Source organism: Cupressus sempervirens, chromosome 6 (genome assembly GCF_028749045.1).
Source record: "Cupressus sempervirens isolate cs-2001-9-10 chromosome 6, ASM2874904v1, whole genome shotgun sequence".
Classification (NCBI taxonomy): Eukaryota; Viridiplantae; Streptophyta; class Pinopsida; order Cupressales; family Cupressaceae; genus Cupressus; species Cupressus sempervirens.
This window is the reverse complement of record NC_143123.1, coordinates 414,325,726-414,397,814: the sequence shown is the minus strand read 5'-3', so window position 1 is coordinate 414,397,814 and position 72,089 is coordinate 414,325,726. Positions and strand designations below refer to the sequence as shown.

The 72,089-nt window shown below is 32.5% G+C and overlaps 1 pseudogene; it reads left to right on the top strand.

Moving 5' to 3' along the window:
* Window positions 1–35,803: 35,803 nt before the first annotated feature.
* On the top strand, window positions 35,804–61,186 carry LOC149552825 (cellulose synthase A catalytic subunit 1 [UDP-forming]-like; annotated as a pseudogene).
* The last annotated feature ends 10,903 nt before the right edge of the window (window positions 61,187–72,089 follow it).

Here is a 72,089-nt window from a genome sequence, read left to right as displayed (position 1 = left end):
TCTAGGAGGAGCAAGAAATGGAGAGTAGTGTTGATTTCCTCCAAAAAAATCATTTGCTAAGGTAGTTCCATCAATATCTTCATGAGTTATGCAAGATCCCAAAGGTTCAACCCCATGTTGCCTCAATAATCCATCATTTATCATGTCATCCATGCTTTTATCTTTACTTCCAGTGTGTTGGCTCCTAATTTAATAGTTTTGCAAATAACCAAGAAACCAGACAAATGCATCTAAGGCTAGCAACTTCCTATGACAGATACACTTAATTGCACTTGGGTCAACTATAAGGCATAACTCCTTCTTCACTTCAAGCTTTGTTAGACCTAGGTAGGTCGACCTCAGATTCAATTGATATCATACCAGTGCCAAACATATCCCTGAATCTAATTACTACAGATGAAAACCCCTTAAATCTCCTAATAAATCATGTAATAACATAGATCTACAATAGAAAATTGTAAATCCTATGATATTCACAAGTTGAGTGAGGGTTAATTCCTTTCAGCCCACTACAAAACATGAAAAACTGAACTAATTTTGATTAAAAGATTGTGTGCAAATAACATTCATATCAGCTTGCATCTGATTTAGTGATTAGTGCCTTATCCATTGAAACACAGAGTCATTACCAACAGGATGACCTAACTTGTTTGCATTACAATCAAGTTTATCAACTAAAATCCCCAAAATCAATACTTATGCAATATCCCCTTCATACACCCAGAAACCCTATCAGAACACTAAAGCATTTACTTAACTCCTTGAGTCAAAAGCAACAACAGATCTGACATACAACTCATCCAAGTTTTCTTAAATCAAATGAACCTTATCCATTTAATCTCAAAGTTAATAGCACATGAAGAATTACGAGACAAAATTAGAGAACTCAAATAATTCATGTAAATCCCCTATTATATTCATCCATGGAAAGACTGAATACATTAGACTAGTAAGACTAAATGAAACTCAAGATACTTCACATAATCTAGCATCAATTTCTAGTATCCCAGAATGACAATACATGACATGAAATAAGAATTTGCACATAAAAATGTGTGTGGTCTTCACTGCTAGAGATCAGCTCAATAGACAGGAAGCAAAACCATCAACAACCCCTGGTTTCAACAATAGAACTAGAACCCTGCTAGTATTACCCAGAGCAAACTACCAACAACCTTGCAAAAGAGAAGAAGGAAGAAAGATATAGGAAGGAAGCAATTCTTGGATTGAATCTGCAACTAACATGTGTACCCTTAGAATTCCTTCCCAAGAAGATCAAAAACCTCTCTCTACCTTCTCTCTGTAACTAAAAATTAAATCTCATCATTTGGCCTCTACAAGGCATAAAGAATCTCAGATATTTTAATTGGAAGAAATAACTGCTTTTTGATGTCGAATTTGAACTCAAAGTAAAAGGTGAAAATTAGTTATATGACCTCGAAAGGCAAAATAAACTTTTTAGAATAGTTTTCCTCCATACCCAGGATTCAACAAGCCTTCACATCTGCCCTTTAACCACTCTTGATGATCAATGATGATTTTTTCCTATTTTGCTGAGAGTGCCCCAAAATTCACAAATTGTCTTATAGCTCAAATTGGTGAGCATCTATGCAAAAACTGACTTCAAAATCTATAAAATTCATCTCTTCCTAGTTTCAATGGTATATTGGAGCACCTGTTTTAGATGAAAATAGCCCCTGTTATGGCCATCTGAAATTCATGTCTCTGTCTGGAGGTTTCAAAACAATTTTTGCAAAAATGTAAACTATTATATAGTTTGAACTATATAAAGTTTCAGACTTTATTTAAATGTCTGACCTGTATGTTTGGAGGAAAAATCTTTAAAAATTAGTTTTTTTAAAACTCTTGAAATTTTCCCTCACAAGTTTCATTTTGAATCAAACATAGTTTGAGCATCCCACCACGTGTTATCATGTGATTGGCTCAGGCTTATACAACCAGGTGCCACATCATTGCTACCTCATCGCTAGCCGGTCCCACCACCTAGGCACTCACTATGGCACTATACTAACTTCCCTACATATTTCCTTTATCGAGTTAATGATAGTCAATGGATTCACTATGTGGCATGATCTGGTGATCTCTAAGATTTGCTTGCCACATCATTACTTGGTTATTCTATCTACTGCCACTTGGTGCTGCTTGATTCATTGTCAGATTGAAAGCAGGACCCATGCTACTTTATTTACCCCTCGCTGGATTTTGAAGTTTTTTAGCTAGTCGATATGTCACTAGGCAGAAAACCTGGGATTTTTTGGCTAGGGAGGTAGCGACTAGCTGAATTCTTGACTTTTTTGACTGCTTGGAACTTGTTGACATCATCATGCTTGGATTGCACATTTTTTCAAAACTTTTTCTTTGTCAGCATCCATATTTCGTAATCTAGGACCCACACGCGAGCTTGAGTTTCCAGAAACCCTCTTTCTTTCAGATACAATAGATTGGCAATGAGTTGTATTTAAACACTTGAAAACCCCAATGCCCAGCCAATGTGGGATATTTCTCTCAAAACACTCCATGTATCTACTCCTATCCAAATGGTGTGAACTCCCTTCTCTTTGCATGGGCGAGTTCTTCTAATTTTGCATGAGGCTCCCCCTTCATTCGCAGACTACTCCTTGGTTGCCCAACCCTGAACCTCAAGTCGATCTTCTCCATGTTTGTTGTGATAAACTAATTTCTAGAAGCCCTAATCATAGAGCATCAATGATGACACAAATCTTGCATAAACACTAGATTTGGGAATGAAATTTTAGAGGCAATGCATGGATATTTATTGATCTTGAAGTAATTAGTCAACAAAGGTCTAGCAATTTTCTAATTTCAAGGAAATAAATTGCTGGTCAATGTCCCTTTACATATGTTTGATCTACTCCAATATTCTTCTGGTCAATCAAGAAACTGCAAATTCATATTAGTCACAGAAGTAAAAGGTCTAGCGTTAAAGGAAGATGATACAAGACTTTTGCAAGGTAACTTAAAATGGAATCTTCTCATTTGTTACTCTGTTCAGCCACCCCTCTTCTTTGATTGCCCAAATTTCTTTCTTTTGGCGTGTCTTTGTTTGCAATGTTTTCTCTCTTGCAACCTCTAATGTGGGTATTCTTTAGAATAGGCATCCTTTTAACTGCCTGCGTGGACCACTCTTTAACACCAACCGACTATTTGTTCATTCCATCTACATCTATGCAAGCTCCCTACTGCTTGGTACTCTGCCTTAATTGGTTGTAGCTTCCTCTGTTACCATTTTCATCTTTTCATTTTGTATTTAAAAATCTTGCATTATTTTCTATAAAGCTAGTAAATTCATCTGCCTATTCATCAATCCCATTGCCTTCGTAACACTTTTCATAGCATCTCCCATTGCTTATGTTAATTTCATTGTTTGGATATGTAAAGAAACCCCGTGGAGCTGTGACTTAAGTGCATAAAATTTTGTTATTTGATGCCTTGTTCAAATAAGATCCCTTTGCCATCACAGATTATATGTATTTCATACTATTTCAAACCTTTAACTTTGTATGTGTCTTTTAGATCCACTCAAGCCATTAAACATTTTCATTAGTTTTCATTACTGATGTAGCACTTTGAGTATGTCTTTCACAACTCTTTATTATCTCTAAATTTATCTTTTTGCTATAAATTCTAGCTACTTTTCTATGTATCGACAGTTGAAGATTACTTTCTTTTAATCTTTGACTAGCTTATTGACTTGAAAAATAAATTGATCCATAAAAACTTCATAAATGCACCTGCATGCTATTGAGAAAATTAAATGATTGCAACATTAGAAGGAAGTATGTCAGTTTCATGGAGGCACATCACAGACTACCCTGACATTCGTCATCACACCTTTTACATTTGAAGTACCTTTCGGTAACTATTTTTGATGGAGATCTGACTACCTTGAGAACATGCAAGCAAACAATAAAATTCTTGACATACCCTATTAGCTTGTTGAATTCAGTCGGACCCCAAAGTGGGTTCGGCTAAAAAAATTTCATTTTTGGGTGACTGACATCTCAAAGTGATTTACTAATCATCTGATACTAATTAAAATCAAACATGAGCATTGAACTGTCATCTATAAGTCATATTATCACCTTTTTGCAAACTATAAACTTTGCACCAGGAGGTCCATTGACTGGCCTTAAAAATTGACTATAACACCTGACCGGGCTCTGAAAACTAGAACATTGAATCTTTGTTCTGTATACTTGCATCCTGTTGAATCTCATCTCATGAAAAATTTGGGGTCAAAAGATATTCACTGTCAAAGTGACCTTTTCAGAACTGGCTGCAAGAAAACATGTTAGAAAGCAATAAATTGGGTTCAGATTTGGCCTTGAAAACTGGGCAAATGGACACTTGGGAAAATGAAACTTGGGGTGTTAGTTCACTGCTATGAGGAGAGTATGAATTTGTGATTTGGGCTGATGATAAATAACTGGGTGCAAATCACAAGCAGTCAAAGTGGGCTACTTGGATTTTGCAGATTAGAAGCACTAACAAAAAACATTTTTTGTGAATGGAATTGACCTAGAAATGTGTGTATACGAATTTTTCATGACTTGCAAACTAACACACTTGGAGTATTTTCAAGGGAAAACAGAATGTTACAATCCATTCAATATAGGAAATCATAGATTTCAAGCTATAACATCACAAACAAGTGCACCAAACAATCTGCACTTGCTGGCACCAATAAAACTTTAAAAAATTGTGTTTGGAATCGCATTTGAAAACCGATCAAACGAATTTGTCATGAGCTAAAACTTGAAACATAGCAAGTCTCTAACATCTAAAATGCAACACAATAGGAATTTTCTCATTTAGATCAACTGGTCAAAAGTTATAGCATGTCAAATAGGGCTTCCCAAAATTTTGAACTAATCACATCAGCATGACAATATTAAATGACCAAATTTGAGGAATTCAAAACCTAGTCAAACGAACTCAAAATGACTCAAAATATGAAACATAAGTTCTCAAGTATGGGCACTAGATATTCCCAAACTAGAAAATCATGAAACATTTTTGGGTGCAAGATATTTAGATGCAAACATGGCCTCCTGTCACTGTTTGACACTTAGGTGAAAATGCAGATTTAGAACTAGCTCAAAACAAGACTTCATGAAATGGCTCAAAATGTCAATTTATCATCATGGAACACTTAAACACACTAAATGGAAGGTGTTAGAAACATTAAACACCTTAGGGGCCTCAAAGGTACAGTTAGGTACATTTGCATTTAAAAGCATTTATAGGGCTCAATTTTATCAATGGTGCTCAAAATTGACCATGCAAGTTTTAGCAGCAACAGTGGCTCTATCTGGGGATGCATGTCCCTTGCAGGCATGGCAACGATTCAAATCTCTAGAGGAAGTAGACCACACACCTGACATCTCTTGAACAACTTTATTTAAAATAGGAAGCAACTACAACTACTATGTACATATGATGACCTCAAGCCACCAAACTTCAATAAAATTATTTACCTATTTCGTACACCTGGTTTTGGTTCCTTTTCTCATGAGGTAAACTAAAATTACTTCTACCAATTTCACCAATCAGATTAACATCATGAAATGAATCACTTGGCAAAATGAAATCAACACCTTCACTTTCATAATGCATGTAAAAACTAGGCATAAATTTAACCTCTTGCTCACTATGAAAAAGAACATCAGCATGCTCATGAATGTCAACATCAAACTAAAATTGATCTTTACTAACTGATTCATGCATGTTCTCTACCAGAAACACAAAGTGTTCATATTCAGATTCATGGAAAGAGTTATATATATCATGAATTTTCAACTCACCTTGACTTTCCATTTCCTCAAGTGTTGCTAGCTAAATCTCAAATGAGCAGTCAAATTAATATTCACACATAACATCATCATCAAAATCTGAAATTATTTCACAACAATCTTATGTATCTTCATAATTGAAATGCTGATTAGTTTTTACCTCATTTGAATCATCATAAAACTTACAATGAAGTTTCGGTCTCTCTTCAAAGACAATTCCATCGAACACTTCATCTTCAAACTCACAAAATGTAGCATCATTAGAAGATTTAATATCAAAAATGGAAGAACAATATTCTGATTTATTGCAGAAATATGACAGTGTATCACCATTTGCATCTAACCTACCTAAATATGAAACCTCCATGTCCTCTTCAAACAATGGGTTAATGACTCCATGCAAGGATCCTCTTTGAACATTTGGAAAAAAGATAGTTTTTTCACCATCATGCTCTTCATCATAAAAAGCATTAGTGTATACTTTAAACTCACTATCTATTTCATCTTCATGAAGACTTTCAGCGTATGAAGAAAAGTCAGAACCATATGAAGATTCACTTTCTATTTCTTCTACCAAACATATAGTGTCCATAATGACATCCTTTTCATTATCTTGTTTAGGATAACCATTATGAATAGACCCTGATTCATTCCTAAACATCTCCCTATATGTTGAATCTTTACTGTCTAATGTAAGATCACTTGACAACTCTTCACTAAAATCTTCATATTCAAACTCATTAGCGTCAACTAACTTCACCATCTCTTTATCTTCATACTTTGCAGACAAATCACTTTCAAATTTTTCATTGGCTAACTGATTTGTATAACACAAAAACTGAGATGCACTTTCTTTTTCAGATTCAAAAAAAGAATTCATACCTTCACCTTTGAATGAATGTTCACTATCATCATTGCTTTCTTCTTCCCAATCAGCATTAGATTCATGTGAAGATGAACATATGCTAACAATGTTCTCTTCTTGACTTGAGTAACAACTCTCATCATCAGCTTCATATGACACCTCTTGATAATACATCAGATCAGAAACTTTATTATCATCATTTGAAACATGACTTTTAGCTTCTTCATACTCACATTGAGATGGTTGTCTTTCAAATTCAGATTTAATAACACTTTCAACATGATGTAATCTCTCAATAAGATAATTCATTTCTTGCCTATCTTGCTGATTAAGAAAATGCATCTTACCCTCTACTGCTGAAACATTAGAAACATGTGACCTTAGTTCTTCTGACTGTGACTGGGATAAGTGTAACTTACATTCTTCACCCTATGTTATATCTCCATGACATGTCGGATCAGCAACATCAAGTTCATGATCAGAGAGATAACTTTCAGCCTCCTCACTTGCATAAGACTGAGATCTAGGTGCAGCAACCTCAAACTTTAAAACATTAGTAACATCATCATACACATAACTATCATGAGAAGAACTTGCTACTGTAACTAATGTTTGATCCATAAAATCAACATAATGTTGAACATGATCAAAGTCTGAAATATTACTCACTATTGCAGCATCATGAACATATGTGTTTCTATTTGCAACTAGACTAACCTTCCTTATACACACATTCTGATTTAAATTCTCAATCTGATTAAAACCTACAGTAGGGGTGTTGATATGCTTATACATTCATCCTTTCTTTCATAACCATTATACCGGAAATCATACATAGAAAAATGACCTCTAGTCAATCTGTATTTCAAATTATTTTCAATATCCCTAGCAATCCTAAAAGCTTGATATAATGTCCATGGTTCTTTATCCCTTAGTAAATAATTCATTTTCTTGTCAAATGCATCAAATTAAATAGCCAAACACATTTGATCATTGGTTCTATAACTCTGAGGGATTTCATTCAAAACTCTTGCAAATCTGATGTTAAATTGAGGGACAAGTTCATCACTCTAAATATTAATCTTCAAGAACTTGTCATAAGAATCAGATATGCTTACTCATTCTCCAAATTGCTCTATGAAAGTAGAATGTGCTGGTAGAAAAGAAAACCAGTCTTTAGCATTGCCTTCTAAGGTTTGAACAAATAGTTTCATGTGAACATCTTCATAAGAAATCTCATAGTTACCCATCAAATCACTAAACAACTCAATATGATGACTAGCTGAAACAAGATGGTTCCCATTAAACTTAGGCAAACTTTTTCTAACATCACTAGGAATGACATTCGGGAAACCATGAATATCATTAAAACATAATGGCATATACCACTTGGTATAAATAGATATAGGCATTTCATTAACCGGCTGCATATTAGGTGAAATAAATTTTGACATCCTTTAAAAAATTTGAACCTCATTCACCCATATTCTGATTTGTAATTTGCAACAAATCTACACCCTTCTACCAATGAATCACTTCAAACTATACACTTCACAAACTTAGAAACAACAACTAAAATTTGATCCAATGAAGTGTATGAAACCTATTACACTATTCTCCTCTTCTTAGTGCTGAAATTCACTTGATGGAGAACACTTTTCACAATCAATTTTCATGAAAAGGAAAATACATGAAAATGAGAATATCTCAAGATCCGGATGGCTGAAAGTTCTATGTCTACCTTTTACAATAGCATACCCAAAGTTTTATCAAATCCTTATTGAACCTTTTGAATCAACACACCACAAATATTGCAACCATTAAATGTCTCAACCTTTTAGATCTATTCTTCTCCTGTAGAAACTAACCACAATTCATGTATAATACTACACTGGTATAGAGATTAAGTTCGAGTTGCCACTCACATTAAGTGAGACATGAATTGAATTAGATTTGAACAAAACTTAAAAACTAATTTGAAACAATAGCAGATAGAAGAAACCTCTTTAGATTTATCTTGACTATGAAACTTCCAAACAAGGTTGAAACATAACTCTTTACACTATCAGATCCAAACTACACTCCTCTTTTCAAACCAAAATTCAACAACAAATTTAGATCTACCCAACAATGTGTTGAAAGCCCTCATCAAAATACACATGCAATTAAATGCCACTAGTAGTAGAGATAGAGTCATCACTCACAATTGTGAGAAAATTTTGAAACATAGATTATTACTGATCTAATGCTGAACCAAACATTCAGCATGAAATAAACTTGTAGATCCTCAAAAACTTCGAAAAGAGAACAAGATAGTGATCCATCCTTTGACTCTGAAACTTTATAACATCACTTGTAGAGACCAAACTGATTGAATAAAAACTTATGGCATTCATAAAACACAATTTAAATCCAAGTCTCACAACATACTGCCATAAAGGGATAAAACTTACTGGGGTACATGAAACCTTGCATGCAAAACTAAATATGCACAATGTATCAGAGATTTCTAGCTCCTTATCATTGAATTCCTTCATAGACTCCCTAGTAGTGTCACCATTTTTTTGGTGTTTGAAAATGTTGGAGGGTTTTCAATTATCCCAATGAGAATATGACAAATCTAGGGGCAGCTAACTCCCATTTTCAACATGCCATTTCAAACACCGAGCCAACTATAAGGCATGACCCTTCTTCTTCTTCAAGCTCTGCTAAACCTAGGTGGGTAGACCTTAGATTCAATTAATATTGTACCAATGCAAAAACATACCCCTAAATCTATTAAATAGATGAAAACCCTTATATCTCCTAATGACTTATGACATGACATCGATCTACAATAGCTAAATGCAAATCTATGAATCTCAGAAGCTGAGTGAGGGCATTACATTTAGGTCCTTCAACATCAAAGGGTAAAAAATGTTTGATTAATAATGTTGAATTCAACAAAACCTCAGATATGTAACCGTAAGACCTAATGATCCTGTAAACTAATCAGTGCCTAACCATTGGGAAAATATATGAATCAAAAACACACATATGGATATCTGATACCTATTTGTATCTTTAGATACTTGATCTATCTATTCAACTTGTAAATAGATATCAATGTTTAGCTCAAACCTCATTCTTACATGATATCCCCATCAGTAACCTCACAACCCTATTGATTTCCCTGAAGCATTTACGTAACCCTTTGAGTCATAAGCAACAATAAAATAACATACATCCTTAAGGGACTACAACTACAACCTAAGCTCTATGTCAAAGATTGTAAAACATTGAAAATTAGCTGATAAAGGAGACAAGATTCAACTGAAACTCAATCATCTACTATTATTTGCATTTATTTCCTTGAAATTAATATAGTCATATGCATGAAAATGAAAACATGGAAATACCTAATAGATTTGAACTATCTATATTAACCTTCCTAATGCTATTCATACAAGAGAGAATATGCTGAAGAAAATGGTTTCATAGTATTGGAAATGCATCAAGACTAGAACCAAAACCCTAGTATCACAATAGTGTGCAAATTTTCTCCAAAATATTGGAACCTATATAATGAGAAAGAAAGAGATAGATATAGGAAGAAGAAAATCCCATAACTGATTAGGAAATGACAAGTGTCCACTCAAAATTCCTTTCCAAGAAGATGAAAAAAACATCTTTCTACCCTCTCTCTTCAACTACATATCAAATCCCATCATTTGGCCTCTACAAGGCAGAAATATCTTAGATATTTGATTCACCATCATAACTAATTTCTAATGCTAAAGTTGAACTCACGATAAAAGTGAAAAATTAGTTGAATATGGCCTTCAGAATGCAATATAATCTTTCCCAGCTTATTTTTACCACATTTAGGCTCCAAAAATCTTCAAATCCACTCTCTAACAAACTCTAATGATCAATGATCAAATTTTCCTGTTTTTTCGCCAATACCTTGAGAAACACAAATTGACGTATAACACAAACTAGTGAAAACTAGTGCACAATCTAACCTCAAATTCAGAAAAATCATCTTGTTCTGATTCCAATGGTATATTGGAGTGTCCATTTTCAATTAAAAAATGTCCATGTTATGCCCTTCTAAAGTTTAGGTCTTCAGTCATGGCTTCCATGGCATTTGAAATTTTGAAAAATTTACCCTCGTATAAAATTTCAAACTATAGAATAAACTTCAATCTTTATTTAAAATGATCTGCACATACTTCTAAGAAGGAAGTAAAATAAAAAAATTTAATTTGAAACCTTAGAAATTTTCCTTCCTTTTCAATTTGGGTCAAACCTAGTTTGACCAACTTGGACACGTGGCAACACATGATTGGCTCTCTTCTTGCACAGCTATCGAACCTCCCCAACCGAGTGCCATGTTAGCACCTTATCTATCCTGCTCATCGCCACATCAACATGCCACCTCATACTTTCTATTTCATTATACTAACAGGTGAGCAACTTCCCTTTGGCGATATAGTGATGTCCATTGGATCCACCACGTGGCGCAATTTGGTGCACTCTTGAGACTTGCCCACCATGTCACAACCTATCTCAGATTCCATGCCACATGGCACCTTTTGATTGGTCCAAATTTCACCACATCATCACTCAATGATTTTGTTAGTTGCCCCTTGGCACTACCTGGTTTGTCAATGGCATTGGAAGTGAGATCCATGTGCTCATGGACATTTGCCAAACTTTTGAGTTTTTCGGTGACTCGCTATGTCACTAGCCAAAAATCCTTGGATTTCCCAGCTAGCGACATAGTGACTAGCTAGATTTTTACTTTTCTAGCACATTTCAAATTGCTGACATCATCTTAGTTTGAGAATATTCCTTCAAAAAAAATTTCCGTTCATCCAACTAGCATCTACCTTTAGGTTGGACATGGGCCCCACATGCAAGCATTGGCACTTGAAAAAGTGCATGACTTGAAGACATTTCACATATTGTGTGGAGGGGTATTTAAAGTATTAAAATAACTCTACTCACTCAATGTGGGACAAAAGTTGTTACACTATGTTCCCTTTGTTCTACACCTAAAATATTTTCTCGCTTCTTCCAAACTCTATTTCTTCCATGGCATATGAAGATGTTTAAAGATGTGAAAATTTAAACAATACTCAAGCCTCCCTTTGCTTCTTTATGATTCTGATGCATGGATCTTCCTGTATTGCTTAGAGTCTCTTCTTAAAAGGTGCCTTCATTCGTGGCCCAATTTTTCTCACTAACATTGTCCTCTCTCTCCCTTAGAAAAGGCCACATCTCCCATAGCTGCTCAAATTTGATGCAATGTCACCATAAATGGGTCTTCTACAATTTTAAATCATTAATACTCTTCTCTAGCTTACTAACTTTTCTCAAGCAATCCTTTCCTGTCATTTTTTGTCTTTCATGCGCAAGGACTACTTGATGGCATGAACATGAACCTTGCTAAATGCTCTTTCTAATTTGTGTGAGGCTTTTATTGATGCAAACTCTGCATTTTTTAATGTGCTTTATGTCTCTAATTATCAGCCTTGATCCTTTGACTATGTTTTTTGATTGGCATGACTGTGAGTTGGCTGCAGACTTCATGGTGTCTCTTTGATTTAGGCTATTTACAAGTAGCAACTTTTCCCTTTAAAAATATGTGTGCTTCATTCTTGGCCGGCCCCTGCTGCTTGTGATCTGGTTTCCTTCTCCAATACGGGCATTTCTTCCTACAAAACCTGTCGTGGTCTTCATGCTTAAAGCATTAGCCGACTTTTTTTCCCTAATGTGGGCTCTTTTAACTCAAGTCATTGCCTCTCTTTTTTTCTTTCCACGTCGTGTGACTTCCCTTTTATATGTTGCTTTTTCTTTCTTAGATGGATGAGTTTCTTGTTTATTGGCATGGGAGTTCTGAGTTTGTTTTTTATGATGCCTTTGTCTAATCTTTATGCATGGGTTCCCCTTTTAAAAGCATGGTGGGCTCTCCTTAATGTAGGCTATGGTTTTCCCCTGTTTCTACATGTTGTGGGTGACCATCTATGCCATGAGCTTCCTTCTTTCCATTGGTTAGTTTGTTCAACGTTTTTCCATGTCAAACTATTTGTGTAATTTGAATGAAGCCTCCTCTTCAATGCATTAACTGTCCTACTTCTACTTGAATCAACCCCATTGGAAATTGATTTGAAGTAAATCATGGCACTGTCAATATTATAGCATCATCTCAATTTGTCATCAGAGCTAGCATATAACATGGTGTCCCACTTCTTTGAAGTTTGTCTAGTCTACTGCCTTCTCCTTTTAAAATGCCTTTGGCTATCTCTTTATGATGTGTGAATGGCCCTACTAAATGGTGTGAGCTCTACTTCTATGAGTGACTGTAGCTTTCTTGTAGCTCAGCTTCTTGTCACATTTGGTCATAACATTGAGCAAGGTGGCGAGCATCTTCCAAAGGAGCTCCATGATCATTGCTCTTAAAGGTTCAGCTATCTGAGAAGCAAGTGATTTATTTAAGTTATCTCATTCCTTCTCCATATGAGCATGGACCATGCCATAAATATATGCAAATTTTTCTAAAAGACCACCATTATAACTAGGATTTTCATCTCCATCCTTATGACAATCCTCAGATAATTTCATTCCTATTTCAATCTATCTAGAACTAGAGGATACAAGCCCTTCAACACCTTGAACAATGTCTCTTTGAAAATGTTTTCCTATTTTAGTAGAGGCAAAAAGATTCTCAAGCAGTTGGTGTCATTGCGACTCTTCCTCATCTATAACTATTGTATCGAAACCTCCATAACCACTTGACTTGAACTATTTAAGAAGTGCCTGATGTTGCTTAACAACCTGCTCCCTCAACTTGTTCGCTTGTTTTCTGAGTGCATCCATTGCTTGAGGGGAATTCAAGCCACCAGATCTGCAATGCAACTAGGTCAAACTAGATGTCCCACCACTTTTCACTTCCCTCTTAAGAATCTTCATGGGTAGATTATGTTATCCTATACATTTGTAAGCTCGCCTCCTCTCTATCTCTAATACATTATCTGTTCAAATCATGATCTTATCACTGCCTTTTCATCTCATTATCTATCATTATATGTTGAGGTTTTAATATCATGATTCATAATCCCCTCACAATCTCTTAGCAATCTGATGCAGATTGGTCAGAATTAGGTGGGTCCCAAAGTGGGTCTAGCTAAAAAAAAATTTGTCTCTGAACAACTGAAACCTCCAAACTGATCTACTAACCTTCTCAGACTGACTACAATCCAATTGATCACTAAACCATCAATTAGAACTCACTTTATCACTTATCTGCAAACTATCAAATTGGTGCCAGAAGGTCCGTTGGCTAGCCTTAAAAACTTATTAGAACACTCGATCGAGCTCTAAAAATTGGCACACTGACTCTCTGTTCCATACACTTTTACCATGTCAAATCTTGTCACATGAAGAATTTGAGGTCAAAAGATATTCGCTGTCAAAGCTGACCTCTCAAAATTGCCTACAAGAAAACACAGTAGAAAGAAATAAACTAGGTTCGGATTTGGCCTTGAAAACTAGGCAAATAGACACTTGGGAAAATGAAACTTGGGGTGTTAGTTCACTGACACGAGGAGAGTATGAATCTGTGATTTGGGCTCATGATGAATAACTGGACTCAAATGGCGAGTGGTCAAAGTGGGCTACTTGGATTTTGCAGATTAGAAACACTGACAAAAAACATTTTTTGTGAATGGAATTGACCTCGAAAAGTGTGCATACAGATTTGTCATGACTTGCAAACTGACACACTTGGAGTATTTTTAGGGGACAACACAATGGTACAATCCATTCAATCTAATAAATCATAGATTTCAAGTTATAACATCACAAACAAGAGCACCAAAAAATCTGCACTTGCTGACACCAATAAAAATTTAAAAATTTGCATTTGGAATCGCGTTTGAAAACTGATGAAATGGATTCGTCATGAGCTGAAGCTTGAAACATAACAAGTCTCTAACATCTAAAATGCAACACAATAGGAATTTTATCATTTAGGTAAATTGGTCAAAAGTTATAGCATGTCAAACAAGGCTTCCCAAAATTTTGAACTAATCACATCAGCATGACAATATTAAATGACCAACTTTGAGGGATTCAAAACCTAGTCAAACGGACTCAAAATGACTCAAAATCTGAAATATAAGTTCTTGGGTATGGAGGTTAGATATTCCCAAAGTGGTAAATCATGAAACATTTTTGGGTGCAAGATATTCAGATGCAAACATGGCCTCCTATCATTGTTTGATACTTAGGTGAAAATGCAAATTTGGAACTAGCTCAAAACGAGACTTCACAAAATGGCTCGAAATGTCAATTTATCATCATGGAACACTTAAACACATTGAATGGAGGGTGTTAAAAATATTAAACACCTTAGGGGCCTCAAAGGTACAATCAGGTACATATGCATTTAAAAGCATTTATAGGGCTCAATTTTATCAATGGTGCTCAAAATTGACCATGCAATTTTTAGGGCCAACACAATGAATAACATGTCTTGCTCAAAAATTGAAGAGGGCCTAGGTATGTTCAATTTACTAAGATTACTAGGAGGAGTAAACTCAATTTCCATTTTTCCCTTAGGTGTTTGATCAAAGATAGGTTCTTTTCCTTTATGTTTTTGATGAGTTGGAACTAAGGGTAATTGACCAAAGTTAACTTGAGATTTTTTACCATGACTCACTTGAAATCTAGTCATAGCTGGTATGAGAGGGAAAAAACTAGTTAATAGGAAGACTCCAAGAAGCATTGGTATCACTCTTGGGTAGTAAAGTAATCAGTTGTCCAATTAATAAGGTGTAATAATGTAATTGTCTGTCACTCTCATTAACTTAATCAGCCAATAGAGGTCTCACAATCTTGGTTAACACAATATGCCACTGTTGGTCTCCTAATTGTGGAATTATCCAAGAGATAATGTTCTGTAAAAATGTAATAATATAAGATAAATTGATATGTTTAGACAAGTGAATACCCATAATCCAAGGATAAAATCAAAGAATCCCAAAGAAAACTTTCTCCACTAGGGAAATCTCTAACTTTGCAATTTTTGATGTTGGCAACAAGATAAGACAAGACTTACTAACTCAAAGATAGCTATGATGCAAGGATCCAAAGTGACAACAAGTTTGCATGCTCAAGATTAGGTCCACAATGGTCAAATCAACTTAGGAATGACCAAAAAATGATTACCCTAGAGTCTAAATGATGAATTATGAATTATCCTTTTTTAACCAACTAAGATCAATTTCAAATTTATAAATAATAATCAAGCACATAGAAGAGCAATTAGGGATTTCAAGTAAACATCTACAAGCAATGTTTAAGGGAAAAAGAAACCTTGTGCATGAACAAGAATAGTGTCATAGTATGAATCTAATTCCTAGAACCACTACTGTGTATGTTCTCAAAAAAAAATTCAATCATACACATATTCCTAGAAAAGAAAATTTGGCAGCACTAAGGTTCTTAGTAATGGTCAACTCTATAGCTTTTGTAATCTAGAGTGGGCAAAATCCAATCTCAGCACACCAAGATTTTGACATATTCTAAGAATTTAATCAATCAAAGATACTAAGGAGATCTAAAAAACCAACAAAAGACTACACCCATGAGGATTTCCCCCACAAGGACATTTATATAGCGGTTGCTACTACCACATCAAAAATGTCTATTATTACTTGAGGTTTTGTCCATATGGTTGACCCAATAAAGGGAGTGTCCACTATGGTTAACCCTCTCTAATCAAGAAAATCCCATAAAATTGTACCACAAGGGGACTTTCTTTGGATTCAAGGGTTCCAAGTTTCTGATGTGCCCAAAACGGAACAAAGCATACTCATCTAGCCTCTTCACCTCACCCAAACATAGCAAACAAGATTCTTTGATAAACTAATTCAAAATAACCTCACCAAATTTTTGAAAAAGCAAACAACAAACACTGCCAATATCTAAAGAGAAAGTATCAATAGATGTTGAGGACAAATCCAAGCAGAATAGTGAAATAGTAACAAATACCCTTCCCTGCCTACATGGGCATTCATCATCAAGAGGAGCTTTGAATGTAAAGAAAGAAAATGAAGCTCAATCCCTCAAGATTCTAAATAGTGTTCATAGGGCCTAATTACTATGTGAAACATAGATGTGTCGAAGCAAATCTAAATCCAATTTTTGAGCACCAAATGAAGTGTGAATCTATGAAAGCATGTAAAAGCACTCAATTTAAACACATGAGATGTTTATTTTAGTTCCAAATCCAAATGTTATAGAGATCTAGCAAAATACCTAGTAATCCTTACAACATATCTTTTTTCTATTGTAACTTTTTTTTATGCTTGAATGCTCACTCACAACGAACAAAGTAACAAGCAAAACAAGCAAACACAAGATATGCAATATATATCCAACTTATGCAAAACTAGGGTTAGATCTAAAAATCCAATTTTTAAGAGTAATAATAATTAGAAAATAATCCAAATGAAATCTCACATCATGCATTGACCCATTGTAAATATTAAATGCAAGCTATTCATTAAATGCCCCTTTTTAATTAATTTTTTACCTAGTCAACAAGATTGGACCTATATGATATGAATTCAGATCCAAAACCCTAAATGCAGTAAAAAGACCCCTATCAAAAATCAAAGATCTTTCCAAAAATGTTATAATTTTGTAAAAATCTTTTCATTTGTGCCCAGAGAGCCATTTTGTCAAAATAGACCAATTTTTGTAAATCAAATTATTAAGCCCTAATATGATCTCTAAAATCAAAACACAAAGAATCAACTCTATTTATAATTTAGAGAGCTTTCCAAATATGTAGACATTTCCAAAAAATATGATAATTTACATCCTAAAATGATTTTTCATTAAAAATAAAGAAAAAATTATTTAAAATTGGAAATAACTCAAAAAAAATTGAAAATTGGACTAAAGCTTTTCTAATATGTCGCCACCTTGAAAACAAAAGTCAGATCAAAATACCTAGTTGTTTGGGAGATATGATCAAATCCTTCAAATCTAGGGTTTTTTTGTCTCCAAACAAATCTACACAAGGGGGTTAGATCTAAAAATGTCCAAAACCAACAAACAAAGTTGGGTAGCCCCATGGTGGGTCCCAAAAAATGTGTGTGAAAAATGTGGAAAAATATGAAAACACACTTCTATGAATCCTTATACTCGAAATTTTTCAAAATAGCACCATGAAATTGCAAGATCTCAATAATCGACTCATAGCTTTCTATCATCAATGTGCAAAGACCTTCAAAGGTTTGTAGTGGTGACTGTCATATGAACATTAACCTTGGTCTTCACAAGTGCATCCAATGAATGGAAGATTAAAATGATCTTGAACATGAAAGATATCTCCAAGTCTCCAAGAAAGCTTTAAAAAATGTTTATCATAATGTTAGGATAAGTCATGATCTTCTCATAAGAATGCTTCAAGTCCTCAAGGAAATTGCATGAAAGCTCCAAATAATGGTGATAATAAAATTTCCTCCTTTAAAATGAAGGAAGGAGGTCTCCTTATATACCAAAGCCAAGAGGCATTCCCAAATTGGAGGGAAAATGAAAATTAAATGAAAAAGTGTGACCGACATAAGAGAATGTGCAATTAGCATTTAATTAAGAGGTGTGGAATGTAAAACTCCATAAAAATTATAAGATGAGGGGTGTTTTTATTTAATTTAAATGTAAAATAGTCCCTTTTCTTATAAAATAAAGTTTGAGAGATTTATTTAATTATTTCTTTAAAATAATAATTGTTGCACATAAAATTAAGTGAGGAGGGGTTTTATTTAATTAAAAGGCACCAAATTCCTTTAATTAAATAATACAAAAATCAATATGATCCAACCATTTATTTAAAATTAATTAAATGAATTAACTCTAATTTAATCAAGGAAAATGATATAAAATAATAATCATTAATTAAATAATTCAAATAAATTGAATAATTCAAATAATTTAATTTGATCAAAGGAAATGGTGATATAAATATCAATTCAAGATTGAGATAAATTATGAAACCAAAGCACATAGTCAAGGTGACCATTTTAGGGTGCATACATAGCCAACCTTGATTTTCTAAAGCATCTTTTATAGGTCTAGGTTTAAATTCACTAAGCAAGCATGTACCTTTTAATGTATTTCTTTTCAGTATGCCATCTATCTCTCCTCTAATTATTTGTTCAAGTGCATGATGTCTTCTGACATATTTTGCAATTTTTGGTTCTTTACTTCTTGTTTTCCATTCTTGTCATCTTCTATCTTTTTCTTGGGCTCCTTTGTCTGTGACTCAAGTTCCTCTAGCTCATTTGATTATAACTTGGATTTTTTTTCTTGTGACCTAGGTTGTACATTCTATGACTTGGGTTGCACTATCTATGATACAACTTAAGGTTGTATTGGTTATGACTTGGTAGATGCATTTTATTATTGTTAAGTTCCAATTGATTTTGGTAAAGTCTTAGGTTCCTCCTCATAGTAAACAAACTTTATGTAGTCTTTGGGTTCCTTGTTGCTCTGTTCTTCACTTCTTACTATAAACTCATCAATCTTCACATCTGCACTATCTATAACTTTGTGAGTAGAAAGATTCAAACATTTGTATGCCTTACTTTTACTGGAGTAACCTATAAATATACCTTCATCACCTTTTGCATCAAGTTTTTCTTTCCTTACATCTTTCAGGATATAGCATTTTCTTCAAAATACTCTAAGATAACAAACATTAGGCTTATATTTATACCATAGTTCATTAGGTGTTTTGTCTATACCTTTCTTCAGCTAAACTCAAGTTAGTGCACTAGTACTTGTAAAAACAACAATATGTGACTAAAAAACCACTAAAATTTGTATATATGTGACTAACTTAGTCACATGACTAGTAGTAGTTAATATCCAGTAATTTATAACACTACTAAATTTACTACTAAGAAATTTTAGTCATTTATTTGATCATTGATTTTGATCATTTATTTAGTGGTATACTTATTAGTAGATGGGTATGTGTAGGATCATGGTCAACCAAGATATGGCCTTAAGTGGCAATGAAAAACCAGCAAAGCAGGGTTATGTCAACTTGACATGTAATTTTAAAGTAGTTCTAGACTTTATATCAAAAAATTGTAAGAAAATAATCTATAGGAAATTGAATGTAGTTTCTAAAATACTAGGCCTTATCTAGAGAAAAAATTATTTGTTTGGTCAAAATTTTTGATTTTAATGCAATACTACAAAAATTTTAGAGCAAAAATAAAAAGTAGGTGTATGTTTAAACACCTTAATCAAAATAAAATGATAATATTTTTAATATAATTATAGATATAAAAAGTAGACTCATTCTTGGATGTGACACATATTTTTGAGTATTTTTATTCCAAATAACTCATTAATTATGATTTTTTTACTATACAATTTTCTAAATTTAAAAACTCCCATGTCTAGCTACCTTAATTAATTCAAAAAAATTCAAGATTAGATTTTTCTTTTTTTCCTCATATTAGTTGAAGCATAAAATTTAATGCATCTTTTGGATTTCAAAAATCTTATATGGTTTGAAAGTTATAGCTATTTTTCAATCAATATGTCAATCAACACTTTGTAGCTAACTTCATTAGAAAATAAGTAATAGTTACTTAAAAACTCATTATTTGACAGACATTATATCGATGGAAAGCTAATAACATAATCAAGAAGCCCTTTTCATTTCATCAAATTTGGATGAAAAAAAAGTCATCAGCTACATTGTCAAAGTTATAAACACACAATAGCAAGCCAAAAACATGTTTTTGGGACATTTTTGGTGTTGACCATGGAGGGTTTGCATCTAGATGAAAACCAAGCCTATTTGGGTACCCACTCCCAAATCAAATACTCTTTTTTTTAATTAATTTTTTCTTGTATTAAAATTTTCTTTAGTTTCTTTTATAATAGTACTGACCCCTTTTAGGATCCTTAATATTTTTTTTTTAAGTCTTTAGGACCCTTAACCATACATATAATGGTTCTAAAGGTCAAAAGGGGTCATAAGGTACCCTTTAACACTCTTTGACTCATTCAATCACAATATGTGTGCTTATGGATCCTAAGACCCCTAACCAAGTAAATGATGTGATCTAATGGCTCAAAATGGACCTTTGAATATCCTATGACCCCTTTTAACCCATTCGATGACATTAAGTGTGCTTAGGGGTCATAGGATACTTTATTACCCCTTTCGACTCATTCAAACACATAATATATGTTCCTAGGACCCCTAGGAATGTATTTTCTTGTTTAATGGGTCAAAAGGAGTCATAGGGAGCTTTATGACCCCATTTGACCCATTCAAAAAAAATAGGACCCCTAGGAACATATGTTATAATGTAATCCATTGAAATGGGTCATAGGGTACTCTACGACCCCTTTCAACTTATTTGAACACATGATATATGTTGAAAGGGATCCTAAGACCCCTAGGAACATATGTTTGTGTTTAATGGGTCAAAAGGAGTCATAGGGCACCCTATTACCCTATTAGATCAATTTAGACACATTTTATATGTCACTAAGGGTCTTAGTACCCCTAGGAATATATGTTGACCATAGGATATTCTATGACCCCTTTCAACTCATTCAAACACATTATATATGTTAGCGGTACTATGACCCCTAGGAACATATGACATCATTTAATGGGTCAAAAGGGGTCATAAAGCACCCTATGACCACATTCAACCCATTCAAATACATGATGTAGCTCCCTAGGGGTCCTAGGACCCCTAAGAGCATATGATGTCGTATAATGGGTCAAGAGGGATCACAATGTACCCTATGACCCATTTTGATCCATTCAAACACATGATGTATGTCCTTAGGGGTATTATTACCTATAAGAACATACATTTTCATATAATAGTTTGAAAGGAATCATAGGGTACCTTATAACCCTTTGAATCCATTCAAACACATGATATATGTCCCTTGGGGTCCTAGTACACCTAAGAACATATTTTTTCATATAATGGATGGAAAGGAGTCATAGGGTTCTCTTCGGCCCCTTTCGACCCACTTGAACACATGATATATGTTCCTCAATGTCCTAGGAAGCCTAGGAACATATGTTATCATTTAATGGGTCAAAAGGGGTAACAGGGTACCATATGACCCCTTTTGACCTATTTAAATATATAATGTATGTCCTAGGGGTTCTAGGAGCCCTAGCAACATACATTATCATATAATGGGTTAAAACAGATTATAGGGTACTCCATGACCCCTTTTAACTCAATTAAACACATGAAATATCTTCCTATGGGTCCTAGGACCCCTAAGAACATATATTATCATTTAATGGGTCAAAAGGGATCACAGGGAAAATTATGACCCTATTCAACCCATTCAAACACATGATGTATGTCCCTAGGGGCCCTAGGACCCCTAAGAAGATATGTTGTCATATAATGGGTCGAGAGGGTCAAAGCATACCATATGACCTCTTTGGATCCATTCAAAAACATAATGTATGTCCCTAGGGGTAATAAGTGTTATCATATAATGGGTCAAAAGGGGACCTAGGGTACTCTAAAACCCTTCTCAACTCATTTAAACACATATATGTTCCTAGGGGTTCTAGGAACATATTATTTCATTTAATGGGTCAAAAGGGGTCATAAGGTACCCTATAACTTGATTCAACCCATTCAAACACATGATTTATGTCCCTAGGGGTAATAGGATCCCTAAGAACATATGTTGTCATATAATCAGTCAAAATAGGTTATAAGGCTCTCTTTGATGCCTTTCAACTCATTCAAACACATGATATATGTTCCAAGGGGTCCTAGAACCCTTAGGAACATATATTCTCATTTAACGGGCCAAAAGGATCATAGGGCACCCTATGACCTCATTCAACCCATTCAAACACATGATGTATATCCCTAGGGATCTTAGGACTCCTAAGAACATATATTGTCATATAATAGGTCAAGAGGGGTCATAGTGTAGCCTGTGACCCCTTTTCGATCCATTCAAACACATCATGTATGTCCTTAGGGGTCCTAGTACCCCTAGGAACATATGTTATTATAAAATGGGTCAAAAGGGGTCCTAGAGTACTTTATGACCCCTTTCAACTCATTTGAAAACATGATATATGTTCCTAGGTTCCCTAGGAACATATGTTCTCATTTAATGGTCCAAAAGGGGTCCTAGAGTATTCTATGACCCCTTTTGACTCATATGAATAGTTATAATATGTCCCTAGGGGTCCTCGGACCTCTAAGGTTAAATGTTATCATGAAATGCATCAAAAGGGGTCATAGGTTATCCTATGAACCCTTTCAACCCATTAGAACAAATAAAATAGGTTCTTAGGGGTTCTAGAACCCCTAGGGACATATGTTACCATGAAATGTGTTGAAAGGGTTCATAGGTTATCCTATCACCCCTTTTGACCCATACAAATAATTATAATATCCCTAGGAGTCTTAGGGTCATAGGTTATCGTGAAATGTGTCAAACGAGATCATAGGTTATTCTATGACCCCCTTTTGACCCATTTAAACAAATAAAATAGATCCCTAGGGGTGCATATATTATCATAAAATGTGTTTAAAATGGTCATAGGTTATCCTATGACCCATATCAACCCATATGAACAATTACAATATGTCTCTAGTAGTCCTAGGACCCTTGAGGACATATGTTGTAAGGATATGTGTCAAAAGGGGTCATAGGTTATTTTACCATCCCTTTTGACCCATTTGAACAAATGAAATAGGTCCCTAGCAATCCCAGGACCCCTAGGGATATATGTTGTCATGAAATGCATCAAAAGGGGTCATAAGTTATCCTATGACCCCTTTCAACTCATATAAAGGATCATAATATGTCCTTAGGGGTCCTAGGTCCCCTAAGGACATATGTTATCATGAAACACGTCAAAAGGGGTCATAAGTTATCCTATGACCCCTTTTTACCCATTCAAACAAATAAAATAGGTTCTTAGGGTTCCTAGGACCCCTAGAGACATATGTTTTCATGTAATGTGTCAAAATGGGTTATAAGTTATCTTATGACCTCTTTTAACCAATTCAAACAAATGAATTAGGTCACTAGATGTCCTAAGACCCCTAGGGACATATGTTATCATGAAATATGTCAAAATTGACCATAGGTTATCCTATGACCCCTTTCGATCCATTTGAACAAATTTAATAGCTCTTTATGGGACCTAGGACCTCTAAGGACATATTTTAGAATGAAATTCATCAAAAGGGATCATAGGTTATCCTATGATCCCTTTTGACCCATTCGAACAAATACAATAGGTCCCTAGGGGTCATAGGACCCCTAAAGACATATGTTTTCATTAAATGTGTTGAAAGGGGTCATAGATTATCCTAACCCCTTTCGATCCATTCAAACAAATAAAATAGATCCCTAGGGGTTCTAGGGCCTCAAAAGACACATGTTGTCATGAAATATGTCGAAAGGGGTCATAGGGTACTCTATGACCCCTTTTGACTCATTTGAATACATGGTATATGTTCCTAGTGGTCCTAGGACCCCTAGGAACATATGTTATCATTTCATTGGTCAAAATAGGTCATAGGTTACCATATGGCCCCTTTAACCCATTTAAACACATTATTTATGTCCCTAGAGGTCTTAGGACTCCTAAGAATATATATTGTCATTTAATGTATTGAAAGGGGTAATGAGGTACTCTATGACCCCTTTCGACTCATTTGAACACATGATATATTTTCCTAGGGTTTCTATGACCCCTATGAACATATGTTATCATTTAATAGGTCAAAAGGGGTCATAGGGAACCCAATGACCTCTTTCGGTCCATCCAAATAGATGACATATGTTCCTAGGGGTCCTAGGACCCCTAGGGACATACATGATATGTTCCTTGGGGTCTTATGACCCTTAAGAACATTTGTTATCATGTAATGGGTTGAAAGGGTCATAGGATACTCTATGACCCCTTTCGACCCACTAGAACACAACACATATGTATATAAGGGTCCTAAGACCCCTAAGAACATATGTTATCATGTAATAAATTGAAAGGGGTCATAGGATACTCCATAACCCCTTTCTACCCATTAAAACACAAGATGTATGTCCCTAGGAATCCTTTGACCCTGAGGAAGATATGTTGTCATATAATGGGTCAAAATGAGTCATAGGGCATCCCATGATGTATTTGGACTCATTGGAACACATGTATGTCCCTAGTGAGACCACTAGGAACATACATCATCATATAGTTTATTAACTTAGGTTACTAATATATATATATATAATTAATAATAATAATACATATGATATATAATTAGGGTATTTCGAGCCATTTGGACTCATTGGAACACATGTATGTCCCTAGAGGAACCCCTAGGAACTTACATCATCATATAGTTTATTAACTTAGGTTACTAATATATATAATATATTATAATAATATATATGATATATAATTATATAATAATATATAATAAGTAATAACTATATATAAAATAATTATATGATAAATTATTATTATTATTTAATACTATATAATAAATTTTAGTAACTATGTATAATAATTGGTCTCCCCCCCCCCCCCCCCCCCAAATTATGCTATAACTATATTATACTAGGACTTGATATAACTTAAAAATGGGTCCCCCTTTGAGTTTCGTAAATAAAAATCAATATTTATCTTAAAATTTGGTCCCCACTTCCTTTATATTTGAATTTGGCACCATGATTTGGGAACATAGATCGGGTACCCATTCTCAAATTGGATACCTACTCCTAAATTGGATGCCTATTCTCAAATTGGATATCCGATTAGGCAAGGTATTAGATTTTTGGTTTTGTACCAAGATGGGTGGGAAAAAAGTCAAAGCACATTTTGAAACACTTTTAGGCATTTCAAAACTACATGTTTTTCACGTCGCCACTTTTTGGCACACCATGATCCTACACGTACCCATATGTAGTGGTATATTAAGTAGTATATTTAGTAATTGAGTTAGTAGTATATTTAATCATGTGGCTAGTCACATATTTAGTAGTATATTTAATCACATATTTAGTTGATTTAGTCACATATTTAGTAGTATATTTAGTAGAATATTTAATCATATGTTTGGTCACATATATAGTATATTTAGTCACATGTTTAGTGGTATAATCTAGTAGTATATTTGATCAAATATTTAGTAGAATGTTTAATAGTGTATTTGGTCATAATAGGGCATGCTGGAATCAAACCACCATCCATTTGATTATAGAGTAAGTGCTCTTCCATTGAGCTAGCACCCTTTAAAGAATGATCATTGTAATATCCCCACTTCCAAATTAATTTAAAGTAATAATATTAACAGTATTATAACAATTTATTATTAATATCAAAGTGATATAATATAGTATTATATCAACTCATATAATAATAATATATAAATAATATAATATAATTTTGTATAAATCATAAGTAAGAACAAAATATTACTAATGACATTTAAATAAACAATAGAATATACTTATTATTATAATAAATATAAAATTATAATTATAATAAAATGAAACTGAAATATGATAATAAATACATGATTTTAATGTAGATTATATATCAAGAGGAATATTTGAAATATTATATCTAAAAATATTCATATTAAAATATATTTATGTGATATTACAATAAAAGTATAGCTAATAGAGGTCATATCAAAATAATATAAATAATGTTAACAATAAAAACCAAAGAGTCATGACTCTTCGTTGGGTATGGGCTATATAAATCAGGTGTAGCGATTCGGATTGGAGGTATGAGATAATAGGATACATTGAAGGAGAGATAGCCAATGGATAGAAAGGAAGGATTTAGTAGTCACACATGAAATACTAATCCCAGTCAAGAGCTACATCTAATAGGAGAAGAATATTTATCTACAATTTCTAAAATCAAAAGGAAATCATAGGAATCTTATGGTGAATTGAGGAAGCACATAACTCTAATGGTAAGGTTAGATATATATCTAGATTTGAAGCTCAAAAATTAATTTCTACACATCCCAACATCCAAATCATTATTGGAGATTCATCGGAAGGGATAAGCATTGAAGAATTTTAGCAATTGTAGTAGAATAGATATAAATAGTGAGAGATAAACATAGAAGAAGATCTATTAATAAGAGAATATAAAATACTTGGGCACTTCAAAAATAAAGATTAAAAATATAGATTGAAGTCAAAGTATTACTCATTGAGGCCATGTTGGAGAATTAAGGTAGTACAGAGGAGCAAAATAGGAATGGAAAATTGATCCTTGTCAACAAATATTAGAAGTAAGCATTCATATCTTGGAACTGACCTCATCTCAATCCAAAGACATAAAATTATGGAGTGTAACTAATCAGTAATAGATAGTATCAGCAGACATCCATCAGTGCTGGTAGAGAAGAAAAGGATTAGTAATGTCAATACCTTCAAGTTACTATACTACAATACAATTCCAATCATCAATAGAAGTTAATAGGTGTGGTCAAACAGCTAAGGGAAAATACATCAGGAAGAAATTCATTAGCGAACTCAGTAATATAACCCACATATGCCAAAGGTTACTCAATTCCAATAGTTATGGGTGTCCATCTTGAGAAATTATAAATTATCTTTCCAAATCAAAAAGTTGTAGACAAATCAACAAGCAAGGCAAGGGGTTGAGAAAAATCTTAAGACAACAATTAGAAGAAGAAGAAGAGTAATGATCAATCTAATCTTTCATAGTTAATGAATGAGGGAAGCTAAGAGTATGTATAACCATGTCTTTTTAATATTGTAATCATCAAACTACAACTAGCAATCACACCAAAGGTGTAATGGGTATGCTAAAGTGTACCAATATTTTACAAGGTAAAACTAGATCAAAATTGATATTGGCGATTATCTGTTGAACAGTTGGTCCTTTTATTAATCATTGATTGATGGTGTTCTATGTCCATAATAGAGAGAACATAATAGTGTTACCACATAAAAAAAAAGCCCTATTTTTCTAGATATGCAACTAGGTGCTCAACAATGGTCTTTTCTACTAATAGCTCAATTTATACCTTCCTTTAGTGATGGTGAAATCAATGATATTTGTGATAGAGTCTCTAGGTTTTTTGCAATACTAGAGGAAACCATCCCTAATTTTTGCAAAAAAAATTATGAATTCTTTGCATTTCCATGTGCTAAAGAAACCCTCATTTTTTAAATAGTTATTTTGGGTGTTGGATATACACATTTAACTGTAAGCTATCATATCTAATGAAGAAATGGAAATGGGTTTTTCTTTGAAGCATTCCACCTAGTAGCATAAAGAAAACAACATGAAAAGGAAATTAATGATTGCAAAGCTAAGGACTATTACACATGAAGATCACATTAAACCCAACATAGAACCAACAGTAAAACTAACTTAAAATTGGTTTGTATTCACTCCTCAATGAAGTTACAGATATTTGCAAAGGGCGATCTTAAAAAAGACTTCTCACCAGCTTTGATAGGTCCAAGACAACATTTTGGCATAGAGGTCATTAAAACATGTCCCACACAATAGCCATTGGCTAAGAGAATTATTTGGATGAAAAATATTTAAATTCAATAAAAATATATAGGTATGTGTTCCCTAAAATACCAAAAAGATGGATTTTCAATTACTAAAAGCAACATAAGAAGGTTCTAAAGAAGGCAGCAAAACAATAATCATCATTCAATGACTATTTAATTACATCCTACATTTTCTAATATTGGCTACATAGAAAGGCATTTTTAAGCATATCAAAATAATCATGAGTTTTTCCCAAAATTCCTATATTAGTTCTACTGATTTCAATCTACAACATAGTTTCCCCACCCTCTACTCATTGTTTTCTTGCCACTAGACACCACCAGACATGCTTGTGACAAGTTGTACATAGTAGGAGATCTTCCTTACAAGATCCTTATCTTATGAGAGGAGGGAGCAACTAAATCTGTACTAGTAGCCTCTTTCATAGACAAATTAATGCTTGTGGTGAGCCTACATTCAACTATCAACAATGCAATATACAAATCAAATCAATAATGTCACTGGGAAATGCATGCCCATTCAACCAAGCTCTCATCCCCAAGAGGTTGTAATGTATCAATAGGTTTCCTTCTAGTAATAATGTACCAACATGACACCAAATGAAAAAAAATCCAATATTTGAGTAAGCTTTCTTGGTCGTGCATATTCTGGGGCCATATACCTGAAGTATTCAAATAAATGTCACTTAAACTAAAACTTCATAAGGTAGCAACCAAGCATTCTTAGTTCCCCATTTAAATGCAAAGACCAATAAAAGGAAAATAATGAAAATGGCAACATCTTCATCTTATCCAAAGGCTCCCATCAACCTGGAACATGAAAATGTCATCATCAATTAAAAAATAGATATAAACTAGCAAGTAAACCTCACAAATACAAATACAAAACTTGTTATGATTAGAAATCATAAATAAACCATACCTATGCTTAAAATCTATCATCCAAATGAATTTTATCCGACTTTATATCTATACGAATAATCAAAGAATGACTTGTCATGTGCAAATTCAATGTTTAGGGTACTAATCAAAGAAATTGAAAAGAGAAATTCAAATGAACAATCAAGAATCATAGTAAAAAATGTATCACTAGAAATGGTCTTACAATATTCATGTATGTATGCTATCCCACAAGCTACTTTAATGGAAATTCTTAGCCTGGATGACTAGCTCAATGATTAAACATTGTGTAATGTCTAATAGAACATAGAAAGAAATCTTGACAAAATTCCTGTAGCTAGAGGAATGACTATCAAAAAATACATTTACAATGAGATAGATTCTAAAATAATAATAAAATTATAGAATATTTCAAAAAAGTAACTAACCTAGCCCTATTATTACCTATTCTAGGATAGATTACTAGTCTACAATATAGGTATAACCTTTAGGCACACATGTGACATAACCATCATAATCATTCGTCATTGTTGTGGAATATGAAAATTCTTATTGTATATGGTCCTACATAAATATTGATTACTAGAGAATCATAAATCACATTATAAAGAGGCTCCACTTGTTTCCTACTATTCATATCTAAGGCAGTGTCTAAAGAAGGCATCAGCCATCATAGTCCTCAAAAAATACCAAATTGTCCTGCATTTTGACAAGCTTTATGAAAATTGCATCAACAAGAAGGAAAGTTTGAATTGACATTTAAGAACACAACAAAGAAATGACTTATTTTGTTCCATTCTTATAAAAAATTCTTCTTTAGCCACTAAACCTATGTGTTGAAATTTGAATAGGAAAAGTAAATGGTTAAAATCTATTCCTTTGAAAAAAGAAGGAACATAGTTTGAAAATGAGGGAATATATATATGCCAAAAGAGAAGATATGGTGAAAAGTCAAAAAAACTTGAACAACCTCTTAATCCAAAAGTCCAAAAATAAGAATTTTTGTTGTTGGCTACATGAAGAGTACATGATACACACAAGGCACAAGACATAGTCCTCTACTTCTCAGGACATATTTGGTGTGATGAGATCTTTCATTCTAGAAAAAAATTTAGTGAAATATTGTGTAAGGCTGAATTCATGATTAAAAAATGCATTTATATTTACTAAAATTGGTGGTATCCAACCAAACATACACCTTTGATGAACTAAAAGATACTGAAGACTACAAGTAAAGTAGACAGAAAATCCAAACTTCAATAATAAAATTCAACAAGTCAATCATGGCATGAAGATCATCCCCATAATCATGACCCCAAGTGAAGACTATAAATTTTCCTAATTGTTAAAAAAGAAAACTATGAATTTTAAAAAATCTCCAAATACATCGACATCTATTGAACAAATAGTTTGATTAATTGATTTTTTGGGATTAATTAGAACTCAAACTGAACCATAGAGAGGCTTCAATAGTTATAGCCACATTTATAGGTGTAATGAGAATTCCTTATTATGTAATCTACAAGTATGATGTAGAAGCATCCTAGGTTTCCCTGCACTTTTGTTCATTCTATTAGTTGTTGTCAAGTTCTTAGTGAATGTTGAGTCATTCCTTTGGTTGCTGAGTTATTTCCTTTGGTTTCCAAGCTCCTTTTGGTTTCTGAGTGATTTCCTTTGGTTTTTGAGCTCCTTTGGTTGCCGAGTGATTTCCTTTAGTTGCCAAGTTCAAGTGGATGTCACATAATTCCTATGGATGTCAAGTCATTTCTTTAGATGCTAAGTTCTCAGATGCTTTTGAGTGATCTCTTTGAAGGCTGAGTTCATATGGATGTCGAGTGCCAATTTTGGAAAAACTTTCATTTTCCAAGTAATCTATGTCTAGTTTCAATTTTGGGCTAACTTTTCTTGTATTTAATTTTGGTATAAGTAGTTAATAGTTTCTGGGAGCTAACTTGTGGCTTCTCTATGTTTTAGAATGTGTAAGCCCTTTTGGCAAGTATAAATAGATTGTTTAGTTTTAGAGTTAAGGGGATTAGAAGTAGTATGATTTGGAACATGATTGTAGAGCTAAATTGGAAGTGCAAATTTATAGTTAGACCTTGGATCTAAATGTAATTGTATTTGGATGTAACCCAGAAGGCCTTATAGTTGGGAATGTATACTATTCGCTTGATGAATCAATAAAATATCTTGTTCTCCTTCCTTAATGTTGTATTTGTGTTGGGTTTTCCATTGCGCTGATGCTAGCATGTTGATTTGGATAGTTGGGTGTGCCATAGGCCCTGGCTTCCTTACTCTCGCTACATCAAAGTAGCTTCTCCATTAGAAAGCATTTTGTTCGATCAACTTTTAAACATGGTTATATCAAGGTTTAGAATAACATGCCACCAAACTAGGCTTCAGCCACCAGTAATTTTAGTAGAATCCTTGGTACAAAATTAGAATGGTGGTATGATAAGAAATGTGGTGGTGGGGTAGGTCAGTGTCCATCACAACATAGTGGGAGCATGTTTTCAACTTCTATCGAAAGAAAAAAAATTAGGCAAATTACTCATTTATTATCTTGTGTGGTGAGTAAGATCAGATGGTTATTGAGCCCAAGACAAGGATATAAGGACATAGATTCTTAAGCAAAAAAATCACTTACCTATTGTTTCTAACTGTAGTGATTTAATTCTAATGAGTTCTTGCCGCTAGAACTCCTACAACTAGATTCTTCATCTTTGCATATGTCTCTGACATATATTTCACTATAATTTTTCTTCAATTTTTTGTTCCCTTTGTCATTTATTAAATAGTCATTGGGTCTCCCACTAAGAGAGGTTGTATCCCTGCAACAACTACCTCCACATGCTTCTACTCTTAACAACATTTTTACACGTCAGTTCTGATCAAAATCAAGGGAATGCATCTGATAATGATGCGTATGGTTATTTATCCGCATAGAAGGGAAATTTGGTCAGCTTGCATGCCATGTTGGTGAATGAGATAAATGATGCCTCCTCTCTTCTCTATTCTCTCTACATGGTCTGTGTTCATGGTTGTTCTATTCTTCATGTCTCCTTGATGAAATCATCCTATCCCTTTCTCTTTTGGTTGTTATTTCCCCATTTCTCTCTCTCTCTCTCTCTCTCTCTCTCTCTCTCTCTCTCTCTCTCTCTCTCTCTCTCTCTCTCTCTCTCTCTCTCTCTCTCTCTCTCTCTCTCTCTCTCTCTCTCTCTCTCATTCTCTCTCTCTCTCTCTCATGGCTTCTATTCCTTGTGCTTTGAATCTTTGCTCCTAAAATTTGCATAATCCCAGTCTTTTCCTCTCTCTCTTCCTCTATCCTTTTCATCATCTTTTGATTTGAATTTTTCCTTTTCACTATTTTTTTGTGAATGTGAGCTTACTTTAGAAATCCTTGAAGAATCTGATGAATTATCTTATCTTTCCATAGAATTTGAAGAAATAGAACAATGACCAGAAGGAATACACACAATAGAAGAGTTGGCTCACTCTCTCCAAGAAGAAATTTGTGACATGACAGATTGTCCAAATGGCTAAAGCACAACAACCCTTCCATCATTAGTGCATAAATGTTTTTTTCTTTTGCAATATTTGTTAACTTGAATGTCAAGTTTCATGTCAAAACTTGATAAAAGATTTTTTTAATTATAATTAAGACAAAATAAGAAAAATTAAAAATTAAAAAATTTCTTATCTTACCAATGTTTAGTTAAGTAAAAGAAAATTAAAACAAAAAATTTAGTAATTATTATTCAACAAAGAAAATGTCACTATAAGGAATCACTTTTTGTAACCTTTTTAAGCATGGACTACCAAAAATAACAATGACAAATGGCCAATTTACACATAATTAAAATTGTAAATTTTCTACCTTCAAACTGCATTAAATCGAGATCCGCAATTGAAAATTAGTATATCTAGTTAGTTTTACCCAAAAAAATTATAGTCTAAAATCATTCAATAGTGAACATTTACTAAAAATTTAAATAACTAATGCATATAACCTCATGTACCTTCAAATATTCATCTTTATAATTTACTTCTGATTTGTAAAATTGGGGATATAGAAATCAATTTATAGATAATATTAAACAAACAATAATGAACCATCAATCTCATGTATTTCAATAAATAATGTTGTTACCAGCTAGATCCAATCCTTACTATCAAAATCCAACCACTATGTTGTTTTCCTGGGTTGGGAAAGCAAGGAAAGAATAATATTAAAACCTAAGTTACAAAGGAGCCTAAAGACTACACTGAAAATTTAAAAAATAGCTCTTGAATAGTTTTGAATATCACAATGCTAGTCATGATGCAATATTCTAGTGTATTTATGATGTAAAGTACATTTCAAACATTCAGAATCCATGAGATAAAATGAGTAAAATAAAAGAGGTCTATTTTGAAAATATATAGGGGACTTTGATAGACAAAAGATTAGATATAAAAGTAGAGTGAACATAAAAATTGTTCTATAAAAGTTTGTGAGAGATGGTATGATATTTATTCCATCAAGCCTTTGAATCTAATTGTGATTGTAATAAAATGGAATTAAAAGGAAAGAATACTTCATCCATCACACAGAAACAATGAAGGATAGAAAATATTGCTAGATGATATTTTCAATCATGTCCACAATACCTTATTAGTTTTGTCAGATACCAATTTTAAGGCTAAGTTGGACTAGACAAGGTAGAGGTATCTATTAGTGTCACATGGTAGACCCCTATCCTAACCTTATTCAAAATGATATTTATCAAACATACCTCCCCTCAAAAGGTAACTATGTATTCATGATGCATATGTGATGTTCCAATATTTTAGTTGTAGAGAAGACTGCTTCATTGATCATTTATTGCCTTTAATTGTATTTGGAGCATGTGTGTCTATTATTATTAATCATACAAGTGATATTTGTCCTCTTTTATTAATCATTAAACATGATATGATATTTATTATTGGAATGTGAATCGTTTAAACACTCTCTTTGAATAGATGACCAACTTAGGTAAGTATTCTAAATTTATCCTCAATAAAATGAATTAGTGTGAATAAGATAGGTGGAAAACCAATAAGGTCAAATAGAACCATTCAAACTTACAACCCCCCTTACTTGAAACTTAGGAAAGACTAGATAAATATTAATGATGCAATGATGGATGATGATAGGTTCCATATAGAATTCATATTAGATACCCATGTATAAGTGATCTCAAAAATAGAGAAAATGACATGAGGAAGGATCAATAAGCCCTCCTAAGGACTACATCCAACAATAATAAATTTTCTTGTCTGCTAACAAGGAATTCTTTAAAATAGAAAACAATCCATTGGCTCAAAAATAATAAAGCCACTTTTGCACATGTTTTATTGTGTTTTAGATTTGAAAAAATGTCAGTTCTGATGTTTTATATCAAACTCGAGCTCGCATGCTCAAGGATACATTGTGGTTCACTGTGGATGAGCCTAGGAAGTGCATCACAAAATTGGGGAAGCCTTATGATGTGCTTCCTAGGTGTATTCATAGTGCACTAGTATCTGCATCAACATCCATAAGCTTCTACATATACCTCAAAGCCTTGCAAAAGGGAATCTAGTATGAGCTGAAAACATATGCTACAATAAGACATGTCTAACAATTGATAAGAATGTATGTTAATGTACCATGTACCTTACTAGTGTGGTCTGACATGGTATGCTATAGGATAAAGGTCCACTATGCAAGTCATATGGATAATGTTAGATTTATTTCTCCAACTCTCTTGTGTTGTGCTACATAGTTGTAATCTTCTTAGAAGATGGTGTTGAGGTGAGAAGTCACTGGGAATAGCACAATGCTCATCAGTGCATTTAGCACATGGGATGCTAAAAAATGCCAAAGCAAGGACATGACTCAGCATTACTTGGTATGGATTATAATATCTTCGGTAACCCTACACAAGTATTTATAGATTTATTTGATGTGTTTCTTGTCTGCAAGATTTCATTTCACCATGTCTACAATTAAATTAGAATTTCTTTCTTTAGTTGAATTTAGCTATGCTAGGGTTCATCACATTTAAGTGTAATTTGAGCACCTTACCATAGTTGATATTAAGAAAGAATCACTAACACTAGATACCATGCTAAATGAGAATGAAGGATATCTAGGAGAGAGATTAAAGTAGATATTGGATGTTTTGAGGAAGTTAAAAGACTTTATCTTGATGGATAATCTTGTGATGAATACCTTTCATAGTGAGAAAGGATCTCACACCCACATGACTCTTACAGAGAGAATTGGATCTCCTACTATCCTTGACAATTTTTCATCCCCTATATCTTCAAAGAAGATGAAAGATCTTGTTATTGTGACTACTAGGCAGACATGTGAGTGGGTTTGCATATAGAAATAGTTGGATTTAGGATATAGAACTTGTCCCCAGACACAATAGATGATGCCACACATAGATTGGACACCAAATTATGTATTATAAAGTCTAATTGCATAATGATTTGAATCAATTGAAATTTCCCTTTATTATAAAGGAGGTGGCTTGACTAAGAATTCATCAAATTATATCAAATGACAATCATGGATCCATCAAAGGACTTGAATTCATATGGACTTGGAAATGTGGATTACAAGAAAAGAGTAGAAAGCTTGAAACTAAAACAAGAGAATAATATGTTACAAATGACTAGTGGTCATCAATATGTGGATGAAAAAGGAGATATGGATGGTACTGGTTCAAATAGTGGAGGACTATTACTGGCTAATGAAGCATGAAAACCTTTACATAGAAGTTTCCCAGTCTCTCCCTCCAAGCTCATTTCATACAAGATTGTGATTATTCTTCAACTTATCATCCTAGAATTTTTTCTTTCACTACTATGTCATAACCCTCATTTCAAATGTATATCCACTATGGTTAGTCTCAATGATATGTGAGATCTTGTTTTTTGTATGGTGGAATCTTGATCAGTTTCCTAAATGGATGCTTATCAATGTAGAGACCTATCTTGATAGGTTTGCTTTGAAATTTTTGTTAGTATAGTGTACCCTCTTTGACAATCATTACTATCGATTATCATATTCATAAGGTTTCATGTTATGTATGTGATGATGGATCTGCAATGTTAACTTTTGAATCCCTTTCATAAACTTTAGAGTTTGCAAGGAAATGGGTTCCATCCTTAAAAAATTACAACATTAAACCTTGGGTTCTAGACTTCTACTTTTCTTAAAAATATTATTATCTTAAGGATAAAGTATAACCTTCCTTTGTAAAATATTGTAGAGCAATGAAGAGAGTATGAAGAGTTTAAGGTTTAGATTAATGCTCTAGTTGCCAAAGAAAAAAAGGGTCCTAAAGAGGGTTGGACCAAGAAGATGGAACTCCATGGCTAGGAAACAACCCTTCGGACCATCCTATAATGAATAAGTATTCAAAGGTCATTGGAGGGGGCACTTTATAGTGATGAAAATGTCATGCCCAAAAAATATAGAGGCAAAACACACGCAAAAAAAAAAAAATTAAAGGAAACTCAAGAAATTAAATTAATTAAACCAACTCTATAGATGAAATGATCTAGCACTAATCACTTTAAAGTACTCTTAAAATATTACATGATTAAAATATTAGTACCGATTTTACTTATCAATAATTTAAGTTCTGTAAATCTTAGTTATCAACTTTGATTAAGAAAAGATTATCATTAATAGGATGATTGGGTTTACCTGTCCATTTACATGATATTAATCAAATTTAAACAATATTATTAAACGAGACACCCCCCAAATATAAAATCATACATTCAATTAGTTATACTTTATTCATAATCAATTTTGTTCAATCCATACACCTAACAATATTGTTGCAACCTATTAACTTTAACCAATTATATAAGAAAATAATTAACAACTGACCAATTGATTGGGTGTATTATTATTAAACTAATTAATCATGATTAAGATGTCATATTAACTAAAGTAACATTTTCTTATAATTAAGTAAACTTTACTCTAATAACCAATTCATCTTACTCTATAATCTATATAGCCTCCATATATTAACTTATTTATTAATCTAATGTTTTCTACAACTATCAATTTTATATTTAAATCTATAATTATAATAGAAATAAAAGAATATTTCCAAGGATAACCACAACATAAATTAAACTAAATAAATGAAAAATTATAAACTAATATTTGAACTAAACTAACTAAAACACTAATAGCTTTAAATACTAGTTAAACTACTCTACTAAACAAATCCTAACTAAATACAATTTCACTACAAAAAAAAATACTATTCAAAATAAAATACTAACATGACATAGCTCTAAAACTAAATTGAAGCCAAACTAAATCAAATCCAAACTAAGTTACAACTTAGGTTAAATTAAACTAAAGAAACGAAGAAACTAATTAATACTAACTAAATCATTAACATAAACTAACAACATCCTAACTTAAAATAAATAACATACTAACTTAACAATATAAAATACTAACTAATCAAACTAGCCTAAGACCTACCCCCTCCCTACTAGCCAAGTGGCTCAACCACCCACTTGGGCATTTTCCCAAGTGGCTTGCACTACCCCATGCAGCAGTGCGCTACCCCATGCTATAGGAGGGTATGCATGAAGATCATGATAAAGGGATGGAGGGGGTATTAAGTTGTTTTGCTATGTTTCCCCTATATTTCCCACATAATAATGTTGACCTCACACTCAAAATTCACATCACACCTATGCTAGCCTAGAGGGAGAAGTTTCTTGTTTTTATGTTTGGTTGAGTGAAGACTCAGGCCCCCAAATGACTATGATAGTCTGCCACCCACGTGATCCAACATTTGGGTTTTGAGACAATTTAAATTTTCATTTTCCATGATTTCTTCCAAGGTAACTTATTGCTAAAAGTTTTATTGGTGAGGTCCATGGACAAATGCTAAAGAATATATATATATATAAGTATTAAAGAAATTGCTAACACAAAAACTTATTTATTTTCATATTTGAAAGATTGGAAAATAGGTTTTAAAAGAAGAATCAAACTAGAATATGCTCTGTTGTTTCTCCAAGGACCAACTTATTTTTCTCCATATAAATTCCAAAGAGCAATTAGCTCCTAAGAGTGTTTTTTTTTTTTTTTTGAGTGTAGAACATTTTCCAACATGCATAATTTCTCCAAGGCATATTTTTTTGTGTCTTAAGGGTTTTTATACAAGGAGGTTTATATCTTCTTCCTCTTCAAGTTGAATTCACCAATTATTTTTTTAACAAGAGGGTTGAATAAATTTTGTTTATCAACCATGTGAGGTTTTCTTTATCTACCAATATGCATGAGTCCAATTGAAAATTTCAACATAACAAAATTTCTTCCTTAACATAATTGAAAACTTGAGAATTGCATAGTTCGAAAGCATCAACATTTAAACTATTCTTCCACACACCTATACATGAATTGAAATAACATAAGATACAATGCAACGAGGTTTTCTCAATTCTTTCTCTCTATTAATCAACATGGTTCAAGGCTCCATCGAGAAAGAACCAGTAAGAAAACCTGACATCCTTGCCAATACATCAAAAGTTAATTATATATTTTTTTTTACATAATGTTAAAATTCAATTGAATTCTCTTCTAGGTCTTTCACAAGAGGTCTTTTCCAATATCTCAAATGCACCAAGGGAACCATGAGAAAGACAAGAACTGACCTGAGGCAAAACAACATATATGATGAACAATTCAAGCATGCATTCCCAACCTAGTTTTGCACAATAGATTCAACATTGAACCAAAATAGGGGGGGGATGTTGATTTTCTCAATAGGAGACGTCAATCACCATACCATAACATAGCCCTTTAAGGGCTAAAATTCAAGAAATTTCGTTCTTCTACAAATGCCTTTTGAGGCCAATACAACAAGGATTTTCATTCCTTCCCTTCTTCAAAAATTCAAATTTTCATACAAGGTATGTGATGACAAGTAGGGGCCCATACACCCTACCCTCTTTCTCTCTTCTCACCATGAAAAGAGACACTACACTATTGAGATCCAATTAAGGCCCTTCCCCATACTTGGCCACTTCTTCCCTAGCCAAGGGTGAGTAATGCCAAAACAATTGCCATGAAAACCTCTCAAAATTTCAAAGCAAAGCATAAGAACAACACCCAAGAACAAGTTAAGATCCATCCCCAAACAACCTCAATCATACATGCAAGCAATACAAGAATAACACAATGCCTTATGCATGAATCAAGCATGAACAATAAGAAGAAACATGATCAAAAGAGTGAATAACCCTACCTTCACAAAAATTTATGGTAAAATGACAAGTTGAGAAGAGCTTATCCTTCATTTCCTTCAATCTTCAAACTTCTCTCCAAAAACTAGAGATTGGGTAACCACCAAAACTTCTCCAAAATGCATCTAAATATGATCCTAACTCAACTAGGCTTTAGGTAACCCCAAGGTGGAGTGAGTCACCAACTCATGAGAGAGACAAATCAATTTTTGCAATCAACCAAAAGTAGGGTTTTTGAGTGACCCTAAAAGTCAACCTAAGAGGCTAAGGGGGTGAAAAGTAATCCCAACTCCTACCCTTACCCTTAGGGTACTTAAATTTAATGTTTTTAGGCCTAAAAGACTTAATAGAACCCAAAAAAAGGCTAGAAGAATTTCAAGACTATATAACAACCTTCAAAGAAAGATAATGCAAAATAGCACAAATTGGCAAGGGGTACAGTTATGTCTTTGCATTAGACTTCCCAGCTAACTATCCTACACACTCATTGCACACATTAGTAGTTCAAGAAATCACATGCATATATGTAAATTATGTATCAAAAAAATCATATAAATTAAAAACATCCATTTTTCTAATAATCAATTGTTTATCTCATTCTGCTCATATTTTTTACCACTAAAATTTCATAATCAAAGTGTTAGTTCTGCATTCATTTACTTCATTGTTATACATTTTCATAAAGCATTAAATGAAAAGATCAAATACCTGAAAGTAAAGCATCACACATCATAAAATAGCATAATAATGTTTAGTGCATCAAATAATGTCCTGACATATCAAGTCATGAGTATCAAAATAGTAATGTATCAACTATGCTATGATGGGTTGGGGTGAGGCCTCACAAAAAATGAACTACCCTACTTAGTTTACATATCTCATGAAAAGAGGCCCAGTTTCCAACACCATTAGAAATTTGTTGCAATGAATGCATTTGTTCATCTTGCATTTGTCTTTACAAATGGTCCACTGCTAACATATCTTGATCATGATCACTATATAAATAATAGTAAGTATCTACAAGAGGCTAATTATTTAATGATGAATCATGCTATTGGAAAGAAGAAATGCTATGTGCAATTCCCTTAGAGGTTTTGATGGTATTGACCAACACAATCAATATGTGAATGGAAATACAATGTTCTTTGGTATCAACATGAAAGATCTAGATGGGATCTAGGGGCATGTCTATATCAGTACAAGGTTCTCTTTTAATAGGAAACTTCTTATGGTTATGATCTTATTCTAATAGAAAAGGACATTGAAACAAACTAATGTCATAGCCCTAGGAATTAGGCATGAAAATAAATAACTTAATTATGGTAATTGGAAGACATAGAAGAGGGTGTTGAAGGGTATGATAATTAAAAATAAATTTTTATGTTTTAGAAGATCTCATAGAAAAGATTTGGTCAATCAAATGTGTTGATTGTAGCATCTTTAATGGAAGATGATGGCCCTCCTCAATCAAATAATTATGTATCTTTGATAAAAGAAGCTATTCATGTGATCAATTGTGGATACAAAGATAAGTTGAAATATAGAAAAGAGATTGGGTGGATCTATGGTTTAGTTACAGAGGATATTTTGACTAGGTCTAAAATGTATCCTTGAGGATGGATTCCATTCTACTGCATGCTTACACATATCCTACATTCAAAGGATCTACACTAATCAATCATTTAGTTCATTTAAATCAATCTTACAATAGGATCTTGGGTCTATTGAAATTCTTCTAAATAGGTTGCCCAATTTTCTATGGCTACACTAGAAGGTTGAAGCCCTTCCAGAGGTTGGCATATATCAAACCATAAGTCTTCTTACAAATAAATTTATCACTACTGAGATTAGAAACTTTGCAAGCTTTTGGTTTATTTCACTCTTTATAACCATTTTTTTCAATTGGTATCTTAGAGTTGTACTAGAGTATGGTTGAGATTGATGAATAGTGGACAAATGAGAAAAATTGGGTCATTGAAGTTGCATTAGCACACTTACTTGTAGACTCTTGAATGTTCTTTAGCATAGAGAAGTGTCAAGTTGCAACAATAGGTCATCGTGACATTTTTTGAATATTTTAGGATTTCTTTACAAAATGAATTTAACATAATAGATGAAAGCTCATCAAGATGTTCCAATAATATTAGTTCAACTCTTAGAAATCTTTGAGAAAATGTCATTGAAACTAATATTTTGAGAGGGCTAAAGGTTGATAAAATGACTTTCAGGAAAATGTTTGAGAAAATGGGGCAAATAGATAAAGAACCATTCATCTAAATATTATTGATTTTGCATAAGTAACTTTGACTAATTTCATTGATTTATGCAAAAGATGCTACAAGGGTAATTACATCATATCATATTTTATAGCAAGTTGAAATTGCTAGGAAGATTGTTAAGGCAATTTCCTAAAACTTCAATATTGCTTAGGTTTTAGAATCTTTATGTTTGTAACTATTTTTTTCCAAGGGATTTCTCTTTTTGTGTGACAAAATGGTAATCAGATACTTGACTAAAGAAAAGGGTAGATTACCAACCAAAAAAGAATAATGCAAAGGGCATATGTTATTAGAGTTCTCCTCTTTTTTGTACAAAGAAATCACCATTCCTCTATCAAGGATTTGCATCTTAACCTTTTCACTATGGTTATGTATAGAACATATTTTGGGTGATCAAGTGTAATATGTTACTTCCTATTATTTTTTTTAAATAGTTGCAATTTCCTTTTAAAATTTAATGTATGATAGCTTGTTTTACATGTTGATCTCCATTTTTGGCATGGTATTTTCAAGAGTCTTCTTTCATAACATATATAACAGATTTATATAGCACAAAATATAGGATACTACAAGCATTAGCTTTGAGAATTGACTTTATCATTTCTGTGTAACCTTGTGCATGAAAAACATTTTCCTTTTTTTGATTATGAACATGTCACAAAACTTCTTAGTTAAAGCTTAAAAATTATTGTTTCAATTTTCAAAGATACCATAACTACCACACTTATCAAGACAAAGATGAAAATAAACTTAACTTCCTATTAAGAAATCAAAAAGAAATCATATTCCAAAGAAAAAATTTAAAGTATATATTTTCAATTTATAGGACAATAATTTTTTTAATTTCCCATTGACTTCCATAACTCAAATAAATAAGTAAAAGTCAAAGAAAGTGGTAGAAAGTGACCTATTGTGTGACATTAGCTTTTTCCATGTCCACTATCACTTTTGACTTTGAGCTCTATGTTTTTAAACTTTGTCTTTTGAAAGGTAGTTGGTGTGTCTTCCTAATGGAATCCAAAAAGAATAAAGGATGCCTGCTTACTCCACTTCCTAAAGAAATTTCTCGTTCTAAATATTATGCAAGTGGGAGAATAATTAACCATTCAATTAACATGATGATCAAATTATCATTCATTCCATTGTCCTAGCCATTCAATTTTTCTATTGCATACCACCAGTTCCCCAATTGATTCCTTTTAAAGCATAATCTACCAATTCATAAAGCCCTACAAAAAGAGAGAAACCTAGTAAAAGATCCATAACCAAGACCCAGATTTCTAAAAAATAGGAAAAGAATAAACTTTTTTTAATGTTGTCAATTTATTTTCAATTGAAAATTTATTGCTCCATCTACAAGAAAACTATGTCCTAGCTTCTCTTAGCTATATTATATTCTCTATTGTTATTTATTCTATAATACATTTTCTAATTCTTCCTCCATATTTTTATAATGCATAGAAAAGTACATATCATCTTAGGATAGTACTAAGGAAAGTGGTTACATAAATATGAATAAAGAACTCAAAAAGGAGTTCAATCAAACAAATATTTTGTGTCTAATCTATTTGATGAAAGACTAAACTAGCTATTCATCATAAACTTTTAACCATCAAATTATGCGCAAAGTAAGATCTTAGGAGATTAAAAAATTAAGCAAAAAATAGAGGGAAAAAAATTTAAATAGGAATTCAATTAGTATCTAGCTATAATAATTAATTGAACATTATATCAAGGACAAGCTTGATTACAATGTTATATTATTCTGTGTATCCTATTAGTCCACACCAAAATCATAAAACGTGATAGTGATAAAGAGAGTATAATACTACTAATTTTAAATATTACATTAGTTTTCAATGTATCTCATTCACCTGATAGAATTACTTGGAAAACTCATGTCCTGCATAAAGTTCTAAAAAAGGAAGGTTCCCAATAGGCCATATCCAAATATGTATTGATGTCCAACATCTATCAATATATAGTCATGTATAAGCACACAAAAAGGAGATTTGAACAAAAAGAGTACCCATGCTTACAAACCATACTTTAAATAGAAACCACCAAGAATCAAGATTGGCCTTTATTTCAAGTTTCTAGTGCAATACCTAGAGTTGTTTTAACATCAGAAAGAGAAGTTGCTACTAAAATTCTAAGAGCTATCTATAATTTGATGTGGATAAAATCAAAATAAATAGTTGTATGTTGTAATCATTCAAATGGAAGAGTTTCATCCTTCTATTAAAGAAGTTAGTTTGAAAGGATTCTCAAACACATATTTAACCTTTTATGATTTCTATCTCAAAGTTATTGATCCAATTAACCATTGCACATTACCAATTGCAAACCCAAAAAATACAAAAAATAACATGTAGATGATTGAAAGGACCAAATAATAACCATATATAATCAGCCAATATGATCCATCTCCCAATCTATGTATTTTCATCAAGATCCTCAAGTTCCTTTGCATCTCATTACCAAAGAGAACAAGATTACCTATACCAATGCATATTGTATACAACCATCTTTCATAACTTGACCATGAGAGGACAATTTTTATCATCAATTTTATTTCAAGCCCCTCACATATAACTACACAAATGAGCAACATTTTGGTAACAAATGATAGGTAATGAGACATTAAATTACAAAAGTAGGCTTCCAAGTTGCAGTTGCTTGCCTTAGGAAGTAAACAAATATGTATGTATTGTTAGTGTAATAAATATGAAGTTTAAATGATTGTGCTAGTTAAGAAGAGAAGCTTTTCTTTAGTGTAAGAAATTTATCTTTTTTGAAAATAATTGATAGCCATTTTACCATCTTTTTGAGCTAAGTTGGAAAGTTTTAATATTAATGTCACAAGAAATTCTAGTGACAATGCAAATGAGAAGGATATGGTATGCACTTCATACACAAATAGGAAGAAATTTTCTTCATGAAAATATTTGAACAAACATGAGCACATGAGATTCTCTAGAAGTTTCAAACCAATTGTTCTTAACAATAATAATGAATTCTCACAAACATAACAATGGAATCTGCCCTAGATTTAGGAGAGTTAAAGTTTTGTAAGGTGTTAATCAAAAGTGCATTACTTTCATGCTTTGTAAATTCATTTCTACCTTGGCATTGTGTCTTTAACTACAATTATAGGAAGGCTGAAAATCAAATTTTGAATGGAAAATTTTCTGCCCATGGAGTAATATGAAGAGGGTCTAAAAGACTATCTTCCAAGTTGTGCTAGTAGTATCTATGTAGGGATATATGATCTGTATAAGCCACCACATTGTAATTTAAAAATTTGGTACCAATTTCATGAAACATTATACTTTTACTATCTTATCCATCATGTATTCTAGAAAAAAAATTGATTAGTCTTTTTATATAGTAAAAAATGATGCAATATTTATGTGCATATGGGAGAACCATCAAAAGAAATCACCATTCGCTTGATACTCTATTTGCAAAGAAAATTTGTGAAGGTTTCATGTGGGAAGAGAAGTAGCTATAATGGAAAATTAATTTTGTTTTCTTTATTGTTCCATATCAGTTCAATTATGGTGTAGTGTTGAATTTGGATGTTGGTCAGTATACTTTAACTACTTTGTCCCAAAGTTGAAGTTGCAAAAAATAATGAAGGAGTTGTACCTCCAAGATTAAAATTTGATCATTGAATTTTAGATAGGCTACTACCACTAAATATAGAAGAAGGTTCTAGTGAATACAATTTTGCATAGGTCTAGTAAAATCAAAGACTATACTATGTGTGAAGGCTTTTATGTAGAAAGGAGCCTAAACAAGTAGAGTGTGGAAGAAATATACTTTATCATGTGGGAAAGTTGACCAACCATGTACATAGAAGAGAAGTGGATGGAAATAAATTTTACTAAATGAAATATGGATATAACTAGTGCTTGTACTAAGAACAAGTACAAATGTATAGTTGATAGTTGGTATTTTAGAAATACAAAAACCTTATTTTATAGAGAAAGAATTCCTAAATTGGCTTTGTTGACTAACCAACTTATAGAAGCGAAAACATGCAACATAAATCTTCAAACAAACAATTTATTTCACTAAGATGGGAGTACTTCATAATCACATAGTGAAACCATTAAACTAAGAATTATTTCCCCAATATATCCACACTTACATAGTATATGAAAAGCCTTCAAACAAGCAAAATCTTACTATGAATGCAAAACAAACATAAATACCTTGGCCAAGATTTCCAATAGTAAAATCTTCTTACTTAAGTAGTTAAGTAGTTCAGAGATAATCATGTAGAAATATGAAATCTTTTAGCCCCTCTTATTTTCAAATTTTGAAAGACAAGGAAATAATTAATTCAAAAGATACCATTTTTTTATTGACAAAGATCTAATATTGCATTTTTTATTTTTTTTAAAGGAAATTAAGATAGTGACTTTTGACAAGGAGCAAATGCAAAATTAGCGGTGATTGCAAAAACTACTAGAGCAATTTTTTAGTTTCCTCTTCTTCCTTAGTGATCTATTTAGATTCAAAAAGTTTGACTAGATTATGCATAACAACACCCCTCCAAATCTTGCATCCTTTCTTTTATAGCAGTTGTGAGTGTAGTCTGCAATCACCAGCCCACACTGAGATTTTTTTTAGCCTAAATAGTAGTCAAACATGTGCATCTGTACCCTCATTCACATGTAGATTTGGTACCTTCCTGAAAACTATTAGTTTTCAAGTTTATTCATTAAGAAACTATTGTATTCCATCCTTGTTGCTTGATAAAAAAAAGTGAAAGTGCAATTCTTTTAGGCATCTTATTGAATCTATTCATAGGCCTTGTTTTTGGTTTGATGGAGTCAAAAAATACTATGAATAAAATATTCTCTAAAGGAAATGATAATCAGTATGACCAATAGAACTGCTATTTAGTGTACAGTGTTCACCAACAGAAGATGTTTAGTGTCTTCTTGTATTAAATCAATATCTCATCTTTTACTTAGTTTTTTCAGCACTTCTTGTTCTCAATTGATATGTTTCATCTTTACCTTTTATTTTAAGTGGTAAAGATGAATCAAAAGTAGGAGGTGTATGGTTGCAAAGGGATGTAGCTTAGCTAGATCTATTGCAATACATTTGCATATCATCAACTTTCTGGGTAAGTTAACACATACTTTTATCCTATAATTTTCTTGGCAACATTAAATCCTAAAAATATTGCTCGCAATTAATGGATGTTAATATGTGACAACATGTAAATACTTGACTCTAATTCATTAAAATTTATTTACCTTTTGATTAATCCTAATCCCCTATTTCCTACTACTAAGAAATCAAGCTTCGGATCTTTAACAACCTCGTTGATCTTTTCTCCCCAATTAAATTTTTACCACAACCCTTTCCTGAATTTTCCCAAATTCTCTTAAAATTTAGCCAAACTCTAAAAAAAACTAAATGTGATCTATCACATTGTAATTATACAATCCACGCATGTTGTATTTATTTATGTTATCTATCACATTGTATCATTAGTGGCTTCATATTGTTATAGTTATGGTTCCCTTCCATGACTATGTTCCATATGTTCTTGAAGAGATTTAGAACCCTGAATTTGCTTCTAGTGTAGCAGTTGTAACCTAAAGATTAAAAATACATTAGAAATTAATAATTTTTTGTAGATTTGATGGTCAATTACCACTAAGAAGATTTAGACTAATTATGGAGAAACATGGCATACATGTAAAATAAATTACCGCTAAACAGCTTTAGACTAAACTTCTAATATACCATAGAAAGAAGTAAAAAGAGGCATTACTTTTTCAAGATGGAGAAAAAAAATTATTGTACATTATAGTTGTTAATGCATTTATTGAGAAATTGGTGAATAGACCAACTAAATGAATGCCCTCTATTGCTAATAGTGAGCACTATTGAGGAGCGAAGTAATTGCCATTGAATAGTTAGGAATGAGAATGTAAGGAATACCTTTTGATTTTGTGGACCATGAATTTAATAAAATGCTTAAATTTGTTTCTTTGATCAGAGTTAGGAAAACTTACATGGTGTTTTCTTGTTCTTGAGATGTTGTATCATTATAGGATTTTAGATTGACATACAAAATGCAAGCACAAAAATATGATGAAACCACCTCCAAAGAGGAAATTACAAGATTGGATGATCATGGGAGAATATTTTACGTTGAGATAATGGGTGTTGCACACATTGCATAATATTTTTATTTTATTATTTTATTTTAGTATGTAATGTTGTGCCTAGATGGATGTGCAACATATAAAGATTCCCATAGAATATTCTTTATTGCCAAGTTTCTTTACAAGTGGTATCAGAGCCTAGTTTTATTATTGTAACCCTAGATTGGATCCATGGGAATGCATGAGAGGATAAAAGAAAGGGCAAGATATATGAATGATTTGTTGCAGATCTGAGGACTTTGGGTTTGCTATTATGATGGGATGTTAAAATATTTGGGCATGTGAAATTGTTGGACAAAAATATTTTTTCAGATGTTTCATTTAAATGAGGGTTTTGGGGGTTAGCTTGCAAAAATGACCTCCTGGGTAAAAAAAAAAAGACCTCACCATTGGATCCGGGTCAACATTTTCATAAATTTTGATATATAATATGCCCTAGTTTGGCCATGTTCAGAGGAAATGAAAGAGTTTTTTAGTTTCAGCCCATGATGGCCGTCAAATTTAATCCCGTCAGAATTTTCGTCACTGAAAAAATAAAAAATGAAAAATCGTACTGAAAATGGTAAAAAGACTGTCTTAGTAAAACGGCCATAACTTTCTCTCAGAATATCAGATTTTAGAGTTCTTATAGGCGTTGGAAAGCTAATTCAGAGCACTACAACTTGGTGTTGGTTTTTTTCTATGATTTTAACATTTTATTAGGTTTTTAGAGCCCTAAAATCAGATGTTGTTTATTTTGAGCACGGATTAGGGCATAACTTGGGCATACAGAGTCAAATTTTGGACTTCGAGTAGTCAACGAAAAGCTCTTGGAGAGCTCTACACATTGGTTCAGATTTGGTGTAGGTTTGGCATGATTTATTTGGTGATATATTTATCTGAATAGTTTATAGGTATATTTTTGACTATGGTAACATTATGAGTTTATGGCATTGGAGATTTAAGATTTGATGTCATTGTATACTCAGTTCATATTTCAAATTGGTCTCATGATGATATAGTTATCAGTGTTTGGATTTGGATATGTATGATGACTTGTTGGGTCTACAAGTTGTGCAGTGTTGTAAGGGGTCTATACTTACAGGTTGCATTTATAGCTTGGTTATGGGTTGTCTTTGCCCATTGATCTTTCATTATTGATGCATATTCAGATTGGTGGCTTGGATTTGAGTTGTCTATGCCCTGAGTCACATAATTTTCTAATTTTATCTTCATGTAGAAGGGATGAGATGTTGTTACCAGGTACAGTCATGGTAGAGGATTATGGTTGACTATGTTGATAGGTTGGACATATTGAGAGCCAGATGCTCAGTTCATGGATGTGATCATGGTGTCATGAATTTTGGCATGAAATGATTGGTTATACAAGTACATCTTTGATGTTCATTAGCTTGGATTTCTGATTCAATTATGGTGGTATATCTTCTTGGTTGAGGATCATGGTTATTTGGTTTCTTTTGAGGAGCTCATGATGTGCACTTTGAGTTCTTTGATGGTTTGATGCCTTGGTTGATTCTCATGGTTAGAAGATGATTTTTTCATCATTATGTCATGGATAGCTTGGATACACGATTTAGTGGGAGCTTGTGATAGTGATGGGGTGACAGTGCAGGATTAGTTCCTGGTTTGGTTTATATCTTCTTGGTTTGGAGAGGATAGATTCTATGATGCCATAGGTGACTTGGTACCACGGTTGAGTGGGAGTTGTTGGCATTGATATATTTATTAAGTGTTTGCAGATGTTGGAGGTTTGTCTTAGATCCTATTGCTGCAGAAGCGTCTTTGACATTTGCATGGTGCACTTGTTATCTTCATGGTGTTTGAAGATGGTTAGATCTTGAGGACTCATGGAGTTCTTGTTTATCTTCATGGTGTGTGGAGATGGTTCTTCCTGGTGTGTGGAGATGGTTTTCTTCATGGTGTGTGGAGATGGTTGCATCTTGAGGACTCACAGGGTTCTTAGAAAAGGTGTGGTTTATGCTTTTATTTGGCATGTTATCCTTGGTATGAGGATGGTTTCATTATTATGTCATGGTATACTCTTGATACGCGTTTAGAGTTGTGACATGTTATAGTATGTTCATATGGAGCATGTTATCTCTTTGGTTGAGATGGTAAGATCATGTTGTTATGTTTATGTTCCTGAGGCCATGGTTGGAACTTTGACATTGATCTTGGTTTAGTTTCTTGGTATTGAGTACACTGATCATAAGTTGGATACTTCATGATATTGCTATGTTGCATTTGGAGTTGGCATGGATTGATTGGTTACAGGTGCTCATGGATACTTAGAGATGGTGGTGATGTTGATTTCTCTTGGATTAGAGAAGTATTTGTTGGGACGATTGATGGTTTCAGCAGGAAGTCCGAGGGGTAGTCACTTGATATGGACTTGAGAGGAGATTATTCTTAGATGAGTCTTGGTTGGAGACTTGGGTATCTTGATGAGCATTCTCATTCCCCACTCTTGGTCTACTCGACAGTTTGCTACTTGAGAGGTATAGCCCATTGTTTCTCTCAGTTGCATTATATTTATGCTTGTCTTTCATGGATATGGATCTGAGCTATGGTACATGAGTTAGTTCTGGAGGGTTCATTTGAGAGATGGTTGAGCATTGGTTATCTCCATGTGCATATGTTGTTATGCTAGTTGAGTTTGGGAGATGGTTTTATATTGGGCATTTTCCTTGGATTAGGAATGGTTATTCCTTGGTTTAGGAATGGTTTTATGAGTTTGATCTTCTTGTGAGAGGCTTACATCCATGATTAGTTATATGGTATGGTTTGGGTGTTGTTGAGGCTTCTTGTTGGGGTTTTATGGAGGAGATCATACTTGCACAATTTACATCTAGAGGTGTGTGTAGAAGGACATGATACAGGTTATGATTTGCATGGTTTCTCTGGTCTTGGTTATCTTCCTAGATGTTTGGTTTTTTCTTACATTGGATTTGAGATTGGTTGGAGATTTTGATCACTAGTTTGTGCTCATGTATGTCATGTGAGAGATGACATGGTTATTCCTTTATCTCTTTCCTTTGTTGGTTGTGGAGAACTTGGAGACTATTGGAGACTTGTTATGAGAATTTTTCTTGCAGGATATCAGTTTATGTATTGTGGATGTCCTTGATACTACATGGATTCACTTCTTTGAGATGTGTTGAGTGGATTGGTTATAGATTTGACATTATCTTTTGCAATGGGAGCTTCTTGGTATATATGTGGCAGGTATTGCTCTTGAGGCTTGTGATTGCAGGTTATAGATTGGATATGTCGGTGATATGAGATTCACTTGTTATACCTTTGAGGTATGGATAGTTGGATGGGTTTTGGCACTTTGATGTGGGTGCTATTTCAGCTATGGATATTTTGACAACTATGGATACATGTGATTACCTTTGGATCAGGTTTTTTGTGCTTAGAATTTCAGTTGGTACAGGATTTTATGATCTTCTAATGCAACAGGTTGGGTAGTTTTTTCTCTTTGGATGGCTTCTATGTATGTCCAGTGGCATTGGCATAATAGGAGGTGAGATCATTCATGTTTGAGATGCTGGATACTTTTATTTTGTCGCAGGTACCAAGATCGAGCACTTGGTGTATTTTGATCCATGATGGTGGATGTGCTGGGAGGGGTTGTTCCCTTGTTCATTTATGTGGCTACGGATTGACCCTATGCAATGTATACAACAAGTGGGAGATTGTTGAGATAATGGGTGTTGCACACATTGCATAATATTGTTATTTTATTATTTTATTTTAGTATGTAATGTTGTGCCTAGATGGACATGCAACATGTAAAGATTCCCATAGAATATTCTTTATTGCCAAGTTTCTTTACATTTTACTTGTAAATAAGCACAAGAAACTACCTAGGTTTAAAATAACATGCATGAACATGTACAAAGTGTAGGGAATGCTCGACCACTTGATTTTTGAAGCATTTTGTTGAAACCAAGAATCCAATTAATTATTTTTTTGTTTATTCTTGTCCTTGAAGATTTCTTGAGGTCAACTATATAATGTGTATCATAACAGAATATATATATATATATATATATAGTTGGAGGTAGCTGTAAGATTATAATCAATCTTAATAGAGCACCTAATCTAGCTGATCTAATACACAATAACATTACAAATAAATACCAATAGATGAATAGTTATAAAGATATATCAAAACATGCATTCCATGAAAAATTGTTGAAAAATATAAAAATTATCACCTTTCTAAATACATGAAAAATAGAATACTATTGGAATCTCCATATGTAAAGCATTGAAGATTGCAGTCAAGATAAAACCTCATAAAAAGAAGCCTTAAAATACTGCATTACTCTAATCATAAAATTTCTTTCTAAGAATGAAAACATATGACAAAGTTTCTTGCAATAGGTTCATTTGCACTTTGATCTTGGGTGGCACAATTTCAGCTCAAAAAATGTTACCTGGAAAGTTTAGATGCTAGTCATGATTAGTTGGAATATTATATTTTCCCTGCAACATATGAGGAGGAAGCCTTTAAAAGTTGGATTCATCATCCTAAATGATAAAAACAAATACAATAAATAAAGAATATGACAATTATTATTCACATTGATAATATTCTTGAAAATAATTCCCCCTCAAATGAAAGAAATGAAATTTAGAAGTTGTTAGACTACTTACACCAAAAAAATTGGATATCTTGCATTCATAAACATCTATTTTTCAAACTTCTAATTTGAACAATTTTGGGCTCACCCCTCTAGTTAATATTTTTCAATTATTTTAGCACTACATTTTAAAATTACAATTCCCATTTTCTACAAGGCATAGAAAAGTTACACCCTTGAGCTCCACAACAAAAGAAGTACCTTCTAATTCAAATGAAGTCATATCCTTCACTGTAACATCTTCAAAATTATGTACAGCTCTATCCTATGCAAGAGAAAGAAAATAAATTTATAGTTTTTATTACCAATATCAAATGTTGAATAGTAGAGATACAAAAATTAGTAATTCTAAATCAAAGTGTGAGGAAATGGATGCTTACCATTTCTTCAACTTTCTCCACATTGATGAATACATGTAATCGACAAAGGAAAGTTGATGTGTTAATAGAAAATATCTGTAGATTAAGAACATTAGATTTTTTTGGTTTAGGTTGTGTTCATTTGTGTTTTAGAGTCTAGAAAAGATTATGAATACTTTTTATGGCTTACCAAAATATTTGTCCAAATGAAATTGAAGTTTTCATCTGTGTGGCATGTTGAGATCTAGAAGTGAGATAATTTTTCCAAGTGGCTCAAAATGCATAAACTATAAACCCTAAAGCATTCCAAATGTAAAAAATAATCAATAGATTTTTTGATAATAAATTATAATAAAATAAGTGCATCCAATCATACTCAAGTTTGTTAAACTACCCAAATTATATAGGGAAGATAGAAATTTGTTAGTTTTCAGCTATCTATACCCATCATGAGTTTCAAGTTATTATAAAAGTTTAGGTAGTTTCTCCTTTTGAGCATGGACTATATTTAAATACTTCAAAGAATTTTGTAGTCTTGTTCCCTTGGAAATTTTATTAAGGATATGAAACCTTCAAAATTGAGGTATTCAATCTTGGAGAATTCTCCAAAATATTGAAGAATGAGATGCCTACAACCTTGTAATGGTTAATATAATTGGAGATGCAATAATTAAGTAATAGAATTTGGAAATTATACTTAATTGGGAGTTATTGGAAACCATATATCTTTTGTAAGACTAATTTAACCAAATTTCCTAAACCCTAGAGAAACCACTTTCACTAATCTAAAAACTGTAAAGTTTACTTTGGTTTTTCAAAGATGGTTTGAGGAAGAACTAAAACATGACTTTGGATTATCTTTTCACACTTCACTATGAATATGATAATTATTCATGCAACTATTAAGGATAGTGTGATAGTCATTCATTAATAAATTTACAATTGCAAAAGGGGGAAACAACAACTTTCTCCAAAATGATTCATTGCAAAAAGAATACAAATACCTTATAATTATGAAGAAAATATTGGAAATCCTAGTGATTTACACTGCCAAGTTCCAATACCCTTATATTTATTAGTGAGAGGCTAGAAGAAACATCATTGTAGTCATATTCATGCAAGAAAAGTAATATCAATTCTCCAAATACATTGTTAAATTGATGTAGTATAATGGAGCTCAAAGTCATTTTTAGCATTTTGGGCTTCCATGGGTAAAATTTGTGAAACCTTCCTTATCCTTTTGTTGGAATGGATTATTTTAGTGCTAATCCAAAGGATGCTGTGTATACAACCCTACAGACCTAGTATAGAAGTTCAATAAATTTTTGAATTGGACTTCTTAGCAGGAATGCTTTAGGGCAAGATGATCCTGGGGTAAAAAAATTATTTAACATTTGTTCTATAATTTGCAAGCTTCAAAATCCTCAAAGTATGTCTAACATCATTATTTACTATTTCATTAATTAAAAATATGTATTTAATTTATTGTATATATTATTTCTGCAATATTCAAACTTTATGCTTATTTAATTCAATTTTAAAATATAATTTACTAATTATCAATTATTGAAATCATAATTATTATATTTTTTTTATCAAAATTATTTAATTTTATATTTAATTAATATTTATTTTATATAGACTAATAATGTTATTAGAAAACTTAATTTATATAATATATAAAATTACATATCTTGTTTAAGAGGAACCACATTGATTTGTATTATCTTTATTGTTTTATACTATCATTTACATTATCATTTGATTAATTAAAGTGTAATTTTTAATGTAAATAAATATTTTGAAGATGATTATGAATGTGGAATCCTTTTGAATGTAAATGAAGGTGATTAATTTTTTTTTTTTGGCAAGGGTAATGGATGGTTTTTTTATGATCTTATTTTTTTGAAACTCAACAAGGCATGCATCCTTGAGATTTGATGGTTGATCTAGAATTCAATCCAAGTATTTTCATAACAAATTGATGTTCTTTCTCTTAGTATTGTCGAGAATAGTACATATTAAAGGATTGATAAGCTTTGATGTCTCAAAAAATGGGACATTAATAAATATACATCCACTTTTGTCATTTCTCTATTATTGAACTTAAGGTAGAATTGAAATAATTAAAATATTTTTATGATAACTTTCTTTAAAATAAACACTATTATTTTTTGATTGGCATTAATAAATCGCTTAAAGAAAGCTAGTCTGATAATATCACAAAGTTATGAGGTCTTGAGAAACTCAAAGCATAACAATGATCCTAATCATGGTGGCATCATGCTTTGCACTATTCCACTTGTAATCCTTATTTATTTTTTATATTTTGAAGCATAGTTGTATTGAAATTCTTTTTTTTTTAAAAGCCCATAAGTGAAATTGTGGCTAAGAACTGTGATCATTTTGTTGAGTTGTAAATTAATATTATTTTAATTATGAATATTTGAAAAAAAATTAAGACTCCAATATAAATAGAAGAGAACTAAATTAAGAAAAAAATTATTAATCCACTCATTTATTGGTATACCTCTTAGAGGAAAATAGAATTAGTTTTTAATATTAGTTGAAGAGCCCAAAATGATGAATAAAATCTCCTAAGCCATGTAACAAAATGTCATGTATTAGGGAAGATGCAAAGTGAAACAACAATTAATACAAGAAAGAGAAGGTCCAAGGGTCATGAATGAGTTATGGAAAATAAAATTAACCTAATCCATTAATAAATAAACCTTAGGGAAAGTACAAATGACTAATTATTAGTGACTAACTATCTAGTCACTTATTTAGTCATTTATTTGATAGTTTATTTAATCACTTGTGCTTAGGTGACTAATTATTAGTGACTAATTATGCAGACACTTATTTAGTCATTTATTTGGTAGTTTATTTAGTCATTTATATTTGACTCATCTAATGATTTTGTTTGTGACCAAATTAGTCACTTATTTAGTCACCTATACTTGTAAATTGTAAAGAAAAAGCTAAATGTGATCAGTTTTAGTCACGTGACTAAAAAATTTAGTGGTGTGGCTAAATTTTAGTCACATAGTCACATATTTGCCAAAATGTACTAGTGGTGTATGAACTACTATTCTGAATGCTTCTCTCCAATATATAGGTGTAGTATTTTCCTCAACCATTAGTGTTCTTTCACACTCCATGATGAATCTCTTTCTTATTTTTGCTATACCATTTTGCTCTGGTGTTCTAGGTCTTGATACTTATCTTTTGATTCCTCTTTCATTTTAAAACTCATTGAACTCATTTGAAATGAATTCACCTCCTCTATTTGATCTTAGGCATTTTAGATTCTTTCATGTTTTCTTCTCAACTCTAGCCAAAAAGAATATAAAATTTTGAAAAGCATCATATTTATCTTTTAAAAATAGTATAGTCATCATCCTAGAATAGTAGTCAATAAATAGAATCAATTATATGTCTCCACAATAGTTTTATATACCTATTGGTCTATAAACATCTATATGAACTAGTTGCAAAACTTCTTCATAATTGAAAGACATACTTCTAAAACTTCTTTTTCTCATCTTTCCAATTTGACATTGTTTACACATGGCTATCTCAAGTTTCTTCAAATTTGGTATTCCTCTTACTCTTATGTTCTTTCTTATGGTAACCAAGTTACCAAAGTTAATATGACACATCCTTTAATGTCATAGCCAACTTTCCTCTATTTTTGCAAATAAACATGTATTTTTAGTAAGATTAAGGTAAAATAAATTACCTTTTGTCTAACTATCAGTCCCATCTAGGTTTCTTTTTCCATCCAATAGCTTAGCTTTTCCATTCATTAATTATATCTTATATTCTATATTGTTCATTTGTCCCACACTAAGTAGATTGTATCTTATACCTTCAATCTAGTAGGCATTTTCACATTTTATTTCTTCAGTTAATGCTATGAATCTTTTTCCTTTTATATAACATGGTTCATTATTTCAAAATCTAACACGTCCACCATCATAGTGTTCTAAATATTCAAACTTAGTTGTGTCACTAGTAATGTGATAAGAACAGCCACTATCTATAATCCATGCATTATTTCTTATTGTTGGAAATACAAAATGGAAAGTAAACTTTGAGAGGGAGGGTAAATTAGTGCTTCAAAAATTTACCATAAATTCATTCATCACATCTCCATCTCACAATTTGCATGTAAACTAAAATAGCTCGCTAAACATATTCATCCATAGCATGAAAGAAAATAAAATTCAACACAAATATGACACAAGATATTTGGTTACCTAGAAACCCTCCAATGAGAAGGTAAAACTAGGGTGGAGATGACACAAACAAATCTCTACTACTGCAATAATAAAGTGTATCCAATGAAGGCTACAATATTTGGTCATAAACTATGATATACCCTATAAAAGGTTTTCCCTATTAAAGGCTTACAAGATTGTTAGATCTTAACCTATTAAAGAATTTCAACACCCTATTATAAGTGTGTTTGATTAAAGGAATTTAACTTGTAATTAAGTAAGCACCCTATTAAATGATTTACAACAGCCTATTAGGACTATTCTGTTAAGAGATTTAACTGATTCACCTACTAGAATGTATCAACAATGATCCCATGGTTAGCACTCTACTACTAGATAATAGATCACCTCTTTTTTGATGTGTACTTGATCCTCACTAATTAGATGTATCACTTCTATCCTCTAATTCCTTTCCTCTATTCTCCTCTAACTAATTCTACAATGTATCTCAATTCACAACTCCTTAGCCACCATGAATACTCTATTTGCACATGAAAACTTCTTTCTTCACTCCTTCAACATACACAAAATGTTTAGGATTTATCCTCCTTAAGAAGACCTAGGTGACTTAGGGTTAGGTATGAATCAATGATTGTGATTCAACCATTTTGTCTCTTCAAACATTCCTTCAACTAATTGGTTGCATGTACTACATAGGGATCCTCAATAAAGATTCATCCAAGTATCATGTAGAATCAAAAAATAATCCTTAAGTTGGCTCAAAAAAGGTTCACATAGAATTTTGTGCCATTACAAATAACTATGTCTAAAACTACTTACTTGACACTTGAAGTGTTTGATTCTCAACATCCACTGATCACTCAACATCTAAATGACTTGGCATCTACTATCTGCTCGGTAATTGAGTGACTTGGCACTTACTAGTTACTTGACATACACTGTGTATATCTTGCTCAACATATACTATCTAACAACTTTTTCTTAGTATATACAACTTTTTCAGCATGAACTAAGCAAATAAATTGTAGTGCCTACCCCTAAGTCGTATTTTCAGTTATCTTGCCAAACTCTTTTAGGCCAGTTTTATACTTGATGTTTAGTATTATTATTTTAGAGATTATCAAATGTTGTTTTACACTCAGTTTATTATATGATGAGATTACTTGGTACTCTATATTTCATGCATGTATGATGATTATTTAGTGTTTTCAGTTATCAATGATGATTAGTTAGATGGCTTATTATCACATGTGCTTTCTTATGGATACTTACCCCATACTGCATGTGTATGGTGTGCGTGGTGGTTTTCTTTATGTATGATGTTTCTGATGTGGTTAAGGAAGGGAGTCATAGTCACTTGCTAGTTGGGACCTACACGATGCACCACTTCCTGCCATTGTTTGATTAGCTTAAGAATATTGTGTCTGTATATGCGTGAATTTTATGTAGGTTGCAGGTACCGAGTATCGACTTCCCTAAATTGCCAGGATGAGCATACCCTATCACATTATCTCAATGGTAAGAGAGGGGAGATAAACTCTTAAGTCCAAATCCTAAACCCTTTAGCCAATTGTCCTAATTGATAATTAGGACAAGTATTTGAGTTAAGTACCCTTCGAATGCATCAACTGATGTTATTTCGTGATTATAACCCTTTTGTTTGATTTAGTATGTGTTTTTCTATGATGGGTTTTAGTATGTTGTTTTATGAGTTTTTGGTGTACTTTCTATTAATTAAGTTTAATTAAAAAGATTAAATTAATGATTTAATTTAATGTGAATTATTATGACACATTAATATTTAATGGCATTTAATTAATTGAGAAATTAATTAAATAATAAGGAATTAAATTTGGAGATAAAAGCTTTAAGTCTAAATTTAGAACGTGATAATATTTAGTTAATTTAATAATAATATATTTAGACTTTATTTTTAAATAAATGCTAAATATTATTATTATTTGAGTTAATAAATATTTTATCAATTAAGTTTCTAAAATAATTTAAAAAGTGAAAATATAATTATTTAATAAAAGATTCTAGTTCGCATTACTTGTGCATAAGATTAAATAAAAGAAATAAATTAAAAGGATAATATAATAGAAATAATAATGTTATTTTAATTTCATAAAGTGAGGATCGGTTTAAAAGTAATAAAGATTAAAAATAGAAGTCAAGTGGAAAAAAAATTAAATAAAGTTATTTAATGATTCATTTAATATGCATTAAAAAGAGAAAGAAAAGATTAATAAAAGTTAATTTTAGAGTTAAATCAGTGGAGCAAGGAGTCCTCTCGGGTGAACACACAATTAGTGCCCCGATTTGAGGAGAAAACTCCTTATCACAACTTTGGGGGTTCATTTTTGAGACACACGAATTTGGACAAGGAATTTGGGGAAAAGAATTTTAGAGACAAGAATTTTGGGAGACAATTTTTGGAAGGGGATTTCAGAAAGAGAATTATAGGAAAGATATTGAAGAGAAGCAAATCCTCTCGCAGTTTCGGGGACTTCATATTAGCATCAGGACCAGGTAGGGTCTTGTGCTTTGATCACTGGTTAAATTATGCAATTTGAGATTCCTGTCTTCTTCGTGAGTGTTAAAATCAAGTCTCTGGGTTTCATTGCATGAATCTCCTGTTCTTTGGTTCTGTATCTACGATAGGGTATTGTTAAATTATGTTTAGAAGAAAAAATAAATTTAATTAGGAACCCTCATCTTCTAACTTAAAGAAGACACGATTGAATTAGGAAGGGTTCGAATTTAAAAACAAATTTCTAAATTGAAAATTTGGATAATTGGCAATAGTTCCTCTATCAGAGTAATGTGGTGATCAAATTAAAATATATATATTTATTGTTTAATAAATTATAAATTATTATTGATTTCATAAAATAAATAAATTTATATTTGAAAAGAATTGGTTATAATATGTAGTATATGTATAAAGTTTATAAAATAAATAAATTTATTTAAAAAATTTATTTTGGCAAACATTATAATTATGATAAAATAGTTTATATATAAAAAAAATAGAATTAATTAAAATTTATATTAATATGGGGGGGGTCGTTGACCCACACCCCCACCCGTCCTTTCACTGCCGTGTGTCGCAATAGGTATTGTTGTGGCAGCAGTACTGCTGCGACAGCAGGTACTGCTGACGCAACAGTACCCTATGACAGCAGGCCGACAATATATGATACTGCCGCAGCGATTCAAGTGATCGCCTATTATATTTTTTTTAATTTTAAAAGTTTGATTATATGATGCATGATTACAATTCGACTTTTAAATAATTTTTATTAAAATTTTAATTATTATTTGAATTGTATTAATTATTAAAAGATTTTAATATTATATATATATCATTTTAATATATATTAACTTTATTAATATATAATAATGTTTTATTAATAGTTTTAGTAACACGTAATAATTTATCTATTAATACATTTTTAAAGAAGTTTTGTAAATATCAATTTATTAATAAGCTTTTAGTTATATATTAATAAATTGATAATTAATGAAGATATTAATATGTGTGTTAGATCTATAATTATTAATTAATTTAATTAAAATTAAATTTAATTAAAGGTAATTAATGATGAATACTAAGTGATTAAATTGTGGAATTATTGCTTTTAAAATATGATGGGAGGGTAATTCTAGTTTCATTCGAACAAGTAAATGGGTCAACCTGTAGGGTAATCTAGAAATCTTTTGAATTAGAATCATACATTGAAACAAAAACTAAAATGTTACATTAACTCAATAGTATATTATCAATCAAACCAAACTTGATACCTACGTTTTGTTTTATGTATGTTGTTTTTGTTTTGGGGTTTTGAGGTTGGTCCTAGAGTGTTGACCAGTTTAGGACGTTACCAGAGGCTGGGCCGTTATACGATTGTGACGTTATGATTATTTGTTCTCGATCTTTCTAAACCCAACCAGCGTGATGTGACGATATGCTCTCTGATGGATGTTTTGTTTATTGTTTGTTATTGCTTCTAGTTTCCTTGTGTGAAGCTGACGGTGTATGTATTTCAGTTACCTGACTTAACCATTTTAGAGTCTTCGATCAATTTTGTGTTCTATCATTGGGATTCTTTCTGGTTGCTCGTTGGAGAACCATGGGATATTTTGATTTATCATTGATGCCTTCAGTTGTTGATAGAGAATTGATGTGATCATCATGATTATTATTTGATGCTTATCAGTTGCTCATGGAGAACTGATGTGATTATTGTGAATTATATTTATGATGTTTTTCAATTGCTTGTATAGGACTGAGGTGATTTTATTATGATTCTTTGATTTCATGAGCCTAGGGTAGGTTATCTATGTGTAGTGTCAGGAAGTGGCTTGCAATGAGGGACGGGAGACCCGAAGTGGCTCTGGGCATGACTCATTGTAAGTTGTTTGTTTTAATAAGTGAAAACATCTCACCTAAATACTGAATTAAATGAACCTAATAAGATAATTGTATGTTCTCTCCCATGCCTTGAGTGCTACTACAGACTAGGATGGGGTAGAGAGAACGCTTGGTTGCAACCCTGCATTCCATAGTATGCCTCGTCAGTACGAGAGGATACTAATGGCCGAAGGATTACTGGGGACCCGAGATTCCTGAGGGATTGCTTGGGTAACTTCCAATGTGATTCATGTGATGACACTTTCCCGCTTGCATAGCAGGTTTCCTACGTGTCTTTGTGGTGCCTCTGGGTCTAGATGTCTATCTATGTTGAACCTTTGAGTTAGTATACTTTTAGGATTTCCCAGACTTAGAGAGTACTTGTGTTTTGTGTTTTGATACCTTGTTTGGGACTTGAGACTATCTCCTCAGCGCGGTGGGAGTGGACCATCTAGGTTCCACGTGGTCGGGTGGTAGTTCTTTTATCATGTATGGTATATAATTTCATTTATTTTACTGTACTTTGTATCATGGAATTGAGGATGATGTATCTTTGTCTTTACATATGTATATTCTTTTAAGCCTTTCATACCCTGTGACATGTACAGTGGATGATTGAGCATTCCGAATTAATTTGCCAAGAGGCATTCGGAACAAATGTATATTATGGACATTGGACTTTCTGATTATTCTTTCATATGTATGTGGTAGTTGTTAGACTTAGAATTAATTAAATTTAAATATGACTCCACATCTTGGGATCCTTAAGGAATGTAACTTGTGATGTATGTTTGTTGATGATTACATGTTATTGCATCCGCTACTATGTGTTTGATGTGTATGTTATACATTCTTACTTTTTTTTAAAAAATGTTTAGTAAACTTAGTAAAACTTTAGGTTAATTCTTTTGGTTCCCTTGGCAGGGCGTTACATAAATTAAGTATATTGTCACTCATATGTCAAAACCAATCTAAGATTAACAATCTCCCCCTTTGACATGAGTAGAAAAAATACTTGTTCATGCATAAATATCCTAAGCTCTTAAGCATAACTTAGATAATATCCATTAAGTACTTGCATACAAAATTTCAAAACTTCAAAAATTTTCAAAACTTATGACTCATTAGTCGTGCTTCAAAATTATTTAACTCCCCCTGAGTTGATTGTTCCATTCTGAATCTAAAACTGAGTACTCCTGCTAAGTAGATCTATTGTGCTGACTCTATCTCTGTAGTCTCTATTTGATCTCCACCAAAAATTATCTCCCCTTTCATGCATTATCCCCCCTTATCTTCATTCTTTCCCCCAAAATTCATTCTCCCCTTTTTGACACTTATGTCATGGGTTGTACACGAATTGTGTGTTTGTCCAAGAAAGATTTATGAACCTCTATTATAATTTTTATTGATGCATTCCAATTGTCACATGCTACCTCCAAAGATTTTATTTGTATCTCTAACTTGGTAGCAAGCGTGACTAAGCCTCCATGTGTAGAAAGATGAGGATCTTTCTTTAACAATGTTTCTATGTAGGCTAGTTCCTTATGTAACACCTCCATGTGAGGGGTTAACATAGATTGGATGTTGATTAGTGTAGCCCTAATATTTGCATCTTGAGCTTGCAATGATGTTAACAAACCCTTTTTTGATAATAAACTCCTTAATGAGGCTAACCTTGACTAGGATATTATTGTAGAATGTTACTTGTTCTCTTCAGATCTCCCTCTAGATGGTCAATATGTCTCTGCACTTCTTATGTGAATATGGAACATCACACAACTTGGTGTAAAGAGAGAAAGTATGTTCCAACATATTCTTTATAACCTCAATCTTTGTTTCTAACTCAACTTGGTGTAGTGAAATGGTACTAAATATCTATTCATCCACCTTGGTTTGAAATTTCTTCTCAAACCATTCCAATAATTTAACATTGGTATCTAGGTCTTCATCATTGATCTTCTTTACAATATTTTTTGACTACTCAATGATTGTCTTGGCTTCATTAGTTGTAGGAAGGATGAATGCATCAAGACATATATCCTTGATGTCATGAAGTACTTGTTTCTACCTGTGCTCCCTTCTAAGCAATTCTTATTATTTCTTCCTTGCAATATGCTCATCTTCTCTATTGTGATTGTTGTAAGATCATAATTTGGTAACTCAGTCACCTCATCTAAGTTTATGTCATCATAGGATGTCACCTCATTAACCTTAGATGTTCTAAGACTTGGCCTTGATTCTTGTAATGGTGTAGCTTTAGTACTTGGCCCGTGAAGTGATTGACTAGGAGTAAGAGTAGAAAAGGTAACTAGTTTCTATATTTCTATTACTTCCTCTAGATTCATAGTTAAGAGTGAATGTTCATTCCTATACTTCTCCTTTTCTTTTATTTATGCTTCACCTTCTACTTGTGGTGTAGGTGCAAGACTGGCTTCTTGACCTATTTGGATTGGTGTCCCTTCTTTCTCAATTATTGTAATTGCTAGTACTAAAACATTTTGTACCTTAGTGCTGATATGTGAATGCATGGTGTCCTTCCTTTAGTATACCACCATATCCATGGTAGGTTTTACCTATTTAGATTTAGTGAGGGAAATGGATAATGCTTGTGGTTTCTCCCCTGTAGATGCCAATTCTACCTTCTCAATCTCATCCGCACTCACTAAAACTGGATGATAGCATAGTTGTGCCTTGGTGATGGAATCAACCAATATCTTTTGCATATCCTCCTCTGTTAGGGGATTCATCTTCTAAATGGTGGTGTTAGAAACATCCTTAACCTTTACTATATCTATTTGTGGACTGGCACTCAATATCTATACTTTCGATACACTCTGGTCTTGTTGTTGCTCTTCCTCAACTGTTGCCTCTATAGTACCTTCCCCATGTAATTCCATCACAAATTCATCATTTCTTACTTCAAATACGTCTTTTGCTTTGTCTTCACCTACTTCCTTAGGTGCTTTCTCAATAGCCTTTTCAGTTGTTGACCCATAAATTACCTTCCATACATGTGTGCTTTGTTGAACAACCTCTTCAATTTTGTTCTATAGAATGTTAAAGGCTCTCTATTTTGGAGAAAATATTCCCTTATATTTGTTAATAACCTTTTTCATTTCATATTTTTCCAACTCTGGCATCACTCTTGCAAGTGTAGTCTCTCTAATATTTCTTTCAGTTGTGAGACTATATTGCCATCTTTGCTCAACTCTGTCTTATAGGCTCTTGGGAAAAGAGTTGGAAATCTCAATTGGTGTCTTCGTAAAAATTTCCATCATGGCATATATAGATTCTTATACTTTATTCATATCTAGTTTCCTAATTGTATCAAACTCAACATGTGTAAATCCACTTAAATCATCATTATTCTTGATATTTTCACACAAGTTGTCCAAATTAGAAGAGGGACTATGACTTACCACTTTGAATTGGTTGTTGTCATCTGATTTGGTCCTCTCTTCATTTGATTTAGCTAGGGCATTATACTTCCTTCTTCTTTTTTTCTTAGGTTCATCTCCTTGTGTAGTTGTATTAGCTCTCTTTCCTTTAGGATTCTAAACCTCCTAAGTCTTCTTGGTAGTAGCTCTTATGCTAGCCCTAGTAATAGGAACTGTAGGATTTTTTTGTGAAGGTTTCAAAACCTTTTTAGGTTTTCTTATTGCCTGCTTCTTTTCTTTTCTCTTCTTTTCTTTTGTGGAAATAGTTGCTTTATTGGCTTCTTCTCCTTTGACACCTTCATCAATTATTGCTTCTTCTTCTCCTTGTTCCTCACCTTGACCTTGCATTAGAGAAATTTGTACTTGGGCAAGTGCATCTTCATCATTTCATTATCTTCTTCTTCTTCATCTCCTTCTTCCCCTTCACCAAATTGTTAATTAATTTTCTTCACAAGTTTATTCTTCTTCCTCATCATAGAAGTTATCTTTAAATCCATTGTGATCTTTGACTTTGCTACACAATAGTTTCCAAAAGTAGTATCATTCTTATCTACTTCTTTTTCCAATAAAGCAGTGATGGTTGGAGATGCTTCATCAATATTAATCTCATAAGGTAATGGCCAGAGCCATCTCACTCTTGGAACACTAGCTTGAACATATGTGAAATCAACATCAACTAGAAAACAAACATCATTGAAATGCCTCTCAACTAGTGACACTAGAATCCCTAGTCTTTGTTTCATTGACTTCTTAAAGTCTTCAAAATATCTAGTTATCACAGTCTCAAAATTATCTCCAAATTGCTCTATAAATTCACCAATTTACACTATTATCGATCTGTTAGTCTTTCAAGCTACTTTCCAAAATGAGGGAAAAGTGTTTTGCACATAGAAAAATATACAAATAAGTATTGGACCAAATTTTCACTGTGCACTTTTAGTCTTTCTTATGGCTCCCAAGTTTTTTGATAACTGTTGGAGTTGTAACTCGGCAAGGTCATAAGAATGGTCTTTCTTTACTATTTTGTAACCCAAATTCACATCCATACATGGTACATTATTTAACTTGTTGGATTTAAAGAACTTATGTGCAATAATTCTTAATGCAAATGCAATTAGGGGATAATAAATTGTGTCTATGGTCATCCCTCTCTTATTCCATAGTGTCCTTGTATTCTTTTCAATTGCCTCTTTTGCATCACTCTTCATTGTCTTAGGTTTGTCTAGTGTTGAATACCCTATCACTCTATGAATAATCCTTTTTGTGATTTTGATAGGGCTATCCTCCAACCATATAAAATTGCCATGAATTCTACTAAGAATAATCTTAATCCTTTCTATTTTGAACATGTTTGGAAAATCTAAGGCACGAGTTGACCCTTTTCTCTCTAAAACCTTGAATTCCTCTTTCAATACTCCATTCTCACACAATTTTCCATAAATTTCTCTTATATCCATGTCTCCAATGCTTCCTTCCTTACAAGTGTAGCAACACCTTACATCTTGTATCACCAAAACTTGTGGTGATATCATAGATAATGCACTATACAAGTCTTCTTTATATGAAATGTCATGAATTGACTAGAAATGTGGTTGTTTGATCTCATTACTTATCAATTGAACATTCAAAACTTCCTTTCCTTCTTAACCAAAGTAGCACAAGAGCTAGATGCCATAACAACTAACTAGGGTTTGCAAAAATTCAAATAGCATAGCTCGACACATGATAAATACCTTCAAAAATCTAATGATTGGTATCGATTAGCAATTGGATTTAGTATGAAAATTCTTGAATCCTTCTCTCCAATTCATCTTATTCTCTTTGTGCTCTCTTTAATCTCAAATTATTGTCAACGAGTCAAAAATCAACCATATAGCCCTTAAAACTTCACAATAAATGCTTAGTACTTACACAGTTGTAAGATCGGCTCCAATAGAAATTCTAACTCACTTAGCTTCCATGTAATTTCATCCATCCTCATCAACCATAGCAATCTTGGCCAACACTATCACCTTTTATAGCTTGGAAACAACTAAACTTTCACTTGACAACCATATTGAAACTTTTCATGCTTAGCCATAACATAAAAATGCATAGATTTTTTCTAATTCTAAACAATACTTTGCATCTTTCTTTATGCATATATGATCTTTTCAAAACTGACTCCTTGGAATTGATGTATAATTGAACTTTTAAATATCAATCCCACACATACCTCTTAATTGCCTAGTTGGGGATGGTGTGATCACCTGATCTATTGGATGAAGTGATCCCATCTAAGCTTGATGTATTGCAATCTTCCTTTTTCTTCCATGTCTTGTTCATCTACACTTTGAGTTATTCAACATGAACCTTTCCTTTGGCTTCATTGAATTCACTTCTAGGTGCTTTTGACCTTTTTGAACAATTTTTTTTGATGTGGCCAATCTTCAAACAACTAGAACATGTAGTTTGACTCAACTATCTTTTGTAGTCACTTCTAAAATGTGTTCTAATGCAATTTTTAGTAACATGTTCATGCTCTTGAAAATAGTGAAAAATATATCTTGTATTGTAATCCCAATTTTAGGATCTACCAATATGGTTTACCTTGGCTTGCTTGTTTGATGACCAGTTAGACTTTGATCTACGCTCATATGCTTTATGTCCATACTTCTTACATTTATAACAATAACTGTCAAATATTTGTGTGCTTGATGTCTTGGTCTTACATTCCTATGCCTGATGTCCTTGATTATTGCAATTATGATAGTTACCCATGAATTTCTTCTTAGGGTTTTGATTTTCACTATTGCTCCTACAAACATTTCTTGTATGATGTATCTTACCATAATTATGACAAGTAGGTTTGTAGTTCTTACCATTTGTTCTCCTTTGTTCTCCACTTTTAGATGATTCTCCTTCTTTAGTTTTGGTATAACCCAATCCAATAGTATCACTATTAGATCTAGGAGATCTCATCAATTCCTCAAAATACTTGATGACTTCACTAGGTCTATTGAAACTTTCAGCAAATTCTTTTTCTCTTTTCACATCATTTCTTAGTGGTTCATTGTGAAACTTTAGTGTTGTGATCTCAATATATTTTCCATTCAATTCATGATTGGCAATATCATTTAATTCAATGTTTCTAGTTGCATGTGAGAAATCCTATTCACCTCTGATGTCTTCTCTTTCAGTCTATTGGTTAGTATCCTTTTGTCATCTTCAATCATAAATTTGTCTTTTTCAGCTTTCTTTTTCTACGCGGTCAAATCATATAGCAATATTGATTGGACTTCTTGTTCTATCTTAATATTTTTGACCTCTTTAGTTAGGGCTTCATTCTTTTCCATCAAATCTGCAACTACTACATCAAATTCACTTATCTTTCCATCTGTAAACAATTTAGTAGTGTCTTCCTCTTGGTATTGTGTGTCATTCTCTTCAATAGATATTTCTTTCCTTCTCATCAATGAGAACTTCAAATCATCTCCTACTTCATTCAGTTGATGTAGGGCAAGATGGATTTCAATCTTTTGATTCTTAATAGTCTTTCCCAACTTGTAGACTTCTATCTTCAAGATCATTCCTCAAAGCTGCAAAGATTTCCTTTCTAGAGAACTTGTGCTTTGATACCAATTTTTGGAAATATAATAGCGAAGGTAAACTCTAATAGGTGGGGTGAATCATTCCTTCAAAACTTCAACCATAAATTCATTCACAATATCTCCATCTCACAATTTGCATAAACTGAAATATCTAGCTAAACATATTCATCCATAGCATGAAAGAAAATAACATTCAACACATATATGACGCAAGATATTTTGTTACCTAGAAACCCTCCAATGAGAAGGTAAAATTGGGGTGGGTATGACACCCACAAATCTCCACTACTACAATAATAAAATGTATCCAATGAAGGCTACAATGTTTGATCATAAACTATGATCTACCCTATTAAAGTTTTGCCTTGTTAAAGGCTTACAAGATTGTTAGATCTTACTCTATTAAAGGATTTCAACACCCTATTAGAAGTGTGTATGATTAAAGGACATTAACTTGCAATGAAGTAAGCACCCTGTTAAAGGATTTACAATAGTTTATTAGGACTACTCTGTTAAGAGATTTAACTGATTCACCTACTAGAATGTATCAACAATGATCTTTTAGTTAGCACTCTACTACTAGATAATAGATCACCTCTTTTTTGATGTGTACTTGATCCTTACTAATTAGATGTATCACTTATTTCCTCTAATTCCTTTCCTCTATTCTCCTCTAACTGATTCTACAATGTATCTCAATTCACAACTCATTGGCCACCATGAATACTCTATTTGCACATGCAAACTTCTCTCTTCACTCCTTCAACATACATAAAATTTTTAGGGTTTGTCCTCCTTAAGAATACCTAGGTGACTTAGTGTTAGATATGAATCAATGATTGTGATTCATCCATTTTGTTTCTTAAAACATCCCTTCAACTGATTGACTACATGTATTGCATAGGGATCCTCAATAAAGATCCATCCTTATCATCTAGAATTGCAAAACAATTCTTAAGTCAGCTCAAAAATAGTTCACATAGAAGTTTATGCCATTACAAACAACTATGTCCAAAATTATTTTTTTGACACTTGAAGTGTCTGATGCTCGACATCCATTGAAACTTCAATGTTGTAACTTAGCCTCTAAATGACTCAACATCCACTAATCACTTGACATCTAAATGACTCAGTATTTACTATCTACTTGGCACATGAGTAACTTGACACTTACTGGTTACTCGACATACATTGTATATCTCTCACTTGACATATACTATATGACAACTTATGCTTGACATATACTACTCGTTTGGCATGAATTAAGCAAATGACTTAAGTATATCGTTAGTCATATGTCAAAACCAATCTAAGATTAACATATCTAACATGATAAATAAGTGTCATCTTTTCATTTTCCTCATTATCAAATCCATCCTTAACAACAATATAGACTACTTCTTCTTCATTATCATCACTATCATAATCTTTAGAAATGCAATAAGATTTCTTACCTTTGTCTTTGTAGTCCTTGTAGTTCTTGAAGTATTTATTTACTTTGAACTTTTATTTCTTCTCACATCTTTATCTTCTTTTCTTAGACATCTTGTATCAATATGACCAACCTCTTCACATGAGAAACAAATCAATGGAACTTTGTCTTTAAATTTACCTTTCCCTTTTGATACTCTTTTTCCAAGTAGGGCTTCAACAACTTCAACATCTTCATCTGTATCATCTTCTTCTTCACTATCAACCTATTTTCCTTTTGAGTTTCCTCCTTTTCTACCAAGAGTTAGTTTGGCTTTGAATGCAAATTCAAAATTTTTGGGGTTAGGAGCATAGTTATCAAAACTTTATCCAATTCAAAAGCAAGCAATCTTTCCACAAGTGTTTCCAATGTTATATCATTATTTGGATTGCATCTCATCTCTTGAATTGCTAAAACTATAATTGTATAAATAGGAAGAAGAGTTCTTAATACCTTTTTGGCCATTTTTTCATCAATTATTTTTCATCCTATAACTATAATTGCACTCACACTTTTTTTTTTTTTTTTCACTGTATTGGACAATGTTCTCACCTTCTTTCATTTTCATTTAATCTAACTTGCTTCTCAAGCTTTCTTCCTTAGCTCTTTGCACATTTTTATCACCTCCATAGACTTTAAATTTTCCCACATTTCATGTGTTGTTGGGCAATATTTAACTTCATCAAATTCATAATAGTTGAGAGAGGAAGCTCTATCAATCATCATTATATTATGATTATTTTCCTCTTTCATTTGTTCCACAGTCATAGGTTTAGGTGGTGGCACATATCTTTTTTCCATGTAGAAAAAACCAATATCTCCAATGCTTGAAAGGCATAGCTTCATCAATTCCTACCATGCTGAAACATTTTCTTTGTTAAGCTTGGGAATCTCCCTTCTATATGGCATCTTGGTCTTTAACTTAGGTCTTTGGAATCTTTTTGGCAAGCACCAGATACTCTAATATCAATTGCTGGAACATAAAGAGAGTAACTTAGAGGGGAGGGGTGAATCAATTACCACACAAAAATTCCTTGTTTCTAGATGTCAAATCCAAATTTTCATTGATAATGCAATTCTTTACCCAGCTTGGTTAAAACTAAGTTTTTATTGTAACTCGACGAAAAAAGCATTCATATGATTATTAATCTATTTTAACCATTTCTAAATTAGTTGTATAAAAATAAAGAATAAAATAAATAACATGAATATATATATGACACCAAGATTTAATGTGGAAACCCAATTTGGGAAAACCACCATGCAACTAGTTACAATTTTTCACTCTTCTAAAGTAAGCCCTGTTAGGAGCCAACCCTATTAAAGGTTATAATGCATACTATTAAGGATGACCTTGTTAGAGGATTTAGATCACCCTATTAGGAATGGATTGGTTAGAGATCTTCAGACACTTCAAACTTGAAATGTCACCTTGTTAAAATATTTATAATTTGACTGTTAAGTCAACTCTGTTAAGAGATTCCTTCACTACTACAATGGTTAGAAGGTAACAATTATTTGACCTAATTTATGAAGAAACTTCTTTTGCACATTTAGATCTCTATTCTAGCTTGACCTCTATATTCTTACTAGTTAGAATATTATTTGCTACTTATCTTCCACACTTGCTTGATCTTCCTTTCCCTTTGATCACATCTATATTTTATTCTACATTATTCACTTGCATGTTCTCCTCACTATTTGACCTTTCTTATATATAATAAGATTTCTCAAGTCATCTTGAATACCTATTCAAATAACCATTAAACATCCAAATTGTCAGTATTAATTAGTAAATTAATAGACAAATGTATTATGTTGAAACTCGATCAAAACTGGGATTGATCACTTAGTTAATACTAGAAGTCCTTTGATGCTTGACTACTTGGTTAATACTAGAAACTAGATATCC